At 55.0% G+C, this 60,948-nt stretch overlaps 2 protein-coding genes across 6 annotated transcripts; one reads left to right on the plus strand and one right to left on the minus strand.

The window, feature by feature from the left end:
* Positions 1-5,002: 5,002 nt before the first annotated feature.
* SLC16A3 (solute carrier family 16 member 3) lies at positions 5,003-10,504 on the plus strand. The gene is made up of 5 exons (XM_038742923.1): positions 5,003-5,089; positions 5,181-5,426; positions 6,578-6,721; positions 7,330-8,100; positions 10,194-10,504. The coding sequence occupies exons 1-5, from the start codon at positions 5,062-5,064 to the stop codon at positions 10,478-10,480; spliced, it is 1,476 nt and encodes a 491-aa protein (XP_038598851.1). The 5' UTR covers positions 5,003-5,061; the 3' UTR covers positions 10,481-10,504.
* A 339-nt stretch (positions 10,505-10,843) lies between these two features.
* Positions 10,844-56,846, minus strand: CSNK1D (casein kinase 1 delta). 5 transcript variants are annotated; one of them, XM_038742926.1, is made up of 10 exons: positions 56,545-56,709; positions 42,658-42,768; positions 39,582-39,730; positions 38,578-38,806; positions 37,910-38,080; positions 36,754-36,902; positions 33,156-33,327; positions 31,706-31,845; positions 27,644-27,708; positions 24,613-26,591 (listed from the first exon to the last, which is right to left on the minus strand). In XM_038742926.1, exons 1-9 carry the CDS (start codon positions 56,618-56,620, stop codon positions 27,676-27,678), a joined length of 1,230 nt encoding a protein of 409 aa, XP_038598854.1. In that variant the 5' UTR covers positions 56,621-56,709; the 3' UTR covers positions 24,613-26,591; positions 27,644-27,675. The 5 variants fall into 5 exon arrangements, with proteins under 5 accessions (XP_038598852.1, XP_038598854.1, XP_038598853.1 ...); XM_038742924.1 differs by lacking the exons at positions 24,613-26,591; positions 27,644-27,708 and adding an exon at positions 10,844-10,936; XM_038742925.1 differs by lacking the exon at positions 27,644-27,708.
* Between the last annotated feature and the right edge of the window lie 4,102 nt (positions 56,847-60,948).

Consider the following 60,948-nt stretch of genomic DNA (forward strand, 5'->3'; position numbering starts at 1 on the left):
TCAGAGGTCATGGGTTCAAATCCCGGCTCTGCCAATTGTCAGCTGGGTGACTTCGGGCAAGTCACTTCACTTCTCTGGGCCTCAGTGACCTCATCTGTAAAATGGGGATTAAGATTGTGAGCCCCCCGTGGGACAATCTTATTCATTCATTCATTCATTCATTCATTCATTCATTCAATCGTATTTATTGAATGCTTACTGTGTGCAGAGCACTGTACTAAGCGCTTGGCAACATCTAGAGAAGATCCCGACCCAACAACGGGCTCACAGTCTAGAAGGGGGAGACAGACAACAAAACAAAACATATTAACAAAATAAAATAAATAGAATAGTAAATACGTACAGCCTGATCACCTTGTAACCTCCCCAGCGCTTAGAACAGTGCTTTGCACATAGCGCTTAATAAATGCCATCATTATTATTATTATGTACCAGACATAGTAGAAAGCGCTGGGGTGTATACAAGCAAATCGGATTGGATACAGTCCCTGCATGGGGCTGACGGTCTTCATCCCCATTTTGCAGATGAGGGAACTGAGGCCCAGAGAAGTGAAGTGGCGTGCCCAACTTCACACAGCAGACAAGTGGCGGAGTGGGGATAATAATAATAATAATAATAATGATGGCATTTATTAAGCACTGTTCTAAGCGCTGGGGAGGTTACAAGGCGATCAGGTGGTCCCACAGGGGGCTCACGGTCTTAATCCCCATTTTACAGATGAGGTAACTGAGGCACAGAGAAGTGAAGTGACTTGCCCGAAGTCACACAGCTGACAATTGGCGCTCAGAACCCAGGACCTTCTGACTCCCAAGCCCGCGCGGGCTCTAGCCATTAGGCCACGCCACTTCTCTAGCCCAGTAGCCCAGTGGCAACCAGTCTCCCAGTGGCTACCTCCCACCATCTCTGCCCTTGTCCAGACTGACGACTCCTGCAGGGTCCCGTCAATCAATCGTATTTATTGAGCGCTTACTGTGTGCAGGGCACCGTACTAAGCGCTTGGGAAGTCCAAGTTGGCAACATCTAGAGACGGTCCCTCCCCAACGGTGGGCTCACGGTCTAGAGCCCCCCGTGGGCCCACCTGATCGCCTTGTAACCTCCCCAGCGCTTAGAACAGTGCTTGGCACATAGTAAGCGCTTAATAAATGCCATCATTATTATTATTAGTATTAGAAACGTCCCGGAGCTGACGTCGCGGATTACCTGAACAGAGAAGCGGCCAGGACCCCAGCCCCCTGGGGGGGTGGCGGGAGGAGTCAGGGGACCCCACCCCAGAGAGACCAAACATTTTCCGGGGTTTGGGGGGGCGGCGATTTCATCAATCATCATCAATCGTATTTATTGAGCGCTGACTATGTGCAGAGCACTGTACTAAGCGCTTGGGAAGTACAAATTGGCAACATATAGAGACAGTCCCTACCCAACAGTGGGCTCACAGTCTAAAAGGGGGAGACAGAGAACCAAACCAAACATACTAACAAAATAAAATAAATAGGATAGATATGTACAAGTAAAATAAATAAATAAATAGAGTAATAAATATGTACAACCATATATACATATATACAGGTGCTGTGGGGAAGGGAAGGAGAAGGGCGATTTGCCCCTCTCTGGACTCAGGCCTTCACAGGGCTCCCTTGACTGTCCCCGCGGCCTCCTCTTCCCCGGGGAGAGATCATCATCATCAATCGTATTTATTGAGCGCTTACTGTGTGCAGAGCACTGTACTAAGCGCTTGGGAAGTACAAGTTGGTAACATAGATCGGGGGGGGGAACGTGCTGCCGTCGGACGTTTAATACCCGTTCGTTTAAAAAATATATATATATTCCATCTGCCGCTGGCGGGCCTGCAGATGGGCCGGTTTTGGGTGGCGAGGGAAGATTTATCCTGAAAAGACCTGGCGCGGTGCCGTCGGCACCCAGCCAGCCTCCCACACAACTTGGGCAAACAGGAAGTGACGGACGTTGGTGGACGACGGCACCAGCCTGGCCAGGTGGAGCGCGCCCGGGGCTGGCAGTCAGGAGACCTGGGTTCCGATCAAGCAGTCGCTCAATAGTATTTATCAGGCAGAAACTCCTCACCCTGGGCTTCAAGGCTCTCCATCCATCCCTCCCCTCCCTTCTGTGCTTCTCCAGCCCAGCCCGCACCCTCCGCTCCTCCACCGCTAATCTCCTCCCCGTACCTCGTTCTCGCCTGTCCCGCCATCGACCCCCGGCCCACGTCATCCCCCGGGCCTGGAATGCCCCCAATCCCTCTGCCCCTCCGCCAAGCTCGCTCTCTTCCTCCCTTCAAGGCCCTGCTGAGAGCTCACCTCCTCCAGGAGGCCTTCCCAGACTGAGCCCCTTCCTTCCTCTCCCCCTCGTCCCCCTCTCCATCCCCCCCATCTTACCTCCTTCCCTTCCCCACAGCACCTGTATATATGTATATATGTTTGTACATATTTATTACTCTATTTATTTTACTTGTACATATCTATTCTATTTATTTTATTTTGTTAGTATGTTTGGTTTTGTTCTCTGTCTCCCCCCTTTTAGACTGTGAGCCCACTGTTGGGTAGGGACTGTCTCTATATGTTGCCAATTTGTACTTCCTAAGCGCTTAGTACAGTGCTCTGCACATAGTAAGCGCTCAATAAATACCATTGACGATGATGATGATGATTTATTCGGCGCCTATGTGCAGAGCACTGTACTGAGCGCCTGGGAGAGCCCAGTACAACGGAATGAGCAGACGAGTTCCCGGCCCTTAACGGACTTATCATCCCCGTGACTCAGTGGAAAGAGCCCGGCCTTTGGAGTCAGAGGTCGTGGGGTCAAACCCCGGCACCGCGGATTGTCAGCTGGGTGGCTTTGGGCGAGTCACTTCACTTCTCTGGGCCTCAGTGACCTCATCTGTAAAGTGGGGATGAAGACCGGGAGCCCCATGTGGGACAAACCGGATCACCCTGTAACCTCCCCAGCGCTTAGAAAAATGCTTTGCGCATAGTAAGCGCTAAATAAATGTCATTATTATCATTTTCCTTGTACGTATTTACCGTTCTATTTATTTTATTTTGTTAATATGCTCTGTTTTGTTGTCTGTCTCCCGCTTCTAGACTGTGAGCCCGCTGTTGGGTAGGGACCGACTCTATATGTACTTCCCAAGCGCTTAGTACAGTGCTCTGCACACAGTAAGTGCTCAATAAATATGATTGAATGAATGAATGAATGATTATCCCGCTTCTGCCAGTTGGCTGCTGGGAGGCCTTGGGCAAGTCACTGCGCTTCTCTGGGCCTCAGTTTCCTCGCCTATAAAGTGGGGATTCAATATCCGGTCTCCTTCCTACTTAAACTATGAGTCTCCTCTGGGACAGGAACCGTGTCTGATCTCGACGGAAAGCTCTTCGTGGGCAGGAAATGTGTCTGTTTCCTGTTTTATTTTACTCTCCCAAGCACTCAGTACGGTGCTCTGCACGCAGTAAGTGCTCTGTAAGGAACAGCAAGGCCCAGTGGGTAGAGCCCTGGGGAGTCAGAAGGTCACGGGTTCTAATCCCAGCTCCGCCGCCTGTCTGCTGTGTGACCTTGGGCAAGTCACTTCGCTACTCTGTGCCTCAGTTGTTTCATCTGTAAAACGGGGGTTGAGACTGGGAGCCCCACGCGGGACCAGCCCGATTGGCTTGTAACCACCCCGGCCCCGCTGTTCCCTACAATTTCTAATGAAAATAATCAAAGTCATGGTGTCTGAAAAGCACTTCAGTGTGTCAGACCGTGGGGTAAATAGTGATGAGGTCTGTTAAGCGCTTACTACGCGCCAGGCACTGTAGTAAGCGTTGGGGTGGATATGAGGTTACCTTGCAACCTCCCTAGCGCTTAGAACAGTGCTTTGCACATAGTAAGTGCTTAATAATGATAATAATAATGGCATTTGTTAAGCGCTTACTATGTGCAGAGCACTGTTCTAAGCGCTGGGAGGAGATACAAGGTGATCAAGTTGTCCCACGTGGGGCTCACAGTCATAATCCCCATTTTACAGATGAGGGAACTGAGGCCCAGAGAAGTGAAGTGACTTGCCCAAGGTCACACAGCAGACATGTGGCGGAGCCGGGGTTCGAACCCATGACCTCTGCCTCCAAAGCCCGGGCTCTTTCCCACTGAGCCATGCTGCTTCTCTAATAAATGCCATTACTATTATTATTATTATATGAGCCAAGTGGGTTGGACACAGTCCCTATTATTATTATTATTATTATTATTATTATTATACGAGCCAAGTGGGTTGGACACGGTCCCTATTATTATTATTATTATTATTATTATTATACGAGCCAAGTGGGTTGGACACAGTCCCTATTATTATTATTATTATTATACTATTATACGAGCCAAGTGGGTTGGACACAGTCCCCGTCCCGCATGGGGCTCACAATCTTCATCCCCATTTTTACAGATGAGGTAACCGAGGCCCAGAGGAGTGACCTCCCCAAGGCCACCCGGCCGACAGGTGACGGAGCTGGGATTAGAACCCGCGACCTTCCGACTCCCGGGCCTGGCCTCTGTCCGCTCCTCCGGGCCGCTTCCCCACTTTACCAGTGGGAACAGGGAGCCCACCCCCGTTTTACAGAGGAAGCGAAATGACTCTCCCAAGGTCACCGAGCTCTTCTGGCCCGACCCCGGGCGGCGGGGGGAAGCGGTTTCCCCATCCCGGTTCCGGGGGCCGAACGGAAATGAAGCGGGCCGGGCCGTTGAGGCCGGAACCGGCTCGGTTCTCGACGAAAACAGATGCGGGTTTCTCTCGGCCTCTTTTAAGAGGGGCCGGGCTCACTGGCGTGGACCCAGCCGACAGCTGGCGGGGGCGGCAGCAACAGTCGTAGTAACAGGCGCGGTAATAACAGCCGGAGCGGCACGCCGATCGGGTCGGACACGGTCCCCGTCCCTCCCAGTCTCGCTCCCCGTTTTGCGGACGAGCTGGCTGAGGCACAGAGAAGGGACGTGACACGCCCAAGGTCGCGCGGCAGACACACGGCGGAGCCGGGATTAGATGAAGCTGCCTGAGAAGGCCTCGGTTTCACCCGCCGGAAAATGGGATGAGCTTCACGGCTCCCGCCAAGCCGGGTAAAGGGCGGTGACACCGCGAGGCGAACCCGAACCCGCGGTTCTCCGCGGCCCGGGCCCGCAGCCGACGGCCGCGTTTCCTCTTCCGCAGGGAGCGACGGAGCGGGGCTCGGGATGGGAGCGGTGGTGCTGGACGACGGCCCCTCCGGGGTCAAGGCCCCCGACGGGGGCTGGGGCTGGGCCATCCTCTTCGGCTGCTTCATCATCACGGGCTTCTCCTACGCCTTTCCCAAGGCCGTCAGCGTCTTCTTCAAGGAGCTGATCCGTGAGTTCGGCATCGGCTACAGCGACACGGCCTGGATCTCCTCCATCCTGCTGGCCATGCTCTATGGGACAGGTGAGGGGCGAGGGAGCGGCATATCTGTTGCCCACCTGTACTTCCCGAGCGCTCAGTACAGTGCTTTTAGACTGGGAGCCCACTGTTGGGTAGGGAGCGTCTCTATATGTTGCCAATTTGTACTTCCCAAGCGCTCAGCACAGTGCTCTGCACACGGTAAGCGCTCAATAAATACGATTGATGATGCTCCGCACACAGTAAGCGCTCGATAAAGACGACCGAATGAACGGATGAGCAGAAGCAGCTGCAGAGAAGGGAGGGATCCCCCGGCCGCGGCGGGTTCCGACTGGATTCAATCGGTCGGTCGGTGGTACTGACCGAGCGCTTCCCGTGTGCCGAACACTGTACTAAGCGCTTGCGAGAGGACGGTACGTCGGAGAGGGTAGGCTTAATCCTCGTCCCACAGGAGCTTTGCCGTCTACTGTTAGCCGAGTACTGCGCTAAGCGCTTCGGAGAGTCCGACAGAGTTAATAACCACGATCCCTGCCCGCAAGGAGCTTACGGTAGAGATTCGACCCCATCGTCGTCGTCACCACCGGCGTTTACTGAGCGCTCGTCGCGGGCAGACCGCTGTACTGAGCGCTCGGGAGAGTCCGAGTTCCCCACCCGCGACGAGCTGCCGGCCTAGGCCCCGTGACGGGAGTGGATCAGATCCCTCCTAAAGTCCAGGCTGGCCGGCTGGACTCCCTCTGGGCCTCAGTCTCCCTCTCTGGGAAACGGGCTCAAGCCCCGCCTCGGCCAGGGAGGCCTGATGGGGTCGATGATGATAATAATGACGGTATTTGTTAAGCGCTTACTATGTGCAAAGCCCTGTTCTAAGCGCCGGGGAGGGTACAAGGTGATCAGGTGGTCCCACGGGGGGCTCCCAGTCGTCATCCCCATTTCACAGAAGAGGTAACCGAGGCCCAGAGAAGTGAAGTGACTTGCCCAAAGCCACAAGGGATTTGTACCCCCGGCCTCCCGACTCCCAAGCCCGGGCTCTTCCCATCGAGCCACGCTGCTTCCCGTCCGTCGCGTCGATCCGCCCGCGGGCCTAGCGACGCCCAAGCGGAGCCGGCGTGGCGGCGGCCGGGAAGAGGCGGGGAGGGGGCCGCGGCGGGCCGGGGGGGGGTCCGGCGCGGGGCTCCAGGGGTGAGGTGGTCCGCCCGCAGGTCCCCTGTGCAGCGTGTGCGTGAACCGGTTTGGGTGCCGGCCCGTCATGCTGGTGGGCGGCCTGCTCGCCTCGCTGGGGATGGTGTCCGCTTCCTTCTGTACCAGCATCCTCCAGATCTACCTCACCGCCGGCGTCGTCACTGGTGAGCGGGGCCGGGGGCGGCCCGGGGCGGATTTGGGGGGCCGGGGTGGGGGCGAAATGGGGCTCGGGCGCTGGCTGGGGGGCGAGCCCCCGACCCACGCTACGCCGCGCAACTCGAGCGCGGCAGACTGGGCCCAGGGACTCAGTCGGTGGTATTTATTGAGCGCCTACGCAGAGCACCTGGGAGAGTCCGGTATCACCGAACCAGCGTGTTAAGCGATTACTATGTGCCAAGCGCTCTCCTCTGCCTGGTTTCCAGACCTCGAGCCCGTTGTTGGGTAGGGACCGTCCCTATCAATACGCCGACTTGTATTTCCTCCTCCCCCTTTTCGACTGTGAGCCCACTGTTGGGTAGGGACTGTCTCTAGATGTTCCCAAGCGCTTAGTACAGTGCTCTGCACACAGTAAGCGCTCGATAAATGCGAGTGATGATGATGATGATGGTATTTCCCAGGCGCCCAGTCCAGTGCTCTGCTCACGGTAAGCGCTCGATAAATACGACCGAATGAATGAGGTGGCCGAGGCCCAGAGAGGTGAAGTGTCCGGCCCGGGGTCGCGGGGCGAGGCGGGATCGGAACCCGGGTCCCACGGCCGAGTCTTCCCTTCCAGGTCTGGGCCTGGCGCTCAACTTCCAGCCCTCGCTGATCATGCTCAACCGCTACTTCGACAAGAGACGGCCTATGGCCAACGGGCTCTCGGCGGCCGGCAGCCCCGTGTTCCTCTGCGCCCTGTCCCCGCTGGGGCAGATCCTGCAGGACCTGTACGGCTGGCGGGGGGGCTTCCTCATCCTGGGGGGGCTGCTCCTCAACTGCTGCGTCTGCGGGGCCCTCATGAGGCCCCTGGAGCCCCCCAAGGCGGCCGGGGCCCCGGCGGAGGCGGCCAAGCCCAAGAAGGGCCCCAAGAAGCTCCTGGACTTCAGCGTGTTCAGGGACCGCGGCTTTTTGATCTACACCGTGGCGGCCTCCATCATGGTGCTGGGGCTCTTCGTGCCCCCCGTGTTCGTGGTCAGCTACGCCAAGGACATGGGGGTGCCGGACACCAAGGCCGCCTTCCTGCTGACCATCCTGGGCTTCATCGACATCTTCGCCCGGCCCCTCTGCGGGTTCGTGGCCGGCCTCAAGTGGGTCCGCCCGCGCTGCGTCTACCTCTTCAGCTTCTCCATGGTCTTCAACGGCATCACCGACCTGGTGGGCTCCATGGCCGCCTCCTACGGCGGCCTGGTGGCCTTCTGCATCTTCTTCGGCATCTCCTACGGCATGGTGGGGGCCCTGCAGTTCGAGGTGCTCATGGCCATCGTGGGCACCCAGAAGTTCTCCAGCGCCATCGGCCTCGTGCTGCTGATGGAGGCCATGGCGGTGCTCATCGGCCCGCCGTCCGGAGGTGAGCGCCCGCCCCGTCCCCTCCGCTTCCCGGGGTCCGCCCGGAGCCGGCCCGAGTCCCCGGAGGTCGGCGGTGGCCCGCGGGAAGCGGGCCCGGCTGGAGCGACGGGAACGGTTGTCCTGAGCGCGCCCGCGGCCGACGATTCCCATCGCTTCCGACCGTCCCGCCCACGCCGGACGGCCTCCCGTCTGGGCCTCGGCCACTCTCTCCGCGGGAGCTCTCAGAGTGGAGGCCGGGGCGAGGGGAGGGAGAACCTCCGGCCGCCGCTGCGTGCGAACGTAGTTGGATCTTGTCGGGTGTTTTCCCGAGCGTTCAGCTCGGCGTGATGGATGCCCGGTATATGCCGCCATTCCCCGAGGCTGGGCGACCTTGGCCAAAGTCCTGTCACCGTTCTGGGGCCTTGGGACTCCAGGCTAGTCGCCAACGCTTGCGCTTTGCCATCCCCGACAGAGGAGCGGAAACCGGCTCGTTCTGCCTTGGTTTCCCTTTTTTTTAAAAAAAGTGGTATGTGTTAAGCGCTTACTCTGTGTCAAGCGCTGGGGTAGATCCAGGTTGGACCCGGCCCCTGTTTCGCGTGGGGCTCACTGTCTTCATCCCCGTTTTACAGAGGAGGGTAACCGAGGCCCAGGGAAGTGAAGCGGCTTGGCCGAGGTCACACGGCAAAGCGACGGAGACGGGATTAGAATCAGGGTCCTTCTGACTCCCGGGCCTGGGCTCTAACCACTAGGCCATGCTGCTTTTCTCTCTCTGTGTGTGTGTGTGTGTGTGTGTGTGTGTGTGTGTGTGTATGTATGTGCATGTATGTGGTGTGTGTGTGTGACCAGCCCTGAATCTAAATGAGGATGATAATAATGGTATTCGTTAAGCGCTTACTATGTGCCAAGCACTATTCTAAGTGCTGGGGTAGTAATAATAATAATATTTATTAAGCACTTACTATGTGCAAAGCACTGTTGTAAGCACTGGGCAGGTTACAAGGTGATCAGGTTGTCCCATGGGGGCTCACAGTCTTAATCCCCATTTTACAGATGAGGTAACTGAGGCCCAGAGAAGTTAAGTGGAAAGGGCACGGGCTTTGGAGTCAGAGGTCATGGGTTCAAATCCCGGCTCCACCAGTTGTCAGCTGTGTGACTTTGGGCAAGTCACTTCATTTCTCTGGGCCTCAGTTACCTCATCTGTAAAATGGGGATTAAGATTGTGAGCCCCGCGTGGGACAACCCGATCACCTTGTATCCCCCCAGCGCTTAGAACAGTGCTTTGCACATAGTAAGCGCTTAACAAATGTCATCATCATCATCAAGTGACTCGCCCAGCTGACAAGTGGCGGAGCCGGGATTAGAACCCACGACCTCTGACTCCCAAACCTGGGCTTTTTTCCAGTGAGCCAAGCCATGGACCAGGCGTGGTGGTTGATGTGGGGGGGTTCACTAGGACCAATAACGACAACAACCGTGGGAGGTTTTCAGTGCATACTCTGTGCCGAGCACTGTGCTGAGCGCTTGGGCGGGTGCCAGGCAATCCGATAATCCCCGTCTCACGTGGGACTCACAGTCTAAGGGGGAAGGGAGAACAGGTATTGTACGGATGAGGAAACGGAGGGCCAGAAAAGCGAAGGGTTTTCCCCAAATTCACGGAGCAGGTAAGCGGCGGAGCCCGGGATTAGGACCCCGGGCTCGGGACTCCCAAACCCGGGCTCTTTCTACACGGACGTGTTGCTTCTCCCAACAAGGATTTTCTCTCCTCCCACCCTCTTCCTCCCCGCTTTCCCAGACAGGCCCCTGGGCCCAGATGGGATCGAGTGGGATGGGGAAGGCTCTGGCCGGGCCTTCCCAAGCGATCTTCCCGAACCTCCTTCCGTGGGTCTTCTTCGAGGCTATAAATTGGCGTCAGAAAGGAGGCGTCGGGCGTTTCCCAGTCAAGGCTGGTGCTAAAATAGGCTAATGGCTTGTCAGTTTTCCTTCAAAAAGCACCTCAGCGGCAGAGGCGGCCCGTGACAGAACAGGGTTTGGCTGGGGGGGATCCTCCCTCTGGGTCTCGTTTCTTCGCGGCTGCCTGTCCCGGGGATCTGAGCCGGGCCTCTCGTCCCTCCCCAGGCAAGCTTCTGGACGCGACTCACGTCTACATGTACGTGTTCATCCTGGCCGGAGTCGAGGTGGTCACTTCCGCCCTGGTGCTGGCTCTGGGCAACTTCTTCTGCATCAAGAAGAGGCCGGACAAACCCGAGACCAAGGAGGAGGTGGCGGAGCCGGAGGAGCTGGCCAAGCTGGGGGACAAGTCCCCCGAGGACGTCCGGGTGGGCTCGGTCGAGGTGGAACACTTCTTGAAAGGGGAGCCGGAGAAAAACGGGGAGGCGGTGGCCAACCCCGAGACCTGTGTCTGAGAGGAGGCCCGGGCTGCCGGAACAGTGAGGGCAGCGGGGGGCGGACGGGGGGGCGGGTGGGGGGGCGGGGAAGAGGGACGGAGGGGTCTCGGCGCCGTTATTTATTAGAACTAGGGACTAGCGTAGGGCTGGGACGGCCCGGTTGTCCGGGTTTGCGGGGCGGGGGTGGGTGGGACGGGATTGGGGGGGGAGGGCGCGGATCCGGGTCGGAGAAGCCAAGCCATACGCGTGCAGCCGTGTCGTCGTGTCCGGGAACCGGCCCGTGCGATGGGTTTTTGCGGTTCCGCTCCACGTCGCCGCGCTGACATACCCAGAGTCCCTCACTTTGGAGGAAAAAAGCGGAGATCTGCGCGGCGGGGTGGGGGGGCTTACCTACGTTTACATCCGATGTGGCAACGGCATTTCCCTTCTTAGTTCTCCCGTGACGCGGCTTCCAAGCGCTTCCCTCTCGGTGTCCTGTGTAGAGCGGAAAGGAAAGGACGACGGGGCCCGTCAGGATGGGGTGACTCAGAGGGGCGTCTTTGGCGGAAGCGTCTGGGGGGGAGGGGGACGGTCCTTACGGGGAAGTCTTTGAAACCTCCCGGAATTTGGAAAACGGGTAAATAGAAATAATCGCGGTATTTGTTAAGCGCTTACTGTGTGCCAGGCACTGTACTAAGCGCCGGGGTGGGCACCGGCAAATCGGATTGGAGGCGGTCCTTGTCCCAGGTGGGACCCACGGTCTCAATCCCCGTTCCTCCTCGTCTACACACGTCGGCCTGTGTCGACTGGACCTCTCCACCGAATCCGGGCAGTGTAGTAATAATAATAATAATGATGACAGCATTTATTACGCGCTTACTATGTGCACAGCACTGTTCTAAGCACTGGGGAGGTTACAAGGTGATCGGGTTGTCCCACGGGGGGCTCGCGGTCTTCATCCCCGTTTTACAGATGAGGTAACTGAGGCCCAGAGGAGTGAAGTGACTTGCCCAAAGTCACATAGCTGGCAATCGGCGGAGCCGGGATTTGAACCCCTGGCCTCTGACTCCAAAGGCCGGGCTCTTCCCACTGAGCCACGCCGCTCAGTGGGGCGGGCAGTTTATACCCCCAGCGGGTCCCCGGGAGAGGAAAACGGAACAGTATTAATCGGAACGGAGTCCTGGGAGTCGGGACGGAGGGGAGGACGGGAGGTGCCAGCTTTCCGGTCGCCCCGCGCCATTTTCCCCTAGCTCCTTCTGGCTTGGAGGGGGGCTGGGAGGTTGGAGGAGGAGAAAAGCCGGGCCGCCTCAGGGAAAAGACGGGCGACGATCGATCGAGAGTGGGCTCGAGAGACGGGGGTCTCCCTGCCCCGCTGTAACGCGGCAAGCAATAAAGAGCTGATGCGTCAGATCTGGTTTCTAGCCGTCGGGATCAACTCTCCTCCTCCTCTGGGTCACTCTCTGGTGACTGCGGCCCCTCCTCTGAGCCCTGGGGGCCAACTTGAGTCCCCTTTGCTCTCCCCGCCTTCAAAACCCTTCAAAAAGTCATCATCAATCGTATTTATTGAGCGCTTACTATGTGCAGAGCACTGTACTAAGCGCTTGGGAAGTACAGATTGGCAACATATAGAGACAGTCCCTACCCAACAGTGGGCTCACAGTCTAAAAAGTCCCATCTCCCCTTGTGGGCAGGGAACGCTTCTACCAATTCTGTCGCGTCGTCCTCTCCCGAGCGCTTAATACAGCGCTCGGCATCCAGTAAGCGCTCGGTACACACCACCGATTGATTAATCGATATCCTCCAAGAGGCCTTCCCTGACTAAACCTTAATTTCCCCTCTGCGTCAACTAGGCCCTTGGCTCTTTGATCCTCAAATCCCCTCTCTGTCGCTTATTTGAGCGTCTCTCCCTCCGTAGGCCGCAAACTCGTCGTGGGCGGGGACGGTGTCCGTCTTATTGGACTCTCCCCAGCGCTTAGCCCAGCGTTCCGCGCACGTCGAAGCGCTCCGTAAATACCACCGACCGACTGGTTGATTCCTTCTGGAGATGCGACGTCGGCTTCGGGGCCTGTCGGGGTGATCCCGGCCCGGCCGGAGCGTCCGGTCCCGATCTTCCCGGGGCGTCGGAAGAGCTGCATCTTCCTGCCCCCGCTCCAACGTAATCCTCTGGCCGTAATCCTCGGGGGGACCGGGACCAAACTCGGGGGGGAGAAGGCCGGTGGTATTTATTGAGCGCTCACCCTGCGCGGAGCCCCGGACCGAGCGCTCGAGGAGGACGGTACGACAGAATTGGTAAACGCGTCCCCTGCCCACAAGAAGTCTCCAGTCTAACGCCTGAGGAATGAGCCTAGTCTCGGACTTCATCTTTCCGAGGAAAACAGGCCACGCTCCATAAAGCCCTCTGGGAAGTCGAAAGGGGGGCCGGTGTGGACCACCCGAACCAGAGTCCATTTCCCCTCCGCCCTCCCGCTGGCCGCGTCTGAAGGACGAATGGCCGCAGAATGGGGGAATAATAATAATGATGGTATTTGTTAAGCGCTTACTATGTGCAAAGCCCTGTTCTAAGCGCTGGGGTAGTGCAAGGTGATCAGGTTGTCCCACGGCGGGCTCACGGTCTTCATCCCCATTTTCCAGATGAGGGAACTGAGACCCAGAGAAGTGGACTTGCCCAAAGTCACCCAGCTGACAAGTGGCGGAGCCGGGATTTGAACCCATGACCTCTGACTCCAAAGTCGGGCTCCACTGAGCCACGCTGCTTCTCTTTAGACGGTGAACCCTATGTGGGACAGGGACTGAATCATCCTGTATCTACCCTAGCACTCAGTACAGTCCCTGCCACGTATTAAGTGCTTAACAAATATCTTTTTTTTTTTTTAAAAAGTATACAATTAGAGTTAGTAGATATAATCCCTGCCCTCGAAGAATTTACAGGCCACTGTGAGCAGAACAGTCCTAAGTGCTTGGGAGAGCACGATACAATAATAGTAATCATCATCATCATCATCATCAATCGTATTTATTGAGCGCTTACTATGTGCAGAGCACTGTACTAAGCGCTTGGGAAGTACAAATTGGCAACACATAGAGACAGTCCCTACCCAACAGTGGGCTCACAGTCTAAAAGGGGGAGAATAGTAATAATAATAATGATGGCATTTATTAAGCACTTACTATGTGCAAAGCGCTGTTCTAAGCGCTGGGGAGGTTCCAAGGTGATCAGGTTGTCCTACCCCCCAACCCCCATTTTACAGATGAGGGAACTGAGGCCCAGAGAAGTGAAGTGACTTGCCCGAAGCAGCATGGTTCAGTGGAAAGAGCCAGGGCTTTGGAGTCAGAGGTCATGGGTTCAAATCCCTGCTCCGCCGCTTGTCAGCTGTGTGACTGGGCAAGTCACTTAACTTCTCTGTGCCTCAGTTCCCTCATCTGTAAAATGGGGATTAAAAGTGTGAGCCCCTCGTGGGACAACCTGATCAACTTGTATCCTCCCCAGCGCTTAGAACAGCGCTTTGCACATAGTAAGCGCTTAATAAATGCCATCATTATTATTATTAACTGGCGGAGCCAGGATTTGAACCTATGACCACTGACTCCAAAGCCCGGGCTCTTTCCACTGAGCCACGCTGCTTCTCTAAATAGTAAATACGATTCCTCCCCTCAAAGAGTTTACAGGCTACTGTGTGGACAGCACTGCCCTGAGCGCTTGGGAGAGTTGACCCCTGCTCTCCAGAGATTCACAATCAGGCAGGGAAAGGTGGACAGTCAAATCAATAATAATAATAATAATAATGGCATTTGTTAAGCGCTTACTATGTGCAAAGTACTGTTCTAAGCGCTGGGGAGGATACAAGGTGATGAGGTTGTCCCACATGGGGCTCACAGTCTTCATCCCCATTTGACAGATGAGGTCACTGAGGCCCAGATAATATAATAATAATAATAATAATGGTATTTGTTAAGTGCTTACTATCCTAGGAAGGGTCCGGGACTGAGCCTAAAGGTCGGGATTCAGGGCCCAGAACTGTGGAAAGCCGCTAGTACCGCTAGTAGCTTGTACTTCCCAAGCGCTTAGTACAGTGCTCAGCACACAGTAAGCGCTCAATAAATACGATTGAATGAATGAATGAATGAGGAGCAAATGTGGCGGGGCGAAGGAGAGGATCAGACCGAGGGGCGGAGGCTAAAATATACAGCCTTTATTCTCAGCTGCTGACTTTCCCGCTTGTCCACACCATTCATTCATTCAATCGTATTTATTGAGCGCTTACTGTGTGCAGAGCACTGTACTAAGCGCTTGGGAAGTACAAGTTGGCAACATGGTTCTAGGGCTCACCTGCTTCGGCGGGGAATCAATCCATCGCGGTATTTATTGAGCGCTGATGGCGTGCGGGGCACTGTGCTCGGCAGAGTCGGAAGGCGAGGTGAGGGTCAGCTGTGTGACTTTGGGGAAGTCACTTCACTTCTCTGTGCCTCAGTTCCCTCCTCTGTCAAATGGGGATGAAGACTGTGAGCCCCCCATGGGACAACCTGATCACCTTGTATCCCCCTCCATGCTTAGAACAGTGCTTGGCACATAGTAAGCGCGTAACAAATACCATTATTATTATTATTATAGGGTCACCACGGTTTCGGCCCGCTCCTGATTCTCTTGCAGAAACTGTAGTGCGCTTAGTACAGTACGCTCTGTGCACAGTAAGCGCTCAATAAAGGCGACTGAATAGTGAAAAGCGTTGGGGGGGATGAGGAATTGCGGGGTGGGGGGAGTCTGTGCTTCCGGGCCTTTCTGGAGCTCTGTTTGGGATAGACAAGCGCTTAGTACAGTGCTCTGCACACAGTAAGCGCTCGATAAATATGATTGCATGAAAAAAGCCAGCAGAGAGCGGCGGTTTGGGGATGATGCACGCCGGGAATCGTTTGGGAGGGAATTTTCTGTGGAGAATTCCTGCCCAAATCTGCACGGGGCAAACCTAGGCCCCAAGCTTGCACTTGTTAATTAATTTGTTAATTAACAAATGTGTTAAGCGCTTACTATGTGCAAAGCACTGTTCCAAACGCCGGGGAGGACACAAGGTGATCAGGTCGCCCCACGGGGGGCTCCCAGTCTTCCTCCCCATTTTACCCATGAGGGAACTGAGGCCCAGAGAAGTGAAGTGACTCGCCCACAGTCACACAGCTGACAAGTGGCGGGGCCGGGATTTGAACCCACGACCTCCGACTCCAAAGCCCGGGCTCTTTCCACTGAGCCACGCTGCTTCTCTACAGCACCGGCTACACGTCGGACGGCTACGCCGTTAGGGGTCGAGGGCCGGACTTCGCTGTGGAAGGGAGCCCCTAAATCCCCCCCGTCCTTTCTCGGTGACTTTAAATTTTGCGATCAAGGACGTCTGGCCTTGAAACTCGAAATTCCAACGCCGATGAACCAAATCCCCTTCCCGGATTCGAGACCCCTGGAGGAAATTGGCGTTTTCCTCGAAGGGGGCCGCGGGCCACCGGGAGAGAAGACCACTAGCCACTAGAGGAAGGGAGGCCTGCCCCCCTTGGAATTGGGAATGGGGTGAAATCTACGCAAACGAAGACGCCGGGATACTTGCAAGTGTGTGCCTTGTCGTTTCCCCAAGAGCAGCTTTTTCCATCCGGGGGTGGACGTGTTGACGGGGGGCAAATCCGACCCGCCCGTGCCTAGCTGCGTGCCGCTGCTCCGCGTGTGTCCTCTTCCGCGCGAGCGTTCCACTGTGGATTTGTTACATGCCTTTCTAGCGAAGTGTTGTGTACCCGATGAATAAATATTCTTGCTGTACGCCGACGTGTTGTGTTAAAACCAGCGTTCGACTCCACCGCGTCCACCCAAACGCACCCAAGCAGAACTTGATCTAGGGGATGATGAATAATTATTCTTGCTGTACACCAATGTATTGTGTTAAAACCAGCGTTCGACTCCACAACGTCCACCCAAACGCACACTCGCGCCCGAGCAGAACTTGATCTAGGGGATGATGAATAAGTATTCTTGCTGTACGCCGACGTGTTGTGTTAAAACCAGCTTTCGACTCCACCGCGTCCACCCAAACGCACACTCACACCCGAGCAGAACTTGATCTAGGGGATGATGAATAAGTATTCTTGCTGTACGCCGACGTGTTGTGTTAAAAGCAGCGTTCGACTCCACCGCGTCCACCCAAACGCACACTCGCACCTGAGCAGAACTTGATCTAGGGGATGATGAATAAGTATTCTTGCTGTACACCAAGGTGTTGTGTTAAAACCAGCTTTCGACTCCACAACGTCCACCCAAACGCACACTCGCACCCGAGCAGAGCTTGATCTAGGGGATGATGAATAAATATTCTTGCTGTACACCGATGTGTTGTGTTAAAACCAGCTTTCGACTCCACAACGTCCACCCAAACGCACACTCACGCTCAAGCAGAACTTGATCTAGGGGATGATGAATAAGTATTCTTGCTGTACACCGACGTGTTGTGTTAAAACCAGCTTTCGACTCCACAACGTCCACCCAAATGCACACTCACGCCCGAGCAGAACTTGATCTAGGGGATGATGAATAAGTATTCTTGCTGTACGCCAACGTATTGTGTTAAAACCAGTGTTTGACTTCACAACGTCCACCCAAACGCACACTCGCACCCGAGCAGAACTTGATCTAGGGGATGATGAATAAGTATTCTTGCTGTACACCGACGTGTTGTGTTAAAACCAGCTTTCGACTCCACAACGTCCACCCAAACGCACACTCGCACCCGAGCAGAGCTTGATCTAGGGGATGATGAATAAATATTCTTGCTGTACACCGATGTGTTGTGTTAAAACCAGCTTTCGACTCCACAACGTCCACCCAAATGCACACTCACACTCAAGCAGAACTTGATCTAGGGGATGATGAATAAGTATTCTTGCTGTACACCGACGTGTTGTGTTAAAACCAGCTTTCGACTCCACAACGTCCACCCAAACGCACACTCGCACCCGAGCAGAACTTGATCTAGGGGATGATGAATAAATATTCTTGCTGTACGCCAACGTATTGTGTTAAAACCAGTGTTCGACTTCACAACGTCCACCCAAACGCACACTCGCACCTGAGCAGAACTTGATCTAGGGGATGATGAATAAATATTCTTGCTGTACACCGACGTGTTGTGTTAAAACCAGCTTTCGACTCCACAACGTCCACCTAAATGCACACTCACACCCGAGCAGAACTTGATCTAGGGGATAAGTATTCTTGCTGTACGCCGACATGTTGTGTTAAAACCAGCATTCGGCTCCACTGCGTCCACCCAAACGCACACTCGCGCCCAAGCAGAACTTGATCTAGGGGATGATGAATAAATATTCTTTCTGTACACCGACGTGTTGTGTTAAAACCAGCTTTCGACTCCACAACGTCCACCCAAACGCACACTCACACCCGAGCAGAACTTGATCTAGGGGATGATGAATAAATATTCTTGCTGTACACCAACGTGTTGTGTTAAAACCAGCATTCGACTCCACCGCGTCCACCCAAACGCACACTCGCACCCGAGCAGAACTTGATCTAGGGGATGATGAATAAATATTCTTGCTGTATGCCAATGTGTTGTGTTAAAACCAGTGTTCGACTCCACCGCGTCCACCCAAACATAGACTGTATATGTATATATGTATATGTATATATGCACATACATATATGTACCTATATGTATATAGGTATATATATTTACCTGTATATATTTGTACATATTTGTTACTCTATTTATTTATTTTACTTGTACATATCTATTCTATTTATTTTATTTTGTTAGTATGTTTGGTTTTGTTCTCTGTCTCCCCCTTTTAGACTGTGAGCCCACTGTTGGGTAGGGACTGTCTCTAGATGTTGCCAACCTGGACTTCCCAAGCGCTTAGTACAGTGCTCTGCACACAGTAAGCGCTCAATAAATACGATTGATGATGATGATGATGATGATGATGATACACTCACACCCGAGCAGAACTTGGACGAAGAGAGCCGAGGGGTAGGGAGGATTTGATTTCACCATGTGGTTTCATGGAGGCCGGGGCGGGAATTGTGAGCCGTGTTGGGATCTTTCGTCTTTTCCAAGGATACCTCTGGGTGATGGGAGGACCCGGTCCCCCCAGAGATGATCCGCGGGGGGCTCCCCACGGCAGCGATGGGCCGGCTCCGATGAGCGGCCACCCTATCCCGATGCCGGCCCCCCAATGCTCGCCCGCTTCACTAGCCCATTCTCAATCCGCAGGCCAGCTCCGGGGAAGGACTTTTTCATTCATTCAATCGTATTTATTGAGCGCTTACCGTGTGCAGAGCACTGTACTAAGCACTTGGGAAGTACCAATCGGCAACGTATAGAGACGGTCCCTACTCAACAACGGGGAAAGACTTTGGGAAAATCCAGACACGACCAACTTGTACTTCCCAAGCGCTTCGAGTACTTCCCAGGGGAACAACCTGATCACCTTGTGACCTCCCCAGCGCTTAGAACAGTGATTGGCGCGTAGTAAATGCTTAATAAATGCCATCATTATTATTAGTAGTATACTTTGGGCAAGTCACTTAACTTCTCCGGGCCTCAGTTCCCTCATCTGGAAAATGGGGATTAAGACTGTGAGCCCCCAGTGGGACAACCTGATCACCTTGTATCCTCCCAAGCGCTTAGGACAGTGCATTGCACATAGTAAGGGCTTAACAAATGCCATTATTATTATTATTATTATTATTATTATTATTAGCCGCCGGCTACTTGGCCTGGTGGTTGTTTGGCGCCCCCGCGCGGCCGTTTGCAGAAGTGCAGCGGGAGGTAAACAGTTGGAAATAGGCAATTTTGGAGCTTTTTTCTTTACAAATAAAAATGCTATTTGCTAATCGCCTAGAGAAGCAGCGTGGCTCAGTGGAAAGAGCCCGGGCTTTGGAGTCAGAGGTCATGGGTTCGAGTCCCAGCTCCGCCACATGTCTGCTGTGTGACCTTGGGCAAGTCACTTAACTTCTCGGAGCCTCAGTTACCTCATCTGTAAAATGGGGATGATGACTGTAAGCCCCACGTGGGACAACCTGATCACCTTGTAGCCCCCCCAGCGCTTAGAACAGTGCTTGGCACATAGTAAGCGCTTAACAAATGCCATCATTATTATTATTATTTCTACGTGCCAAGCACTGTACTAAGCTGTGTGACTCTGGGAAAGTCACTTCACTCCTCTGTGCCTCAGTGACTTCATCTGGAAAATGGGGATGAAGACTGTGAGCCCCCCGTGGGACCACCTGATCACCTTGTTAACCTCCCCAGCGCTTAGAACAGTGCTTTGCACATAGTAAGCACTTAATAAATGTCATTATTATTAATAATAAGGGCTGGGGTAGACAGAAAATAATTAGGTTGGTCACAGTCCCTGACCCATCTGAGGCTCGCAGTGTTAATCCACATGAGGCACGGAGGAGTTTAATGCATTTGTTCAATCGTATTTATTGAGCGCTTACTGTGTGCCGAGCACTGTACTAAGCGCTTGGGAAGGACAAGTCGGCAACATAAAGAGACGGTCCCTACCCAACAACGGGCTCACATTTGAAAAGCAGCTTGGCCTAAGAATAATTAATAATAAAAATGATAATGATGGTATTTGGGAGCGCTTACTATGTGCCGAGCACTGTACTAAGCGCTTGGGAAGGACAAGTCGGCAACATAAAGAGACGATCCCTACCCAACAACGGGCTCACATTTGAGAAGCAGCTTGGCATAATAATAATAACAATAATAATAATAATAATAATAATAATGATAATGATGGTCTTTGTGAGCGCTTACTATGTGCGGAGCACTGTACTAAGCGCTTGGGAAGGACAAGTCAGCAACATAAAGAGACGGTCCCTACCCAACAACGGGCTCACATTTGAGAAGCAGCTTGGCATAATAATAATAATAATAATAATAATAATAATGATGATGGTCTTTGTGAGTGCTTACAATGTGCCGAGCACTGTACTAAGCGCTTGGGAAGGACAAGTCGGCAACATAAAGAGACGGTCCCTACCCAACAACAGGCTCACATTTGAGAAGCAGCTTGGCCTAATAATAATGATAATAATAATAATAATGGTATTTGTGAGCGCTTACTATGTTCCAAGCACTGTTCTAAGCACCGGGGTAGATACAAAATGATCAGGTTGTCCCACGGGGAGCTCACAGTCTTCATCCCCATTTTCCAGATGAGGTCACTGAGGCCCAGAGAAGTCAAGTGACTTGTCCACAGTCACACAGCTGATCAGTGGTGGAGCAGGGATTAGAACCCACGACCTCTGACTCCAGATAGAGTCCAGGCCTAGGAGTCGAAATGTCATAGGTTCTAATCCCGGCTCGGCCCCTTGTCTGCTGTGTGGCCTAGGGCACGTCGCTTCACTTCTCTGTGCCTCAGTTTCCTCATCTGTAAAATGGGGATGAAGTCTGTGAGCCCCATGTGGGACGGGGACTGTATTCAATCCGATTAACTTGTATCTACCCTAGTGCTTAGCACATAGCAAGCGTTTAACAAATACTATATAAAAAAAAGTGACTCACCCAAGGTCACACAGCAGACAAGTGGAAGAGCCGCGATTAATAATAATAATAATGATAGCATTTATTAAGCACGTACTATGTGCAAAGCACTGTTCTAAGCTCTAGGGAGGTTAACAAGGTGATCAGGTTGTCCCACGGGGGGCTCACGGTCTTCATCCCCATTTTCCAGATGAGGGAACTGAGGGCCCAAAGTCACACAGCTGATAAGTGGTAGAGCCGGGATTTGAACCCGTGACCTCTGACTCCAGAGCCCGGGCTCTTTCCACTGAGCCACACTGCTCTTTCCATACATCTGGTTTCCATACATCTATGTTGCCAATTTGTACTTCCCAAGCGCTTAGTACAGTGCTCTGCACACAGTAAGCGCTCAATAAATACGATTGATGATGATCTGGTTTTAGACTGTGAGCCCACTGTCGGGTAGGCACTGTCTATATGTTGCCAATTTGTACTTCTCAAGCGCTTAGTACAGTACTCTGCACATAGTAAGCGCTCAATAAATACGATTGATGATGATTTAGCTCCTTTTTCGGCCACTATCTGAGGGAGGGATGCCTCGATCTCCTGGGTCCTGAGGATGTAAGAGACCCCACTAAAATCACGTCGCCTCCAGGAAGCCGTCTAATCCATCAATAATATCTGCCGAGCTACGCGTTTGGGGAAAATCAATGCAATTGTTGGCCGACGTGATCAATCTTCCCCAACTGATCAGAAGACTTGGGTTCTAATCCCTCCTCTCCCGTCTGCGGCGTGAACTTGGACAAGTCACTTCACTTCCATCTGCCTCAGTTCCTTCATCTGCAAAATGAGGGTTATATGTTGCCAACTTGTACTTCCCAAGCGCTTAGTACAGTGCTCTGCACTCAGTAAGCGCTCAATAAATACGATTGAACGAATGAATGAATGATGCCCGTTCTCCATAATAATCGTTATTAGTTTTACCAAGCCTCCTGCTTGAATGTGGGCGGTCTATGCTTCGGATAATAATGATGGCATTTATTAAGTGCTTACTATGAGCCGAGCACTGTTCTAAGCGCCGGGGAGGTGACGAGGTGATCAGGTTGGCCCACGGGGGGCTCACGGTCTTCATCCCCATTTTCCAGATGAGGTCACTGAGGCCCAGGGAAGTTGTGACTTGCCCAAAGTAACACCCAGCTGACAATTGCTGGAGCCTGGATTTGAACCCATGACCTCTGACTCCAAAGCCCGGGCTCTTTCCGCCGAGCCACGCTGCTTCTCTCAACGGCAGCGCTGTCCGGAGAAGAGACCCCACGGAGGGTTTGGTGGCTCGGTGGAAAAAGCCCGGGCTTTGGAGTCCGAGGTCATGGGTTCAAATCCCGGCTCTGCCAGTTGCCAACTGTGTGACTTTGGGCAAGTCATTTCACTGCTCTGGGCCTCAGTTCCCTCGTCTGGAAAATGGGGATGAAGACTGTGAGCCCCCCGTGGGACAACCTGATCACCTCGTAACCTCCCCAGAGCTTAGAACAGTGCTTTGCACACAGTAAGCGCTTAATAAATGCTATTATTATTATTATTATTAATGAGACGTCGACAGAGCTAAGTTCCGGGGGTCCGCTCTGGAACAAGGCGGCCAGATGATTGACAAGCAGAATGTCCAGTCCGTCCGACGGCCTATTTTCCAAATCCTTTCCCGTCACCCGGCTACCGAGGCGATCTTCCAAACCATTTCCACTCCCTCCCGCGCACACCCTCCCGACCGCCCCCCGTGATGTCAACGTCCCCGCAAGACCTCCCGGAAACTAACGATGGCATTTATTAAGTGCTCACTATGTGCACAGCACTGTTCTAAGCGCTGGGGAGGTTACCAGATGATCGGGTTGTCCCACTGGGGGCTCACGGTCTTCACCCCCGTTTTCCAGATGAGGTCACTGAGGCCTAGAGAAGTGACTTACCCAAAGTCACCCAGCTGACAATCGGCGGAACGGGGGTTTGAACTCATGACTTCTGACTCCAAATAATAAAATAATAATAATAATAATAATAATAATAATAATAATGGCATTTGTTAAGCGCTTACTATGTGCAAAGAACAAGCCCGGGCTCTTTCCACTGAGCCACGCTCCTTCTCTGTAATTCCGTAACAGGTAGACCACGACGGGCTCCTCACCGTCGCCTTACGCTCCGGTCGGTCGCCTCGATCCCACTCGGACGGCGGAGCGGCAAGCTGGTATGGAAAACCGAAGCCTTTCCCGACCCCCCACTTTCCTCATCAAACTGCCACAACCACCCACGAACTTCGCCGTCACCCGCCCGGGTGGATCCGGCCAAGATTCCCCACCAAAGGGACGGGCCACGGGAAATGTCCCGGCATCCCATCCGCCCGGTCTGTCCGCCGACAACTCTCCGATCGCCGCAAACTCGGGCGAGGCGGGTGAACGGGATTGTGTGTCCGCGCCCTGACCCCTGGAAAGAACAATAGCGGCCCTAATAGGTGGTTACTATGTGCCACGCAACTTGCTAAGCGCCGGGGTACACACAAAAGTCACAGTCCCTGTCCCACACGGGGCTCACCAAGAGGGCAGTTATATTAACCCCATTTTGCAGATGAGGAAACCGAGGTCCGGCAACATTAAGTCCGAGGTCACCCGGTAGGGTTGTGGCGGAGCCGGGATTAGAAGCCAGATAATAATAATAATGATGATGGCATTTATTAAGCACTTACTACTACTACTAATAATGTTGGTATTTGTTAAGCGCTTACTATGTGCAAAGCACTGTTCTAAGCGCTGGGGTAGATACAAGGTGATCAGGTTGTCCCAGGTGGGGCTCCCAGTCTTCATCCCCATTTTACAGATGAGGAAACTGAGGCCCAGAGAAGTGAAGTGACTTGCCCAAAGTCACACAGCTGACAAGTGGCGGAGCCGGGATTCGAACCCACGACCTCTGACTCCAAAGCCCGGGCTCTTTCCACTGAGCCATGTTCTAAGCACTGGGGAGGTTACAAGGTGATCAGGTTGTCCCACGGGGGGCTCACAGTCTTGATCCCCATTTTACAGATGAGGTAATTGAGGCACAGAGGGACTTGCCCAATGTCACACAGCTGACAACTTGCAGAGCTGAGATTTGAACCCATGACCTTTGACTCCAAAGCCCGGGCTCTTTCCACTGAGCCAGGCCTGTGCTTTGTCCACTAGGCCACGGCGCTCCTTGTACGAGAAAGTTCGCCGTTATTATTTTGTGCAACGGGAAGGGAAACATTCACACTCCAACCCTCTCCCCACCTCCATACTGAAAGCCATCGCGGCTGGGAATTCCGAATCCCGATAACCGCGGCATCTGACAAGCTCTTACTCTGTGCCGAGCGTCGTACTAAGAGCTAGGGTAGATAGCCGATAACCTCGGAGGGCTCAGTCTACACAGGAGGGAGAATGGGCCGCCACATGAGGAAACTGAGGCCCAAGGGAAGTGACTCACCCAAGGTCACACGGCAGACACGCGGCGGAGCTGGGGTTGGAACCCAACCCCACGACTCCCGCGGGCCCAGAAAACCCGCCACGCTTGCCCCGTGGCACTCTCTCCATCACCCGATGGGTTTCCCTGTCCTTTTCCGCCCGGCCCCGAGAAAAAAGGACACCACGACAGGGGGAGGGGAAGAAACGTATAAGTCATTACGAATTTTATTATTTACACAATTGTTAAAGTACACAAAGACAGTGGTAATACAAATGAGCTGTTCAGAGATAACGGTTACCAATCCACAGGTTCAGACAGACATTCTCACTACTTTTCCTGCAGGTGATGGTGTGGAATTAAATACCGTGGGAGGGAGAGAATCCGTCCACCATCGGGCCCGGGCCCCGGAATCTCCATCCGGATCGCCCGGCGAAGGGCGGCCGTTTGGGAATTTCCGGTCCCGGGCCCGGAGCGGGCTGACCAAAGCCTCGCCGGTCGCGGAACCGTGGCTGTTTACAAGGGGACGGATTCATTTCCTCATCGCCGCGCTTGCCTCTTCCCTCCGCCATCCCCCCGCCACGGACAAGGGTCCCCCCTCCCGGACCCGAAGCAAAACCCCCCACCCATTCGGCGCTCCGGACGCGGAGCCGGCGGACCGACCGGGCCCGTCGGAGAGGGAAGTCCGGTGACTCGGCGGCCCGATGCTGGCAGTTCTCGGAAACGCGCCGGGGGCTTCGTGTCGGCTGCCCGATGCCGGGGGGACGGGCTCCCCGGGGGGCTGATTTAAAAGAAATATAAAAATACCTATATATATATATATTGCACCTTGATTCCCAAGACGGAAACGGCTCACGTCTACTGCGTTTGAGTAAAGATTTGGTATGGCTACGGCTCGGAGCGTGGCGAGAGTTATGGATCGGGGCGGGGGGCGTCATCTTGAGGAGGGACGACGAGGGGCGGGAGTCGGCGGGATGCTTTCCAACGGGGCTCCCCCTTCTCCCGGCCGGTAAGGGGGTCAGACGGGGGCAACCTTCCGGGCAAGCCGAGTTCCGACTCTCCCACCCCGGATCCGCCGCTCCGGGGCTGTCTCCCGCGGAGGGGCCTAGGAGCTCGGGACGATCGCTTTCCACGCGAATCTTCCGCCTTCTCGTCTCTCTTCCCCCCGCGCCCGTGGGAGGAGCCGGTGCCTCGGTTTCCCGCCCAGCGGCGGCGGCCCCCGGCCTCGACTGGCCGTCCCGGAGGAAGGCCGGGGGTTCGCAACCGTCCTGGGTGGCGCTTCGATCGTGGACGGACGAGACGGCCACAAAGCACACTAATGACATTACAAGGCATCTATAGATATATAGATATATATATATATTATTCATATATTATAAAACTTTGGATGCGAAACCCCCCCCACCCCAGAATTGGACCGTACAAAAAACGAAATGGGATTAAACAGCTTAAATAAAATCCAACCACTTTAATTCACGTACACCCTCACGGCCTGACTCAAAGCCACGCGCCGACTCCAAGTGAGGGAGTGTCTCGGCTGCGGGAGGTCTCCGAAGTTGACATCTTTAAGTCGGAGGAAAAGGCAACCAACGGAACAGACGACGGGGGGAAAAGAAAGAAAAAAGAGAGGATCCTTTTACGCCGGCGACCTTCAGCCAACTGATACAAAACGGTCTTGAACCGAGTGAAGGATGGAGAGTTAAAGAAGAGTAATAAAAAGAGGGGGCGGAAGTTTACCACCAGACGGAGAACTGAAAGGATTCTTCAACAGGAGGTTGGCTTTCTTTACCCTTTATCCATCTCTCTCTCTCTCAAAATCGCTCTCTCCCTCTTTCTCTCCTCTGTCATCCCCGCGCCGTGCCTCGGGAGTCCGCTTGCGAGGAGGGGCCCGTCAGGTCTCGGCCCCCGCTGACGGCAGCGCTCGGCGTCCGTCCGGTTCTCGTTTCGATTCCTTCCCCGCTCCCGGGAGCGTCGCGGGGAGGAGGGGACGCGGCTCGGAGAGCTCCCGGTTGTTAACGTTTCTGTTCAGGGTCGGGGGGTTGGGGGGACGTTCGCTAGGAAAGCCATTGGGAACATAGTAGATCAGCCATGCATTATCTGCCCCTTCGCTGCCCGAAGGAGGTTTCTCATCGGTGCACGACAGACTGAAGACCGCTGGAAGCCGCCCGACCGGGAATCTGCCGGATCCAAAGCACAGGAGAGAATCAGGGTCCCGCCGGATCCACTCGGGCGCGGCGGGGGGGCAGATCATCGGGCCGGAGGGCAGCATTTCTAGCCTTCGCCCGCCCTGGGCTCCCTCCAAGAGGGGAACGGGGTAGCCCGGCGCGGCGGCGGGACCGTGCCCGGCCCGTCGAGAGAGGGATCGAACACGCACGTGAGGAGAACCGGGCGTCCCGGCTCCGCCGGCCCCTTGAAACCCATCAGATCCGGTGAGAGCTCGGGATCAACCGGTTGTCCACCACCCCCCGATCGGAAAGCGCCCGGCCTTTCCGGGTGGCTTCGGGGCGGGGGCCGCCCCCCTGCGAAAAGAAGCAGGGCGGTCTGATGCGACACGGTCACGGCTCGGGCCGTGGAAAGCCACGGGCTCCCCGGCGGCGAGGGGGCCGGAAAGCGACAGCTCACACGTCCAGCCATGCGCCGACGGCAGCGGGCGGGGGGCTCGGTGGCCGGGTTAGTGGGGGCGGGAGAGACGGTTTGGCGGAGTAGTGGGGTTGGCAGAAGGGAAGAAACAAAACGGCGGCCCGGAGAGGAAGGAGGCCAGAAGAGGGGTGACGCAAGTAGAAGCCGGGGCGGGCCCCTTCAGCTCCGCACCCCACGTCAAGCGGCGACACCACCACGGAGCTGAGCGCAACGGGACGGACGACACCCTGCCCCTTCGGCTTCCCGGACGGCCACCCCCGCCCTGCCGGGAGACGGCAAGCAAACGGAACGGGACCGGAAAACAAGGTCTGGCAGACAGAAGCGGGAGGGGGGCCGCCTCCGACCCGATCCGCTCATGCAAAGCCCAGGCCTCGGCTCCCACGTCCGGCTCCGCCCCGGGAGGGTCGCCCCCGGCCCCTCCGGCACCGTTCGGCCCCACGTCTCGGTCTGGCGCTCCTCTGGGCCGGGCCCCGGAGATGCTCGCTCTCCGGCCGGCCCCTCCCGGCATGCGGATCTTCCCCACGTCCCTGGAAGCTGCCCGGTGGCGGGGCGGCCCCGGTTCCGTAACCGAACGTGCCAACACACTCACCCAGAGCCGCCTTCCGACGGGGAGCCGGGCAGCTACTTGCCGTGGTGCTCGAAGGGAATGCTATTCTGAGGTCGGGGTTGGGGTGGGGGGGAAAAGACAGCCGTCGGAAACGGTCCCCGCTGGCCGGACAGGGGTTTCCTCCCGCACTGGCCCGGGGCCGCCTTGCGTTCTGCTCCCCGGCCCCGACACCTGGGGGTCTGAGCTGTCCAAATCGGAGGTCTAGGACCGTGCCCCCCGCGATCAGGCGGGGACCCCTGGGGGAAGCGACCAACACCGGCCGCGGAGATCGACGGCAGGGGCGCCGACTTTGGGGTGCAGGGGTTTTGCGGGGGCTGTCACCTCCATTTCAGCCCCAGGTCCTGACAGAGAGCCACGATGAGCGTATCTAGGAGCCCGGCTCAATAAACAAAGGGGGCCATGTCCCCCTTCCACCCCCCAGCCCCCACGGGGCATCTATGCCCACTTCTTCCTTTTCTCAGCCCCTTGGCATCGCCAGGAGGGAGTGCCCTGCCCTCCTTAAACTTCTCCGTAACTGGGTAGGCCGGGATATGAAGCCGACTTTTTCCCTCCCGGCCGCTTCCTTGGCCAGAGAGGACGCCGGTTAGCCAGGCGCTCTGGGTTGAGAGGCCCGGGAGAGGGGGAACTCATCGTCTGTCGGATCCAACGCGTTTGCTCTCCGCCTCTGTCGGCTCCCGGCCCTATCTCGCCTCCTCACCCGAGGGCCCGCTCCGGGGCGTGGCCGCTTAGTCGGTGTCCGGGCAACTTGCCGGGGGCCCCGCTCTTGGGAGCACCGAAAGGATCGTCATCTTTTAGCGAGAACCGAGAGAAGACAACGGCTGAGGAGTTCTAAATCCTAGGACCAAAACTCGCTGGCTACAGTGGGTTAGACCCCAAAGGACGGCCTTGGCCTGCAATCTCCAATCCATGCGCGGGCTCTGGTTCTCTAAAGATACAAGGATTGGTACAGCAAATCCCCCAAACCACCCCCTAAATCCCCCTGGGGAGGAAACAACTCTCATCTGAATCGTAACTGCCTTGTTTCAGACCGCCAGAATGTTGACCCTTTGAGATCCCCTCTGAAGGCTCCCAGGAGACCATTTTAGGGCTGCGGTGCAGAAGCGTGTAGCCCGGGGTGCTTTGGAAACTCTTATTTTCACCCCCACCTCTCGCTCACTGTGACCTGATCTCATCTATCTCACCGCCGACCCCTTTCCCACAACTCTTTCCTCCTCCTCCTCCTCCATATACACCAGATCATCGCCTTATTAAAGTCACAACTCCTCCAAGAGGCCCTCCGCAACCAAATTCTCTTCGCCCTGACTCCCTTCTGCGTGGTCTAGGCGCTTGGATCTGTCCCCTTTGGGCACTGGGCATTCGCCACACGCTCAGCCCCACGGCACTCTTGCCCATATCCGTACCTGATTTATTTATATTCACGCCCTTCTCCCCCTCGAGGCTGCAAGCTTGTCGTGGGCAAGTAACGACTTTGAAGTATTGCCCGCTTCCAAAAGCGTAGGCATCCCCCGTCAGATTTAAGACACACATGAGGAGCGGGGTGGCCGGGGGGAGAGGACTTGGGGAGCCCCGGCGTCCCGTAGCGGTTTATGGCTGTTTGCGGTGCTTTCTGGTCGGACGGTCGGCCCCTGGGGAAACATTCCCCCCATCCCGCCCCTGGTTACTGAGCCTGGGAATTGGATGTGTTAGTCTCGTCCGAACCTCTGGGACGGGACATAAATCCACCCCTCCGGGGCTATCTGAGCGACAACTCATGGGCAGACCGATCCCATTCCTGCCTGGGCCTTCGACTTCCACCCGGGCAAGCGGCCAGCTGGGTCCACATGGCGGTCAGGACCGACGAGGGGGAGAGGAAGAGAGGAGAGAGAGAAATAGGAAGGGAGGGAAAGAGGAGGAGGGAACAGAGACCCCGGCCCCCAGACCGGAAGCTCTTCCGTAGGAACGTTCCGGACACGGGAATCCGACGGGTGAAGGTGGGCGGGGGGGGTTGGCGTAGGTTTGGCTCGCCTACTCTTCCCAGGCAGAAGTTTCTTTGGCCTTCCCGGGAGGGTCGCCCCGTTATCCCCACCGCCCTAGATCCCCTAAACATCACCCAACCCAAAACCCAAGCTGACCCCGGGAATTCAGACTAGGGTCACGAGACGAGAGCCCACGATTCCCGCCTTACGGGGAGGTTGTGGGTGGGTATCTTCCTTCATACGGGGGCAGGTCGCTTGCCCGGGGCCTCGGCCAACGAGGACTTGCCCTTCTCGGTTGGGGAAGGGGAAAACTGAGCAGACGAGAGCCGAAGGCATTATTCCAAGCCGCTCGGCAACACGCTTTAAGGCAGGCTCTTTTCCGGAACTAAATACTCTGACCGCCAAAGACGCACTCTTCCAGTCAGATGCTGCTACATTTTAAGCAACGTTCGACATGCAGTCTGAAGGCCTCAGAAGGCGAGAGGTTACTCCTTGCCCCGTCTTATCCTCTTCAACGTCACGGACAGAGGTGCGGAGACGCCACTGAACTTTAGTCGGGGAATTGGTTAACTGCCCCCAGGGTACACGGGTCGTTCTTTTGGGAACGGCCAGCGCTGGGGAGTGGTGAAGGACTTGATACCCTGTGGCCAACGTACGCCACCGAGCTTTGAACCGGGCTGGGTCCTGGGGGACGGGAAGACTTCATTCGCGTATTTAGCCGGCCTGTCCGGAATTTCCCTGCAGGACACCAGGGCGAGTCGGCGTCCCTAGGCCCCAATACCACGAGAACCCCCGTTACCAATTCCAGGATCTGACCGTCCCTCAAAACCCCCGCCGGTTCGGCTCCCCTCCCGCCTCTCCGGCCCGGGGCCGCCGCGGTCCCCTGACCCTCCCGGAGACCGATCACACCGCGATCTAAGGTCCCGGGACCCTCCAGATCCGAGGTCTAGGTCCCGCGTCCCCCACCATCAGGCAGTACGACCTGAGGTGCCGGCGCCACTGAAGAAGAGTGAGCGATGGGTGCCCGGTTCCTGCCGGAAAGCGGAAATTTAGGAGCGCCACTCCGGAAAGACGGTTTTATCCCGAAGGGCTAAGGCCAGGGTGCCGTCGGCGGCCGAGCGAGGAGGCGGGGGGACCGGGCAATGAGGGAAAAAGAAGTTGCTTTGTTTCTTGCCGGATTCCAGCTGACTCCGCGGGGCCCTTCAATGGGGGAATGCAAAAAGTAAGAGCTGGGCAGGAAAGAAAAAGAAAAAAAATCTAAGGACCTCTGGAAGGATCCGGCCCCGTCTGGCGAAGGACGGACGCTACACGGGACGCAAAAAGGCGGAGAAGGGGATGAGAGAGGGGAGGCGTGGGGAGAAAAACGGACACGGTGGGAAGAGGAATCGGAGGCTTCGGACCTCGTCGGTCAAACGTCCGTCTCCCTCCCCTCTGCCCTTATGCCTATCCCTATGCTTTTAGACTGTGAGCCCACTATTGGGTAGGGACCGTCTCTATATGTTGCCAAACTGTACTTCCCAAGCGCTTAGTACAGTGCTCTGCACACAGTAAGCGCTCAATAAATACGATTGATGATGATGATGATGATGGACGGCCCCGAGGAGAGGACAGAGAGCAGACAAAGACGCCCCCGCCCCCGGGGCAGGGAAAGGGCATGGCCATGACCGCCCACGGTGGCATGGGGAATTTTTTGCGCGGAGAAGAGTCCGTGCCCGGCCGTATCCCTCCTAGGTGGCATTTTCCCGGTGGTGTCGCCCGCCTGACCTCCTGCTCCGCCACCGGGAGGCTGGGTCTCACCCTCCGGGTGAAAAGAACGAGGAAGAGTTCGGGGGCCGGACGGACCGGGAGCTGCCGCCCTCGGACAAGGGAGGCCCCCCGCGATCGCCGTTCAGTGAGCACAAGCGATCGGGTGCCCGTGTGGCTCCGGACCCGGGCCTCCCGGGGCAGGACGGGCGACCCGCACGGCCGCGGCTCGTCTGAATCCCACTGAGGTCGGACGAGGAGAGTCCTTCCGGGTCCCCGAAGCGTCTCCGCCGGCTCGCGCCCCTCCCGCTCCCGGGGGTCACGGCGGGGGGCCGGGACACCGTACCTGTGAGGTGGACATGCGGGAGGCGTCTTGTCGGCCCGTCAGGTCGGACGAGGAGATGTTGACGGGGGCCCCCCGATGCAGCCTCATGCTGACTTTACGCTCCCTCTCCATCCCGGAGACAGGCCGGGGAGAGGTGTTAGCTGGGTGGGACGGCCACGGAAAAGGCGTTAAAACCATCCCCACTCGCGATGATCCCGGACCTCCCTCCTCAAAGGTTTCCGGGTGGGCTTCCCTCCGAGCGCCCTTCGGCAACCCCACGCTCGGCCGAGGGCCGGCGGAGTTCGGACCCCGGGGGCAAACGCGCTTGACCGCCGGGTCCCTGCTCTGGGCTCCCCGGTTAACTCGGGGCGGGGGGGGGGGGCACAGTCAAGGCGACTGATGCTCTGGAGCCTCAGGTCACCCCAGGCCAAAACCAGCCCCTGGGACTTTGGGGGGGTCACTGTGGGCATCGTATTGGACCCTCCTGAGTGTCTAGTACAGTGCTGTCCATGGAAAGTGCTGACTGCTTGAAGGGCTCATAAGGCTATCCTAATTTCTTCCCGGTCGGGCTCAAGCGCTTGGTACAGTGCTCTGCACCCATAGAGCAGCAGAAGCAGAGAAGCAGCGTGGCTCAGTAGAAAGAGCCCGGGCTTTGGAGTCAGAGGTCATGGGTTCAAATCCCGGCTCTGCCACTTGTCAGCTGGGTGACTTTGGGCAAGTCACTTCACTTCTCTGGGCCTCAGTTACCTGATCTGTAAAATGAGGATGAAGACTGCAAGCCCCATGTGGGACAACCTGATGACCTTGTATCCCCACAGTGCTTAGAACAGTGCTTTGCACATAGTAAGCGCTTAATAAATGCCATTATTATTATTATTATTATAAGCGCTCAACAAATACTCCTCTAGGCCACAGCTACCTCATCCGTAAAATGGAGATAAGACGTCAGCCCCATGTGGAACGACGACTGCGTCCAACCTAATGAGCTCATATCTACCCCAGCGTTTGGTACAGTGCCTGCCACATAGGAAGCGCTTAAATGCCATAAAGACCTCATCCAAAAAAAACCAAAAAGAGACCCAAAACCCCAAGATTGGGAATGATCTGAGAGACCCTCAACGGGTGAGGGGTTTGCCTGGTCCAGACTAACGGCCCAAAGCCACTTCCTTAGTAATATAATAATGATGGTATTTGTTAAGCGCTTGCTATGTGCAAAGCGCTGGGGAGGTTCCAAGGTGATCAGGTTGTCCCCCGGGGGGCTCACAGTCTTCATCCCCATTTGACAGATGAGGTCACTGAGGCCCAGAGATGTGAAGTGACTTGCCCAAAGTCCCACAGCTGACAGTTGGCGGAGCCGGGATTTGAACCCAGGACCTCGGGCTCCAAAGCCCGGGCTCTTTCCACTGAGCCACATGGGTGCTCTGCCTGAAGGGAACCGCCCGTCGGGAGGGAACGGGAGGGCGAGGCTCACCCGTGTGTGAGGTAGGGGTGAGCGGCGTGGGCGGTGCCACTTCTTGCGTGCTCCTCAGCCGGCCGGAGGCCGTGGAGGGGAGGCCCCGCGTGGCCGGGTTCCGGGAGTGTCTCAACCGCTCCTCTCGTTCCCGGCGCTCCCGCTCGGCGTCGTCGGCTGCCCGGCTGGCTCCCTGGCGGAGGAGGGCGAGAGCACGGTCGTCCCCGGGGGCCCGCTTCGAAACCCGCCGGGCGTCGGGAGGGAAACCCCGGGCCGGCCGAGCTCTCCAGAGATCCGGCCCGGCGGGTCGGGGCCCGCCTGAAAAGACCCGCCCGCCCCGATGAATGCCCACCTTCCTCGGTCGCGTAAACCGACCCACAGGGTAACGCTCTGCCTATAATAATTATAACTCTGGTACTTCCCAAGCGCTTAGTACAGTGCTCTGCACACAGTAAGCGCTCAATAAATACGATTGAATGACTAAATGAATGGTAGTTGTTAAGCGCTTACTAGGTGCCAAGCACTGCTCTAAGCGCTGGGGGGGAGATACAGGGTCATCTGGTTGTCCCACATGGGGCTCACTGGCTTAATCCCCAAGACGAGGGAACTGAGGCACGGAGAAGTGACTTGTCCAAGGTCATACGGCAGACAAGCGGGGAGCCGGGATTAGAACTCATGACCTTCGGACGTCCAGGCCCGGGCTCTGCCCACTAGGCCGTGCTGCTTCCCTATCCTCCCTCCGCACTTAGGCCCGGGTTTAGGTCAATCGGTCCTTCTGATTATTCGGGAAAAATTCCATGTGTCTGTCGTCCCCATCAGAGGGGCATCTCCTTGTGGGCGGGGACTGTGACCTCGAGGAAAGACCCGAGCGCTTAGTACAGAGCTCTGCACACAGTAAGCGCTCAATAAATACGACAGAATGAACGCACCCGGGCCTGGAAATCAGAGGGCCTCGGTTCTAATCCCGGCCCCTCCGCTTGGCCGCTGTGTGACCTTGGGCAACTTGCTTGACTCCTCTGGGCCTTTGGGAAACGGGGATTCATTTTTTTTTCCATTTAATCGTATTTACTGAGTGCTTACTGTGTGCAGAGCACTGTACCAAGCGCTTGGGAAGTCCAAGTTGGCAACGTATAGAGACGGTCCCTACCCAACAACGGGCTCACAGTCTAGAAGGGGGAGACAGATGACAAAACAAAACATATTCACAAAATAAAATAAATAGAATGGAATTCGACGCCTGTTCTCCCTCTTCCTTGGGCAGGGAGTCTCATGTGAGGTGGGCACTGTGTCCACCTGATTATCTTCGCACAGTGTTTGATATCTTAGATACAGTGCTTAGAACAGTGCTTTGCACATAGTAAGCGCTTAATAAGTGCCATCATTATTATTACCTAAAAAGCACATAACAAGGACCATATCCCAAGGGCTTGGTACTGATTAATTATTACGCCTTATTAAGGTCAAACGTCCTCTGAGACCTTCCCCGATTCAACCCTCTTTCCCCCTGCTCCCTCTCCCTTCTGCATCACTTGGATCTGTGATCCCTGGACATGTGATAGACGTCCCCACCCTCAACCCCACACCACTTCCGTACGCACCTATAAATTATATAATATTTTATATTTTATAAATATATATATTTAAATTTAAATTATATAAATGATTTATATTAATGTCTGCCTTCTTCCCGTCTAGACTGGAAGCTCGCTGTGGGCAGGGACTGTTGCAATGTCCTCTCCCAAGCGCTTAGTACAGTGCTCTGCACATAGTAAGCGCTCAATAAATACCACTTATTAGATTTATTTATTGCTAGGGTTTCCCCTAGGAACTCCGCAGTTGACCCGATTATCCTGTATCTACCCTGGCGCTTCGGACAGCCTGGCACGTAGTAAGTGCTTAATAAACACCATCGTCATCCTGCTCATCAAAGATCCGCTTGGAGTTCGGCCGAGGCGCCCACGCCCCGTTCGCCACCCAAACTAATTCGAGCAACACCACCACACCCAGGGGTTGAATTTTCCTTCTGGGCTAACGGAGTCTATTGTCGCCTCTTCTGCGAGCGTCTCCTGGCTTTCCTTGAGGGGGCCTGGGGGTCTCTCCGGGCCCGGTCGCCCCCACCTAGAGCCCTATTCCCGGGGAAAGGGGGAAGGAGGGAGGGAGCTCCCACACTGCAGGACCGCGTCGCTTAACCGGCCTCCGGAGCCCCGTCCCCCAAGGAGACCCCCCCAACACCGGCCCGCCCGGCCAGCCGGTGAGCCCTCCTGCTTCGGCCCTCGCCGGCCGCAGATTTCATCACTCTGGCCGGCTTCCGGTTCCCGTTTTGAGCCGCCGAACGAGTGGAATGAGTCCTTAACGAAAGGGGAAGTGCGGGCCGGGCAGAACCCCGGGCCCCGGCGCGCTGCGTGGACGCCAACGACAGCACTGAAGCATCTGTGTGGGACCCCCGAGGGTCCCACGTTGACAGGGTTTTGGGGGTGGGCCAGTACCGCTCTCCGGATTCACGCCCCGCGGCCTGGAATCAGACCCCAATGAGGAGGGGAGCTGGGGAGGGAGGAACCGGGCGGGACGGGCTGGCTCGGCGGCAACTTGGCTACGGACTCTCAGAAGCCGGGGAATGGAAACGTCGCCTTCCCCTAGGCCCCACGGTGGAAATCGGTGACCTCGGCCGGGAGGCCTGCGGGGAGAGCCCGGCGTCCGCCGTCTCTTCCGGCGACCCCACCGGCCGGGGAGACTGGAAAAGTTTGGGTTGCGCTTTCCCAGGCGCTTAGTACGGTGCTCCGCGCGCAGTCCGCGTTCAATAAATACGAGTGAATGAATAAATAAAAGGGAACTCTCAGATTCCCGGCCCTATCTTCCTCCCTTGACTGACTAATTCCTTCCCAAATCAATTCCCTCGCCGGCAGGCAGAGCTGTAGATTGGAAGCTCCTTGCGGACAGGGAACGCCTCTAGCAGCTCTCCTAGAAGAGCCTTTTCCCAAGCGCTCAGTCCAGCTGTGCACATGGGAAGCACTCAATAAATACCATCGACTGATTGACGGATTGATTAAAAACCACCTCTGGTCCACTCAGTCTCCACGGCCGCCGCAAATGGGAATGTCCTTGAAATCCTCAGGGCCCGGGGCCTTTCCTCCCGGCCCGCTTCGCTCTGCTCTCCAAGCGCTTAGCTCAGTGCTCTGCACACGGCAAAGCGCTCTACAAATACCACCGAGGGACTCATTGACCTCCGGGTCAAGGCACGGCGTAATGATACAGCACAGGCCCAGGAGTCAGAAGGTGATGGGCCGCGTGAGCCCGGGCAAGTCGCTTCCCGTCTCTGTGCCTCAGTGATCCCATCTGTCAAATGTGGACTGCGACTGTGAGCCCCACGGGGGACGGGGACTCTGTCCAACTCCCATTTGCTTGCATCCACCCTGGCGCTTAGTACACACAGTAAGCGCTTAAATACCACCATCACTACTATTATTATAGTTTCCATCAGCCCACGGTGCCTCCCCGGTTCCTCTTCTCTCCGCCCGGCCCGCCCAAGGGGCATACGTCCTCTCGCCGGCTGAGCGGAGCCCCGAAGAGATCCGGGAGGAGAGTCGGGGGGGCGACCGGCGAGGGGGGCAGCGGTACTTACAAACTTGAGCATGTTCCAGTCAAACACGTAGTCGTAGGAGAAACCCTGGCGATGGAACAGGTTCCTGAACAGCTGCCTCAGGTAAGAATAGTCGGGCTTGTCGTCAAACCGCAGCGAGCGGCAGAAATTCAGGTACGTGGCGAACTCGGCTGGAAAAGCGGCGAGAAAACAGAAGCGGGGTTGGTGAGCGTTAGAGGGGCCGGGGGTCGCCCGCCTCTGTGGCGAAGCTCTGGTCCCGATCCATCCCCCCCCATCTTACCTCCTTCCCTTCCCCACAGCACCTGTATATATGTTTGTACATATTTATTACCCTATTTATTTATTTTGCTTGTACATATCTATTCTATTTATTTTATTTTGTTAGTATGTTTGGTTTTGTTCTCTGTCTCCCCCTTTTAGACTGTGAACCCACTGTTGGGTAGGGACTGTCTCTATGTGTTGCCAATTTGTACTTCCCAAGCGCTTAGTACAGTGCTCTGCACATAGTGAGCGCTCAATAAATATGATTGATGATGATGATCCTGCCAGGTTAATAATAATAATAACAATGATAATGACAGCGTTTGTTAAGCACTTACTACCGTGGCTCATGAGAAGCGGCGTGGCTCAGTGGAAAGAGCCCGGACTTTGGAGTCAGAGGGCACGGGTTCGAATCCCAGCTCCGCCAACTGTCAGCTGGGTGACTTTGGGCGAGTCGCTTCACTTCTCTGGGCCTCAGCTACCTCATCTGTCAAATGGGGATGAAGACTGGGAGCCCCATGTGGGACAACCTGATGACCTTGTATCTACCCCAGCGCTTGGCACATAGTAAGCTTAACAAATACCGTTATTATTATTACTATATGCCAAGCGCCGTTCTAAGCGCTGGGCTAGATACAAGGTCATCAGGTTGTCCCACACTGGGCTCACAGCCTCCATCCCCATTCTCCTGATGAGGGAACTGAGGCCCAGAGAAGTGAAGTGACTCGCTCAAAGTCGCAGAGCTGACAAGGGGCGGAGCAGGGACCGGAGCGCACAACCTCCGGGTCAATCCCGGACGGACGAAGGGGAGGTCCCAGGAGCCCCAGAAGCGGGAGAAGGGGCGACTGAAGCGGAGCTAGAGGGTCTCCCCGCCCAGTCTCGGGGTCGGGGACGGTCCAAAGCGGGGGGGACTCACAGGGATAGCCTTTACACAAAACTTCAATGGGCGTGGACATTTTCTTTTCACTGATCCGCTCGTACTTCTGCCTCTTCGTGGCGGCCTTCAGGCCCTGCCAGGGGAGGGAGCCCAGGTTGAAGTACATCAGCACGTAGCCCAGTGACTCCAAATCATCCCGGCGAGATTGCTCTTAAAGAGAAGAAAACCAAGGAGAGGGGGGTCAGGGCTCGGCCAGAGAAGCGGGGCGAGAACCCCGGCTCCGCGACCTCGCTTCCCTTCTCTGGGTCTCGGTTTCGTCCTCTTGTCAAGCGAGGAGGACCCAACCGCTCCCCGCGTCTCTCAGGCGACGAGGCCCCGTGGGGCGCGCTGAAAAAACCCCACCGGGATCAGGGCCTTCCTGCCCGGTGAGGGGTCACCCTGGCTTTGAGGGAGCCCCGATGGAAGCCGAGTCTTATCGACCCCCCAGGACTCATTCCGCGTCGCAAAAAGTTTCCGAGACGCAGAACACCCGCCCCGCAGATCCCTCCCGGGTCACAGGGAGGTTGTCCGTGTCTACTGCTAACGAATCCGATCCCCGACCCGGAAATGAGCCGTCGGCTCCGTCGCCTCGGCCCTCCCGCCCGTCTGCCCCGCCGGGGGAGACCCTCACAAGGGTCCCGCTTCGGGGGGCTTTGGGCTCGGCTCACCGATCCCGAGGTGCGTGTTGATGGAGGCGTAGCGAGCCGTGCCCGTGAGGTTCTTGTTTTCGCGGTAGGGGATGTGTTGGTGGGTGCGGGCGTCCCGGTACTTCTTGGCCAAGCCGAAGTCGATGATGTACACCAGGTTGCCCTTCTTGCCCAGCCCCATGAGGAAGTTGTCCGGCTTCACGTCCCGGTGGATGAAGTTCTTGGAGTGGATGTATTCGATCCGGCTGATCTGCAAAACGGAGCCGGCCCTCAGCCAAGCCACGCCGGGGCTGCCGGGACGGGGGCCGAACCTCCTTCGAAACCACCGCGGGAAAGCAGGTTCCCCGAGGAGGCCGGCCCTTTTCCGCATCAAATGCGTGGAGAAGCGGCACGGCCTGGGAGTCGGAGAACCCGGGTTCCCAGCCCGGCCCTGCCGCTTGCCCGCTGTGGGGCCTCGGCGAAGTCGCTTCCCTTCTCTGGGCCTCCGTTCCCTCACCCGTCAAATGAGGGTTCGATATTATGTGCCGGGAAGCAGCGTGGCCCTGGGAGTCAGAAGGTCACGGGTTCTAATCCCACCCCTGCCACTGGTCGGCTGTGTGACTTTGAGCAAGTCATTTCACTTCTCTGGGCCTCAGTGTCCTCGTCTGGAAAACCGGGATGGAGACTGTGAGGTCCACGTGGGACAGGGACTGTGTCCAACTTGATTGGCTTGGGTCCGCCCCAGCAGTTAGTACAGTGCCTGGCATAGATTGAGCGCTTAAATACCACCGTTAATTAAGACTTGTTCTCCCAACATCAAGCGTGAACCCTCTCTGGGGGAGGGACGGTGCGTCCACCCTGAATATCTTGTAACTACCACAGTGCTTGGCACAAAGTACGCGCTTCACAGATCCCACAATAAACTCAGTGTCCTCAGCGGGGCAGGGCCCGCTACACAGTCGGGATGCGGACGATCAACTCCGCGTCGGTCGGAGGGGATTCTGTGAGTTCGTCCCTGGCACCCCCGTCCCCCGAGCGGCCCTTACCATTTGGTCGGCAAGAAGCAGGACGGTTTTGAGACTGAATTTCCGCGAGCAGAAGTTGAAGAGGTCTTCCAGGCTGGGGCCCAGCAGCTCCATCACCATGACGTTGTAGTCCCCTTCGGCCCCGCACCACTTGATGGTGGGGATGCCCACTGCAAGGCGGGCAGAGAGGGGCTCGGTCCCAGAAGCCCGCGGCCGGGTCTCGGCCTCCTTCCCCGCCCCAAAGCCCACCGCGGGCTCGGGCAGGGCCTTCCTGCCGCGGTCGGCCACCCTCCCGACCCCAATCCGGTCTGACGCCCCAACTCCAAACGGAAGGGGAGGCCTCCTCGGGTGCCGATTCCGTGGTGGGGAAGGGTGAAGCCCCGATTTCCGCCTCCCCGGCTTTTCGGCCCAGACTTCCGACCTTCGCTCGATCCCGGACCTGCAGGTTTCGGGGCAGGGCGCCCCCCAAACCGGGTCTTCTTGACCCATTAGAGCTCGTCCACATCGCCTCCGTCCACCCCCACAAAACCCCGTCCATCTTCCGCCCTGCGCTTGAAATGAAAAGCTGGCATCTTGGGACCGGGTTCTTTTAGGGGTAGTCCCGCCACACGTCCGAGTTTTCCCCCAGGCGCTTCGGACGATGCCCGGCACGTAGTACGTAATGATGATGATGATGATGGCATTTGTTAAGCGCTTACTATGTGCAAAGCACTATTCTAAGCGCTGGGGGGGGATACAAGGTGATCAGGTTGTCCCACGGGGGGCTCACTGCCTTCATCCCCATTTTACAGATGAGGGAACTGAGGCTCAGAGAAGTGAAGTGACTTGCCCAAGGTCACAAAGCAGCCACGTGGCAGAGCCGGGATTCAAACCCATGACCTCTGACTCCCAAGTCCGGGCTCTTTCCACTGAGCCACGCTGACCGGGAGTCCCGTGAGGGACAGGGACTGTGTTACCTTGCATCCACCCGAGCGCTTAATACAATGCCTGGCACATAATAAGTACTTAGCAAATACCACTTAAAAGAAATGGAGGACTCGACGGCCTCCAACCCGTCGGGTCACATCCGACAAGGACTTTAAGGAGGTCACTGGCTTAGGGCCTCAGTTTCCTCCCCTAAAAAAAAAAAATGAGGTGGATGGAATTTCACGTTTGCCAACGGCTTCTAGGTACGACGGTGCCCCGGGGAAAGGATGTCTCTAAATACAGGAAAGGAGAAGTTGTCGGTAATAATAACTATAAAATGAGTTAAGCCCTTACTGTGTGCCAAGCGCTGTCCTGAGCACTGGGGTAGATAATAGTAATAATGATGGCATTTACTAAGCGCTTACTATGTGCAAAGCACTGTTCTAAGCGCTGGGGAGGTTACAAGGTGATCAGGTTGTCCCATGGGGGGGGCTCACGGTCTTAATCCCCATTTTACAGATGAGGGAACTGAGGCCCAGAGAAGTGAAGTGACTTGCCCAAAGTCCCACAGCTGACAGTTGGCAGAGCCGGGGTTTGAACCCATGACCCCTGACTCCAAAGCCCCTGCTCTTTCCACTGAGCCACGCTGCTTCTCTACAAGTTCATCGGTTCGGGGGCAGCCCCTGGCCCACAAGAGGGGACCCAGTCTAAGTAGGAGGGAGAACAGGTACTGTACCCCTTATAATAATAATAATAATGGCATTTATTAAGCGCTTACTATGTGCAAAGCACTGTTCTAAGCACTTCAATTGAGATGAGGAAACAGATCCAGTGCAGTAAAATGACTTGCCCAAGGTCACACGTTAGACACGTGGGGGAACCGAGTTTAGAACCCAGGTCCTTTGCTTCCCAGACCCGGGCTCTTTAATAATAATAACGATGGCATTTATTAAGCGCTTACTATGTGCCAAGCACTGCTCGAAGCGCTGGGGGAGTTACGAGGTGATCAGGTTGTCCCCCGGGGGGGCTCACGGTCTTCATCCCCGTTTTACAGATGAGGTCACTGAGGCCCAGAGAAGTGAAGCGACTTGCCCAAAGTCCCACAGCTGACAGCTGGCGGGGCCGGGATTTGAACCCATGACCTCTGACTCCAAAGCCCGGGTTCTTTCCACTGAGCCACGCTGCTTCTCTGTCCTACGGCCTTGCGTCCTAGAGAACAGCAGGCAGCATTAGCCCGGTTACGATCGGCCGTTTAACTTGTTGAAAGTCTCCGCCAAACGGGGTACTTGGATGACTCCCCCTGGATAGTTTGCACTGTTCAGCGAGCCTCTCGCAAGCCCTTTATAGCCAGAGATCGTGGCTACCAACTCTATCATGCTGGACTTTCCCGAGTGCTTAGCACGGTGCTTTGCACACAGTAAGTGTTCATTCATTCATTCAATCGTAGTTACTGTGTGCAGGGCACTGTACTAAGCGCTTAGGAAGCAGGGGCCTGGTGGAAAGAGCCCAGGCTTAGGCGTCACCGGACCTGGGATCTCATCCCGGCTCTGCCGTTTGTCTCCCTATAGCCTCGGGGCAGGTCGCCTCACTGCTCTGGGCCTCGGTTTCCCCAGCTGTCAAATGGCGATTCGAGGCCTGTTCTCCCTCCCACTTTGACTGGAAGTCCCGGGTCCAACCTCAGCTCTCAGTACGGTGCATGGCACCTAGCAGGATGGCACAATGGGTAGAGCACGGGCCTGGGAAGCAGAAGGCCACGGGTCCTAATCCCGGCCCCGCCACTTCGTCTGCCGCGTGACCCTGAGCAAGTCATTTCACTTCTCTGGGCCTCAGTCACCTCATCTGGAAAACGGGGACTGAAGACTGTGAGCCCCAAGTGGGACGGGGACCGTGTCCAACCTGATTAGCCTGCATCTGCCCCAGCGCTTGGAACGGCCCACTCCGCCGTGCCTCGGTTTCCTCCACAGCGATACGGGGATCGGATACGCGCTCCCTCTTCCGCTTCGGCTGCGAGTCCCCTCGTGGTACGGGGATCGCGTCGGATCTGATTTTCCTCTACTTATCCGTGGCTACGGTGAAAACCCGACCGCTACGGGGGGATGACACACACCCTCCTTTCCGCCGCCAGATCTCCCTCTCGAACATGCGCACCCGCCCGGAAATAAACCGCACCTCCCGGAGCGCCGGGCCTTACCTCCGCCCTGCATCATTTTGTAGATCTTGCTTTCGATGTGGAGCTGGGGGTGCTTGGTTTTGACACATTCGAGTTTGATGGCCACCTCCTCCCCGGCAGCAATGTCGGTGCCTGCAAGGGAGAAGACCGATGGTGGATATTCAACGACCGGACGCGGGGCCCCGCCGTGGTTTAAGCCTCTTGGCCGGGATGCTTTCGTGGTCTGCAAGAGCAACGGCCACACTTCCCCTGGCAAGCGGCCATGTGACCAGGATCCCTCTTTTCCCGCCTTTCGTAACCAGAATTCCTAAATCCCTGCTTGCCCAGCCTTTGAGGAGAGGCTACTGGAGAGAGCACAGGGCTGGGAGTCAGAAGGACCTGAGTTCGAATCCCGGCTCCGTGTGTCCCTGGCCGAGTCCCTTGACTTCTCTGGCCCTCATCTGGAAAAAGGGGATTCAATCTTTCTCCCTCCCCTTTCGACTACAAGCCCCATGTGGAACGGGGACTGTGTCCAACCTGATTAACCTGTAACTACCCCAGTGTTGAGGACCGTGATTGGCACAGAGTAAGTGCTAGAACAGTGCTTTGCACATAGTACGCGCTTAATAAATACCATCATTATTACAAGAAGCAGCGTGGCCTTGTGGATAACAGAAGGGACCCGGGAGTCCGAAGGACGTGGCTTTCAATCCTGGCTCCGCCACTTGTCTGCTGTGTGACCTTGCCAAGTCACTTCACTTCCCTGTGCCTCAGTTACCTCATCTGGAAAATGGGGACTAAGACTGAGCCCCATGTGGGACAGGGACCGTGTCCAACTTCGTATCTACCCCAGCGCTTAGAACAGTGCTCGAAACCGAGTAAGGGCTTAATGACAGAGTAAGTGCTAAGCGCTTAGTACAGTACTCTGCACACAGTAAGTGCTCAATAAATACAACAATGAATGACTACCGTTATTATTATTATCGCCATTTTGGGGGTAGGGCGCGGCCAGGCCGGCTGGCATCCCCTCTCCCAAGCCGACGTGCCGGTCTTGGACGGCCGATTAACCCACTGGGGTTGGTCTCCGGAGTCTGGTTAATAACAATGATGGCATTTATTAAGCGCTTACTATGTGCAAAGCAGTGTTCTAAGCGCTGGGGAGTTTACAAGGTGATCAGGTTGTCCCACGGGGGGCTCACAAGTCTTAATCCCCATTTTACAGATGAGGGAACTGAGGCCCAGAGAACTGAAGTGACTTGCCCAAAGTCACCCAGCTGACAAGTGGCGGAGCTGGGATTTGAACCCATGACCCCTGACTCCAAAGCCCGGGCTCTTTCCACTGAGCCACGCTGCTTCCCCTAACGCTGCTCGTTCCTGGCGAGACCCCTCCGGAGCCCTAGTGAATCCTTGGCCTGGGAGAGGTCATCGTCAATCAATCGTATTTATTGAGCGCTTACTGTGTGCAGAGCACTGTACTAAGCGCTTGGGAAGTACAAGTTGGCAACATATAGAGACAGCCCCTACCCAACAGTGGGCTCACAGTCACACACCCCTTTGGTCGGAATCCCTCTGCTACACACGGTCCCATAGGGAGCTCGCAATTTAAGTCCGAGGGAGAACGGGGACTGAATCCCCATTCTGCAGATGAAGGAACTGAGGCCTGGAGAGGGGAAGAGTCACACGGCAGACGGGTGGCGGAACCGGGATTAGAACCCGGGTTCTCCCAAATTCTGGGCCCAGGCGCCTTCAACTGGGCCGTGCTGCTTTCCTAAGCGAAATACGGACCGCAGAGGCTGACCATCCGTTTTAAAGCACTCCATCAGCCCGCCCGCTCCTACCTCACCTCGCCGATTTCATCATCATCATCAATCGTATTTATTGAGCGCTTACTATGTGCAGGGCACTGTACTAAGCACCGATTTCCTAGTCTGATCCAGCCCACGCTTCATTCGTTCATCCGGTCGTATTTACTGAGCGCTTACCGGGTGCAGAGCACTGGACTTCGCTCCTCTACTGCCAACCTACTCATTGTACCTTGCCTATAATAATAATAATAATTTTGGTATTTGTTAAGCACTTACTACGTGCAAAGCACTGTTCTAAGCACTGGGGAGGACACAAGGTGATCAGGTTGTCCCACGTGGGGCTCACAATCTTAATCCCCATTTTACAGATGATGATGATGATAATGGCATTTATTAACGCTTACTATGTGCAAAGCACTGTTCTAAGCGCTAGGGAGGATACAAGGTGATCAGGTTGTCCCATGTGGGGCTCACAATCTTAACCCCCATTTTACAGATGATGATGATGATAATGGCATTCATTAAGCACCTACTATGTGCAAAGCACTGTTCTAAGCACTGGGGAGGATACAAGGTGATCAGGTTGTCCCATGTGAGGCTCACAATCTTAATCCCCATTTTACAGATGATAATGATAATGGCATTTATTAAGCGCTTACTATGTGCAAAGCACTGTTCCAAGCGCTGGGGAGGATACAAGGTGATCAGGTTGTCCCACTTGGGGCTCACAATCTTAATCCCTATTTTACAGATGATGATAATGGCATTTATTAAGCACATACTACGTGCAAAGCACTGTTCTTTGATCTCTGATTCATACTATCGAATGAATCGCTAGTGTACTGTAGTCTCCCAAGCGCTCAGTACCATACTCTACAGATGAAAGCGCTCAGTAAATACCACTGATTGACTGACTACGGCCAGAACGGGAGCACCTGACAGCAGCATGGCTCAGTGCACAGAGCACGGGTTTGGGAGTCAGAGGTCACGGGTTCGAATCCCTGCTCTGCCACTTGTCAGCTGTGTGACTTTGGGCAAGTCACTTCACTTCTCTGTGCCTCAGTTACCTCATCTGTGAAATGGGGATGAAGACTGTGAGCTCCACACGGGACAACCTGATCACCTTGTATCCTCCCCAGCGCTTAGAACCGTGCTTGGCACATAGTAGGCGCTTAACAAATACCACAATTATTATTATTATTATTATCCCCAGGAGCAACTTTCCACGATTCCCTGATGGTCCCGGCCCCCTCGTGGCGCCCGGGTCGGAAAGACCCCAATCCCAGGGGCGAGACCTTTGGTCTCCTCCCGGGTTTCCCTCTATCGTCCTCTCCCAAGTGCTCAGTAAAGTGCTCGGCCCATGGTGAGAGCTCGATGAATTTGCTGCCCCGTCGCCGTCATCCTGAGTGGCGGGACGGGCGGTTGGGTTTTGCGGCCCGGTTTGCCGAGCTGGGATAAGGGCAGACGAGTTCATCTTGGCAGAGCCCTGGGCGATCCTCAAAGGCGCCACATAATAATGCCGATAATTACGAGCCATCCGAGTCGTCCGGGAGGCCGCCCCGGACGTCGACGTGTCTGGTGGGTTAAGTCACGGCCGAGAATCGCTCGAGGAGCTTCTGAGTCATCGTGAGTCGGCCGGAGCCGTTCCGCGTGGGGCGTCCCGCTTCTCGGCACCGGTGGGTATTTCCTGAGCGCTTAGTGCGTGTTCAAGCTTGGTGAGAGTCCAATCCGCTCCCCTGAAGTCAGTCATTTAGGAGAAACGGCAATCCGTGCCATCTTCCTGGTCCTACCTCGTTCCCTCTCAAATCGCCCCACTTCAACGGAGGCCCAGAGCCCCGCGTGGGGGGATCCGTTTAGCCTTCGGCCTGTAGGATGTGGGGGAAGCGGTGGAAAAAACAACCAGGGGCACACTCCAGGCTTCCCGATGACACACCTTATCCGCAAGCGAAACCACAGCCCCTGGAAAGGTGGATCAAAGTGGATGCAGAATCCCGGATTCGGTGACCCCCACGGGTCAGCTCCTGAGGAGAACGGATGCCTTCTCACTCTGCAACCGCCTCAACTGTCAGTCTTTCCCGCCCGGCGGAGGACGTTCTCCGTCCCGCAGGAACGCGGCCCTGACTTCCCGGAGGCAGCCAGGCACGAAGCCCACTTCCAACGGATGCCCGTCCCGGCCGGTTACCCCGGGCCAGAGCCCTCGGAAGCCGGAAGCTGCCAAGGGGAACGGAACCGATGGGACCGGTCCGACGCCCTCCCGGGAGCCGGTTTATCACGTGCTTTCATCTCCTGAGGTGATGACGGCGTCCTTCATCTCTGGAGACTGGCTTCCGGGGAGCAAGCGGTCGCGGCAGGGGACCCAGCTACCCTGCCTCCCCCAGCATTTGGGGGGGTCCAGGTGGCTCGTATCCGGATTCGGGGTACCATCTGCAGCTGTGCTCTTCGGGGGGAACGCGGGTCTCTGTTGGCGACCGCCCTGAATATCGCCATTGTTCTCCGCTCGCTCCGTTCCCCTCCGCTGAGTGACCGTGCGTCTTCGACAGGTCACTGACCGAACCGCTGGCCGCCCGCCTGCCCGGTGGGATGCCCCTTCTCCATCAGTTTCGCTGGGGTTCGGGTGACAGCTTCCGAATCGGAAGGGACGGGGCCCGAAGTCCACTCGGGCGAGGACTGGACTAGCCAGGACGGACCGGAGGCCGGACACTGGCCGGGGAACCTTCCGTGATTCGCGCCGCCCGGATGGTCGGCATTAGCGATTCCTCCAAGAAGGGTCTTCAATTTGCATTTTCGAGCCACGGAAACGGGGCATCAAGACCACCAAGGATGTCTCCTTCAGGACCACCGCTCGGTTCACTCGCCTCAACGCGCCCACGGCCGGAAGCCCACTGCCGCCCGAGGGGCGCGGAGGGAACCGAGGGTCCGGGCGGCAGCAACGACGGGTCTTGGCTCGGCCCCGGGGGCCACGCACGCCAAATGGCCTGAGAGGAAGACTCGACGCTGGGGGAATCAGGCGTCTTCGCCCGCTCTAACCCAGGACGAGAGAAGGAACCCGCCAAATCAAATCCGCGCCTCCCGGAGGGGAGAGCATCGATGCCGCCAGAAGTTCCAGCTGAGGCGGCACACGGGATGGGGGATGGAGGGACAATGGATGCAAAAAAGCCACCTCGTCGATCACCACTTACTGTCCCGTTGAATTATGTGAATAGAAACTCAAAAAGCAATAGGAAATTGCCCGAATTAGGGGGCCTTTTTCCTAAAAAAAAAATCCCCCAAAATCTTCCACTTCTATACCCGATCGCCGGAGACAAAGGGTTTCCAGTCTTCCCCGAGGTTAAGACTCGCCATCCCTGTTCCCGGCCCGGAAACCAGGCTCTTTCCACCCGTCGACTCCGGTCCTTCTGAGGGGCGTCAACCCCGTTGGTGGGCGAAAATCGGGGCCGCCTCAGGCCCCGGGCACGATCGAAGTAATCCCTCGCGGTCCACGGGGCGACGTCATCCCACCTGGGCGTTGGCCACAGCTGGAGAGAATTCGTTTCCATCTCCTCGGGTACCTTTCTGGGTCGGCTCTCGTTCCGGCGGGCTGCTCCCGAATCCCCGGCTGCGAGGTGGCAGGGAGACGGTGGGTCGTCCGGACGGCGGTCCGGGTGGGGGCCCGGCCGCATCGCGGAAGCAAGATTGCACTCCTTCCTCTCCCGGAGATGCTGGGTCTGGCATGTTGGGAGGTGGCCCCCTCCTCGAGTCCCTGAAGGCCGGGCGAGACCTCGTGGGGAAACGTGGATGACCCAAACCCGGCTCGGCGGAGCCGTGGCGGCTCGATAAATAATAACAATGATGGCATTGGTTAGGCGCTTATTAGGTGTCAAGCATAGTTCTGAGCGCTGGTGTAGATACAGGCTAATCAGGTTGGGCAGTCTCTGCCCCACATGGGGCTCATAATCTTAATCCCCATTTTTAAGACGAGGTAACTGGGCCCAGAAGTTAAGTGACTTGCCCGAGATCCACAGAGAAGACGAGGGGAGGAGCCGGGATCGAAATCCAGGTCCTTCTGATTCTATTTATTTTGTTAATATGTTTTGTTTTGTTGCTGTCTCCCCGCTTCTAGACTCTGAGCCCGCTGTTGGGTAGGGACCGTCTCTATATGTTGCCAACTTGGACTTCCCAAGCGCTTAGTACAGTGCTCTGCACACAGTAAGTGCTCAATAAATACAACTGAATGAATGAATGACTCTCAGGCCTGTGCTCTACCCACTAAACCACGCTACTTCAACAGGAAGGGGGCGAGTTCGAGAGTGTCAGGACACATTCCTGCTGGGGAGATGGGACACATGACTTTCCTCCTGGGGCCCCAGTGATGGCGGAACTGAATTATGAAAACAAGTGTGTTTGTGCTCCAGAATTGCACAGAGACAATTCCGTCAGAGGAAGGTAACCGAACAGCCCTTCTCGTCCCTAACGTCAATTTACAGAAACAAACTAGAGTAGTCTGGGTTCCAATCCTGGCTCTGCTGCCGGCCTGTTCACTTAACTTCTCTGTGCCTCCGCTTCCTCATCTGTAAAATGGGGGGAACATCTCTGCTCTCCCTCTTTCTCGGACCGCGACGTCCATGTGGGACAGGAACTGTTTCTCATCCGATTTATCTGGGATCTACCCTAGCGTTTAGCCCAATGCTTGCCGCACGGTAGGCACTTGTCAAACACTGCCGTTCTTGTTAATAATAATAATAATTTTGGTATTTGTTAAGCGCTTACTACGTACAAAGCACTGTTCTAGGCGCTGGGGGGATAACAAGGTAATCAGATTGTCCCACGTGGCACAGGGACCGTTTCTCATCTGATTTATCTGGGATCTACCCTAGCGTTTAGCCCAATGCTTGCCACACAGTAAGCACTTATCAAACACCGCCGTTCTTGTTAATAATAATAATAATTTTGGTATTTGTTAAGCGCTTATTATGTACAAAGCATTGTTCTAGGCGCTGGAGGGATAACAAGGTAATCAGATTGTCCCACATGGGGCTCACAGCCTTAATCCCCATTTTACAGATGAGGGAACTGTTAAATCCTGCAAGTCCCTGCGTGCCTGCGGCTCTGCCTTTGGATGAGACCTTCAATCTCTCAGCTGGTCAGGGTCCGGGTTTTAACCGCCCAGGGGGGTGATCCCGTCAAGCCCCCTTGTCTCGGGGTGGGCGTTTCGACCGCCCGGCCGGCCAGAGGTCCGAGATCCAGATGCCGAGGTACTCGGTTGCCAAAATCCACTCTCCTAAGTCAGTGCGCTCCCGAGGGTGCGTCCGCTGTGACTATTTATAAATATCAATAAACACGAAAACCCAACCCAACTGGCACACGGTTACGACAAGTTTCACCCCTCCCCACCCCGCCCACCCGAGGCGGCCAGGGCACCGGCTTAGGTTCGGGAACCGGAGCTGCCTTGGACGAGAGAGGAACCAAAAATCCAGTTCCGCCGTCTGCCCGTCAAATAATCCGGTCGGTAAAAGCCCAACCCTGGACCCGGGCTGGTTCGGACTACAGGGTTCTCGTTTTCCTTCCGCATAACGCAGGTAAAAGGAAGACAAAAGAAAAGCTTTCTTCTGGGGCATTCCTGGCTATCCTGAACGGCTCTAAGGGGACTGACCAGAAAGAGGCGGAGGGATTTGAAATCCGCAGGGATTTAATGGGTTTTTTCATTAACCAAGGGTCCAAATTAAATCATCCATAGCCCGACCGGCTCCTTCACATGGAGAACCCGAACAATGGCTAGTCCTCTGAGAGTTGGCTAGCCACGCGCTGGGCTGGAAGTTCTTAAAGTTCCAACCTGATTAGCTTGTCTGTACTCCGGCGCTTAGACGTAATAAGAGAAGCAGCGTGGCTCAGTGGAAAGAGCCCGGGCTTTGGAGTCAGAGGTCATGGGTTCAAATCCCGGCTCCGGCCGTTGTCAGCTGTGTGACTTGGGCAAGTCACTTAACTTCTCTGTGCCTCAGTTACCTCATCTGTAAAATTGGGATTAAGACTGTGAGCCCCACGTGGGACAACCTAATCACCTTGTAACCTCCGCAGCGCTTAGAACGGTGCTTTGCACATAGTAAGCGCTTAATAAATGCCATCATTATTATATGGGTTTAACAAACACCCTTAAAAAACGGTCAGGTGGTTTGGATTCTTGTACACAATGACACGGCCCTGGGCAAAGCCGAAAGACAATAACCAGGGCGTCGGTTAAGTGCCAAGCACTGTACTAAGCGCTGGGGTAGATACAAGATCATCAGGTCCCACATGGGGCTCACAGTCTAAGGAGAACAGGTATTGAATCCCCATTTTACAGATGAAGGAAGTGAGACCCAGAAGTGAAGTGACTTATCCAAGGCCACACTAAAGGTACGTGGCAGAGCCGGGACTAGAACCCAAGTCCTCTGACTCCCCAGGACTGGGCTTTTTCCACTAGGAAGTTATGATATTTTTCACAGTCTAAACAACACAACCCGGTGGAAAGAGCATGGAAGACTCTGGAGACGTGACCTTGGCCAAGTCACTTAACCTCCAGACGTCCCCCCGTCTAGACCGCAAGCTCGCGGTGGGCAGGGAATGTGTCCGTATATTGTTGTACTGTACTTTCCCAAGCGCTTAGCACAGTGCTCCGCACATGGAAAGCGCTCAATAAATACAATTGAGTGAATGAATGTACCATACTGGGCCTCGGTCGGCTCATCTGGAAAATAAGCGGGACGGTGGGCCTCGTGTAGGAGAGGGACTACATTCAGTCTCACAATTTTGGGTCTCCCCCATGGCTTAACATGGAATAGGCACTTAATAAATGCAATAATTATCATTAATCAGCTGTAAACCAAGGCCTACGTTGATGGTTTGGTGGTGGGGAGATGTGAGTCTGTCCCCAGTGATTCAATCCAAACACAAGAGCTCTGGGAAACGGGAAACCTGCAGTGGGTATGATGAAAATGAAAGGCCAGGCCCAGGATATAAAGGTTCTCAGTGTGATAATGTCTAGTTTTCCCAAGGTCTACAACTGGGACTCCAGACAATCTCCCATTTGGAAAATGGGAACGACACTGTTTCACAGGGAGATGCCCAGTTAAATGAAGTCCAAGGATCGCTCACCGCAAACTCCGTCAATCCCCGGTGCTAAAGGGGACGGCAGCCCGAAGTAGGAGAAAGCGGCGTGGCCTACTGGACAAGGCATGGGCCAGAGAGACAGAGGACCTGGGTTCTAATCCCGGCTCCATCGCCGGATTAGAGACCTTGGGTACGTCACTTCACTTCTTTAGGCCTCAGTTCCCTCATCTGTAAAACGGGGATTAAGGCCGAGAGCCCCAAGTGGGACACGGACTGTGTCCAACTTGATTGCTTTGTATCCGCCCTACCGTTTAGTACAGTGCCCAGAAGCACGTTATACCATAAAAATATAGGAATAGCATTCCTGAACATCCGTAGGGGAAACGCACCGTACTAACAGCTTGGGAGGTTCAAAACCGAGAACCGACGAAATCCCTGCCCACAGGGAGCTTCTAGAATAGTCGGGGATTTAGGTACAAAATGTCTTGACAAACAGTCATCTAAATAAATAAGGGAATGGCCAGATGAAGGAATGTTGACACAGAAAAAAGCGCTGAGCACAGCGCGCCACAAACATTATCCGAGCCAGAGACGGCCGATGGGTTGACGTGGCTCGGGATGCTGGGAATTAATCACGACACGCGTGCGGGAGGTGGCGGTTTTGGAACGGAAGCTCTCCCCGCTTCGTGTTTCACGTCAACTGGAAGCTCTGTCAGGGCAGGGATCGTGTCAACCAACTCTGTGGTATAGTACTCGCCTAAGCGTTCGGTACAGGGCTCTGCGCGTAGTAAGCGCTCTATAAATAACTTAGATGATCATTCGTTCATTCAATAGGATTTACTGAGCACTTACTGGATGCAGAGCACTGTACTAAGTGCTTGGAAAGTCCAATTCAGCAATGAAAAAGAGACAATTCCTGCCCATACCTGGCTTACAGTTTAGAAGGGGGGAGACAGAAATCAAAACAACTAAACGGGCCTCAATACAAATAGAATTATAGATATATACACGTCACGATGGGATTCACGACACTTCCTAGGACCTTTTATTGCATTCTGTACCTTGGCCTCCTGAACTGCCTCGGCGCTTGGGGGGGTCCCACACCCCAAGACGCTTAGGTTCATAAATTTAGATGCCGCCATCCCCCGATATGTTACCGATTTTAACGTCTGTCTCCCCAGACGGATGGCAAGCTCCTCGAGGACGGCGATCGTCTCTACCCTCTCTCCCGAAGTGTTCAATAAAGCGGTCTGCACAGGCAGCGCTCAATAAATAGCATCCAATGAGTTGATAATAATAATGATGGCATTTATTAAGCGCATACTATGTGCAAAGCACTGTTCTAAGCGCTGGGGAGGTCACAAGGTGATCGGGTTGTCCCACGGGGGGCTCATGGTCTTCCTCCCCATTTTACAGATGAGGTCACTGAGGCCCAGAGAAGTGAAGTGACTCGCCCGAAGTCACACAGCTGACAACTGGTGGAGCCGGGCTTTGAACCCCTGACCTGACTCCAAAGCCTGTGCTCTTTCCACCGATCCGATACCCTCTGGGGCCAGACCAGTCAGTTCCCCCGCCCCGGCCGTTTCAGTCGGAGTAACCGTGGTCCAGAGAGGTTTAAGTCACTTGGCCAAGGTTGGTAAGAGGGTTCGGTTGCCGGATCCGCCCGGGGCCGTCCGGAGAGCAGGGGTGACTGACACCTCTATCAGGCCGGAAAGACAAGTAACAGCTCATCCGTCCCGGGCGTGGCCCCGTACGGCCCGGGACTTGGGAATCTCCTGGCTTCCGACCGGCGGATCTCGGCATTCCCCCCAGCCCCCACGTGGACGAGGCCCACGGACTGGACGTGGACGAGGCCCGCGAGGGCGATCGGGCCTCGGCCGGCCCGTGGGGACGCCGTCCGAAGCGGCCGGGGCGCGGCCAGCTGCGGGGTAACTTGATCGCCGGCCCCTGAGCTCTTCACCTGGTGCTGCCAAGATTTCATTCGGTGCATTGTGGGTGAGACAGCAGGTAGCCAAGACTACGGTTCTCCCAGCCACAAAGGCCTTCGACGAGAGGGGGTCGGGGGGAGAAATGCACACATCTGACAGATTCGGACGTCCAAACTACCCACACCTGGCTGGCCCAACAGTTTCTCTCCTTCCCGTCCTTCCTTCCTTCAGTGCTGGGGGCGATAATAATAATAACGATGGCATTTATTAAGCGCTTACTATGTGCAAAGCACTGTTCTAAGCGCTGGGAAGGTTACAAGGTCATCAGGCTGCCCCACGGGGGCCCACCGCCTTCATCCCCATTTTCCAGATGAGGTCACTGAGGCCCAGAGAAGTGGCTCACCCAAAGTCACCCAGCTGACAATGGGCGGAGCCGGGATTTGAACCCATGACCTCTGCCTCCAAAGCCCGGGCTCCTTCCACTGAGCCACCCCGCTTCTCAACGGAACCGGCCGTGGGGGCAACTAGGGGTCTGCGGGGGGCATCTCCGGCCCCTCTAATTTGCGGAAGTCTGCTGTCACTTCTCCAACTGGAACTTCAAAAACAACCAACCCGGCCTTCCCCATTCTTCCAGGCCTTCCCCATTCTTCCAGCGCTCGAATTTCCCTTCCTGCCCAAGCAGCAGGGTTTAACTCTTCCCCTTCTTCCCCGGTGTGGCAAGTTCCTCCTCCTCCTCCTCCTCATCAATCGTATTTATGGAGCGCTTACTGTGTGCAGAGCACTGTACTAAGCGCTTGGGAAGTACAAATTGGCAACATATAGAGACAGTCCCTGCCCAACAGTGGGCTCAGTCTAAAAGGGGGAGACAGAGAACAAAACCAAACATACCAACAAAATAAAATAAATAGAATAGATATGTGCAAGTAAAATAAATAAATAGAGTAATAAATATGTCCCCAAGGGATGGCGGTGAACCGTCTCCAGGAAGTACCACCCCAGAGCCCGGCTGCACGGCCGGCTCGAGCCGACCTCCAGATCCTTTCGACGGAAGCACCCGGGTAGAAATTCCGATTCAAATCCCGCTTCCTCCCAGACTGTGAGCCCCAGGTGGATCCAGACCGTCTCCGACCCGATTATCTTCTCGTCGCGCAGTGCTTGGCACCGAATAAGCGCTCAGCAAGTAACAGAATTATTATCAGTATCGTTCCGGAGCCCTTCGGTGGCAGGAGGGAGGGCGATGAGTTGCAGCTCTTCGCTCTCGAGTTGCCCCTAGTCACCCCAAATAGATCCACAAAAAGGGGGGGGGGGGGGGGGGTGGCAGAAGCAGGGAGGGGAGAAGTGGAGGAAGAAGAGGAGTAGCCTGACGGAGCGGACAGAGCACAAACACTGGAGTCAGAGGTCATGGGTTCTAATCCTGACTCCCCCACTCGTCTGCTGTGTGATCTTGGGCAAGTCGCTTCACTTCTCTGGGCCTCAGTTCCCTCCTCTGGAAAATGGGGATTGAGCCTATGAGCCCCAGGAGGGACAGGGGCCGTGCCCGACCCGATCTGCTTGTACCCACCCCAGCGCTTAGTACAGTGCCTGGCACATAGTAAGCGCTTAACAAATACCATAATAGCTATTATTATTAAAAGGGATGACCAAAAGCCAAACAGGGATGGGCCCAAGGCACAAACTGAATATTCGCCCATGTTGCTGGGAGGGGAGGGGGGGTGGTCCCCATACTTTATAAGCTGGGGCTCCCCTACGTCGACCAGTGGTACTTTTGGAGTGCTTATGTGCGCAGCTCTGTACTGAACGCCTAGCAGCCAATACCCTGGAGTCATTTGGGGGAGCAGGATTCTTAATGCCTGAACCCGACTTCCCTGTTGTCTTGGGGTTCAGCACTAACCGTCCCAGGCCAGGATCATGACAGTCCCCCCGAACTCCAGGTTCAGAGACAAAGTCTTTGGCTGGACTTGGGGGGTTGGCCTCCAAAATTTGGGGTTCTCTTCTGCCCCAATTTGTGACTCCTGGGAAGTGATCTACGGACTGGGGTTAAGGGGGTGACCACCTCCCAGTCGGGGTTCTCTTCTACACCCATTTGTAACTCCTAGGAAGAGGGGTGATCTATGAACTGGGGTTAAGGGGGTGACACCCCCAAAGTCGGGGTTCTCTTTTGCCCCCATTTGTGACTCCTGGGAAGTGGGGTGATCTATGAGCTGGGGTTATGAAGGTGACTCCTCCACAGTTGGGGTTCTCTTCTACACCCATTTGTGACTCCCGGGAAGTGGGGTGATCTATGGACTGGGGGGGTCTCTGGGGTGCGGTTAAAGAGGTGATCCCTCCCCAAAGTTGGGGTTCTCTTTTGCCCCCATTTGTGACTTCTGGGAAGTGGGATGATCTACAGAATGGGGGGGGTGTCAAGAGGTGGGTCTCTGGCGGGGGGTTAGGGGAGTGATCCCCCAAATGTGGGGTTGTCTTCTGCCCCCAATAGTGACTACTGGGAAGTGGGCTGATCTATGGACTGGGGGGGTCCTGGGGAGGGACTAAAGGGGTGACCCCCTCCCCAAAGCTGGGGTTCTCTTCTACCCCTACTTGGGATTCCTGGGAAGTGGGGTGACCTGTGGACTGGGGGGGGGTCAAGGGGTGGGGCTAGGGGGGTGATCCCCCCAAATGTGGGGTTGTCTTCTGCCCCCAGTTGTGACTCCTACGATCTATGGATTGGGGGGGTGGCCTGGGATGCGGTTAAAGGGGTGACCCCCTCCCCAAAGTTGGGGTTGTCTTCTGCCCCCACTTGTGACTCCTGGGAAGCGGGGTGACCTGCGGACTGGGGGGGAGGTCAAGGGGAGTGATCCCCCCAAATGTGGGGTTGTCTTCTGCCCCCAGTTGCGACTCCTGCGACCTATGGGTTGGGGGGTGGCCTGGGATGCGGTTAAAGGGGTGACCCCTCCCCAAAGTTGGGGTTCTCTTCTGCCCCCTCTTGTGACTCCTGGGAAAGGGGGTGACCGACGGACTGGGGTGGGGGCTGCCAACTTGTACTTCCCAAGCGCTCAGTCCAGTGCTCCGCACACAGTAGGCGCTCAATAAATACGACTGAATGAATGAATAAATGATGGGGAGGGCCAGGGAGGGGGAGGTATTCGGTTCCTCACCGAGATAAATGTCTCCGAAGGAACCGCTGCCGATCTTCCGGCCCAACCGGTACCGGTTCCCGACTCTGAGCTCCATGGCGGCCGACGAGGAGGAGGAGGATGAGGGGGATGAGGAGGAGGAGGAGGATGAGGAGCCGTCACGGCCCCGCTTTCGCCATGGGTTTGGGTGCGGGCCGTGGGGCCGGCAGCGCCAAGAGGGGTCGGAGGGGAGAGTCCGGACGCCGGGGGTCCTGCTCCCGGCCCCGCCGGCCCCGCCGGACGCCGCCCCGCCGAGGATGGACGCGGATCGCCCGGGCCCCGGCCTTCAGGCGCCCTCACCGACGGCAACCGGCGCCGCCGCCATCATGCCGCTGTGACGTCACTTCCGCCTGGCAACCCGCTCGGGCGGCCCCACGGAGGGAGCGAGCGAGCGAGGGAGAGGCGGGGCCTCTTCGTCATTCCTTCGCTTCTGCCTTTAGTCAGTCCTTCAATCAATCAATCAATCAATCATCAATCATTCAATCGTATTTATTGAGCGCTTACCGTGTGCAGAGCACCGGACTAAGCCCTTGGGAAGTCCAAGTTGGCAACATCTAGAGACGGTCCCTGTGGGCTCACAGTCTAGAAGGGGGAGGCAGACAACAGAGCCAAACGTATCAACAAAATAAAATAAATAGAATGGATATGTACAAGTAAAATCAATAAATAAATAGAGTGATAAATATGTACAAACATATATACAGGTGCTGTCCTTCCCCAACAGTGGGCTCACAGTCTAGAAGGGGGAGACAGACAACAAAACCTAACGTATTAACGAAATAAAATAAATAGAATAGATATGTACAAGTACAATACATAAATAAATAAGTAGAGTAATAAATATGTACGAACATATGTACAGGTGCTGTCCTTCCCCAACAGTGGGCTCACAGTCTAGAAGGGGGAGACAGAGAACAAGACCAAACGTATTAACAAAATAAAATAAATAGAATAGATAGGTACAAGTACAATACATAAATAAATAGAGTAATAAATATGTACAAACATATATACATATATACAGGTGCTGTGGGGAAGGGAAGGAGGTAAGGCAGGGGGGATGCAGAGGGGGAGGGGGGGGAGAGGAAGGAGGGGGTTCAGTCTGGGAAGGCCTCCTAGAGGAGGTGAGCTCTCAGTAGGGCCTTGAAGGGAGGAAGAGAGCTAGCTTCAATCAATCAATCAATCAATCGTATTTATTGAGCGCTTACTGTGTGCAGAGCACTGTACTAAGCGCTTGGGAAGTCCAAGTTGGCAACATCTAGAGACAGTCCCTACCCAACAGCGGGCTCACAGTCTAGACTGGGGAGACAGAGAACAAAACCAAACATATTAACAAATACAAGTAAAATAAATAAATAAATAAATGGAGTAATAAATATGTACAAACATACGTACATATATACAGGTGCTGTCCATTCATTCGTTCCTTCGTTCGGCTGGTCAGTCATTCATTCGTTCACTCATTCTTTCAGTCAGGCGGTCGTTTAGTCAGTCAGGCGGCCAGTCGTTCGTTCAGTCGGTCAGTCAGCCTTTAGCCATTCATTCGTTCAGCCAGTCATTTAGTCAGCCAGCAATCATTCATTCATTCGGCCAGTCGTCAGGCAGTCATTTAGTCAGTCAGCAATCGTTCCTTCATTCGGTCAGTCAGGCAGTCAGCCATTCGGTCAGTCATCAGTCATTTAGGCAGTCATTCCTTCATTCATTTGTTCCTTTGTTCCTTCGTTCGGCCGGTCAGTCGGTCGGTCAGTCAGTCGTTTAGTCATTCATTCGTTCAGTCGTTCTTTCAGTCAGGTGGTCATTTAACCGGTCAGGCGGTCAGTCATTCGTTCGGTCAGCCTGTCAGCAATCATTCATTCATTCGGTCAGTCGTGAGTCAGTCAGTCATTTAGCCAGTCAGCAATCGTTCACTCATTCGGTCAGTCGTCAGTCAGTCATTTAGCCAGTCAGCAATCGTTCACTCATTTGGTCAGTCGTCAGTCGGTCATTTAGTCAGTCAGCAATCGTTCAGTCAGGCAGTCAGTCACTCGGTCAGTCAGTCAGTCATTTAGTCAATCAGCAGTCATTCCTTCATTCGGTCGGTCAGGCAGGCATTTAGTCATTCATTCCTTCATTCATTCGTTCCTTCACTCCTTCATTCGGCCGGTCAGTCGGTCGGGCAGTCATTCGCTCGGTCAGTCAGTCATTTAGTCATTCGTTCGTTCAGTCGTCCTTTCAGGCAGGCGGTCATTTAGTCAGGCAGTCAGTCATTCGTTCAGTCAGTCAGTCATTTAGTCAAACAGCAATCATTCATTCATTCGGTCAGTCGTCAGGCAGTCATTTAGTCACTCAGCAATCGTTCATTCATTCGGTCAGTCAGGCAGTTAGCCATTCGGTCAGTCGTCAGTCAGTCATTTAGTCAGTCAGCAATCATTCCTTCATTCGTTCGGTCAGGCAGTCATTTAGTCATTCATTCCTTCATTCATTCGTTCCTTCATTCGGCCGGTCAGCCGGTCAGTCATTCGCTCGGTCAGTCAGTCGTTTAGTCATTCATTCAGTTGTTCTTTCAGTCAGGTGGTCATTTAGTCAGTCAGGCGGCCAGTCATTTGTTCAGTCAGTCAGTCATTCCTTCAGTCAGTCAGTCAGTCTTTACTCATTCATTCATTCAGTCAGTCAGTCATTAAGTCAGTCAGCAATCATTCATTCATCTGGTCAGTCGTCAGTCAGTCATTTAGTCAGTCAGCAATCATTCATTCATTCGGTACAGTCAGCCAGTCATTTAGTCAGTCATTCATTCGTTCGGTCAGTCAGTCATTTAGTCATTCATTCCCTCATTCATTCGGTCCTTCGTTCAGCCGGTCAGTTGGTCGGTCAGTCATTCGCTCAGTCAGTCAGTCGTTTAGTCATTCATTCATTCAGTTGTTCATTCATTCATTCCTTCAGTCAGTCAGTCAAACATTTAGTCAGTCAGTCAATCATTCATTCATTCTTAGTCAGTCAGTCATTCATTCCTTCGGTCAGTCAGTCATTTAGTCATTCATTCGTTCATTCGTTTGGTCATTCATTCATTCGTTCATTCATTCATTCATTCATTCATTCCCCGTTGTTGGGTAGGGACCGTCTCTATATGTTGTCGATTTTTACTTCCCAAGCAGTTAGTACAGTGCTCTGCACACAGTAAGCGCTCAATAAATACGATTGAATGAATTCACTCAGTCATTCAATCAGTCAGTCAGTAAGTCAGTCATTCGTTCAGTTATTCATTTAGTCATTCATTCATTCATTAGTTCAGTCAGTCAGCCATTTAGTCAGTCAGTCTTTCAGTCAGTCATTCACTTGTCTTCTGTGTGACCTTGGGCAAGTCACTTAACTTCTCTGTGCCTCGGTTACCTCATCCGTAAAACGGGGATTAAAAGTGTGAGTCCCATTTATTTATTTTACTTGTACGTATTTACTATTCTATTTATTTTGTTAATGATGTGCATCTAACTTTACTTCTCTTTATTCCGATGACTTGACACCCGTCCACGTTTTGTTTTGTTGTCTGTCTCCCCCCTCTAGACCATGAGCCCATTGTTGGGTGGGGACAGTCTCTCTATGTTGTCGATTTATACTTACCAAGCACTTAGTCCAGTGCTCTGCACACAGTAAGCGCTCAATAAATAAGATTGAATGAATGAATGAATGAATGTAGGACAACCTGATTACCCTGTATCTACCCCATCTCTTAGAACAGTGCTTGGCACATAAAAGCGCTTAACAAATACCATCAATATTATTATTATTATTATTCATTCATTCAATAGTATTTATTGAGTGTTTACTGTATGCAGAACTCTGTACTAAGGGCTTGGAAAGTGCAATTCAGCAAATTGTTTTTAGGCGCTTACCAAGTGGCAGACACTGTGCTAAGCGCTAGGGTGGATACGAGCTAATCAGGATGGACACAGTCCCTGTCCCACATGGGGGCTCCCAGTCTTAATCCCCATTTTTCAGAGGTGGTAACTGAGGCCCAGAGAGGCAACTGATGGTAGTTATCGAGTGCTTACTATGGGCAGAGCACCGTGCTAAGCGCTTGGGAGAGACAGAATGACAGAATTAGAATAATAATAATGGTATTTGTTAAGCATTTACAATGTGCCAAGCACCCTTCTAAGCACTGGGGTAGATACAAGGAAATCAGGTTGTCCCACGTGGGGTTCGCAATCTTAATCCCCATTTTACAGACGAGATAACCGAGGCCCAGAGAGGTTAAGCGGCTTGCCCAAGGTCACACAGCGGACAAGTGGCAGAGCCGGGACTAGAACCCACATCCTCTGACTCCCAAGCCCGGGCTCTTTCCACTAAGCCACACTGAAGACATGTTCCCTGCCCACAACTAGCTTACAGTGTAAATGAAGTGACTTGGCC

This window comes from Tachyglossus aculeatus, unplaced genomic scaffold (genome assembly GCF_015852505.1).
Source record: "Tachyglossus aculeatus isolate mTacAcu1 unplaced genomic scaffold, mTacAcu1.pri scaffold_1_arrow_ctg1, whole genome shotgun sequence".
Lineage (NCBI taxonomy): Eukaryota > Metazoa > Chordata > Mammalia > Monotremata > Tachyglossidae > Tachyglossus > Tachyglossus aculeatus.

What these genes read in the sequence shown, in the direction of transcription:
- SLC16A3 (XM_038742923.1), top strand. Translation starts at nt 5,062, where the DNA reads ATGAGCTTCACGGCTCCCGCCAAGCCGG. An exon ending in CACCGCCGGCGTCGTCACTG is followed by an intron (nt 6,722 to 7,329) that starts GTGAGCGGGGCC and finishes CTTCCCTTCCAG; the next exon opens with GTCTGGGCCTGGCGCTCAAC. An exon ending in CATCGGCCCGCCGTCCGGAG is followed by an intron (nt 8,101 to 10,193) that starts GTGAGCGCCCGC and finishes GTCCCTCCCCAG; the next exon opens with GCAAGCTTCTGGACGCGACT.
- CSNK1D (XM_038742928.1), bottom strand. Translation starts at nt 56,620, where the DNA reads ATGGAGCTCAGAGTCGGGAACCGGTACCGGTTGGGCCGGAAGATCGGC. An exon ending in CAACACGCACCTCGGGATCG is followed by an intron (nt 38,081 to 38,577) that starts GTGAGCCGAGCC and finishes CTTCTCTTTAAG; the next exon opens with AGCAATCTCGCCGGGATGAT. An exon ending in TTTGTGTAAAGGCTATCCCT is followed by an intron (nt 36,903 to 37,909) that starts GTGAGTCCCCCC and finishes CCGCTTTTCCAG; the next exon opens with CCGAGTTCGCCACGTACCTG.